We start from the raw sequence: 69,124 nt of genomic DNA on the forward strand, positions 1-69,124 counted from the left end.
CCTCGTTTTGTCATTTCCCGTCGCCGTTTTGCACGACTAATGTATCGTAGCATACACGTTGTGCCCAATTTGTAAAATCGCTACCGCTGGATTTACCGGCGATGGCAGTCCGTGGCCGTCGTTGGCGTCCTGGCTGGCCGGTTATGTGTTGGTGGCTAGGACAGTCAGAACCACTGTCGGCGATCTCGTCGAGCCTAAAATTGACTGGTTTTTGGTGCTGGAAAGAACCGGCTACCACCGGCAGAGGCTGGCGATAATTTCCAGTTTGACCGGCGACCGTGTCCGTCGCGGCGTGGGCAGTTTACGCGGTGTGATTGAAGAAGGCGGGGCGTGGCAGCGTGTGCGGCGTGTGCAATGTGTACGATGTGCACGACGAGCGGACGTGGGTGCGGCGGAGAAAACGGAGGCACGTTGTTCGTTTTTTTTAATAGGATAAGTTCTATTTAAAAAAAATGAAAACGAAATTTTTTAATTTCGAACAGAATAGAGAATTGGTTTCATGCATAGATTTTAAAGCTTCTGTGTTTAAAATTTTTTTTTTTATATGATGGTCAAATTAATTAAAATTAGAATTATTGGTTCATTTTTTAATTAATTATATGGGTTTAAATTGGTTGGTCCAATTAGACCCGGTTTAGATTAAATCATTGGGTTTAATTAAACTAATTTGATCCAATCCCAAATTAATTTGGGTTGATTAATTAGACTTGGACCAAATATGATCAAATGACCAGATTTGTTCTAATGGGCTAGATTTTATCAAAACAATTAGATTTGTTCTAATTGGTCGGACTTAAACCAATGGGCATTTGTTTGATCAAACGGACCTGAGTTTGATCAATAAGTCTGAAATTGATAGAAATGGACTTAGAGAAAAAGTAACAGAACATAGGTACAAAAATCTCTGTCCAATTAGATTAGTTCTAATTAAGGACAAAGAACTGAGGTTAGGATCTGGATCCCTAATCAACCGATCCGATGGATCTGACCAATAGATTAGTTCTAATTGTCGACTTAACTCCTAAAATCGAGAAGATTTGTTTTTCTTGATTTATTATGTTGGTACTATGCCTGTATAAATTGAAATAAGCCGGTTTTGTACTGGTTAGTCGGTTTTGTACTGACTTATTTTATTTTCAATTTTCAGATGGCTAGTCGTGATTTACGACAACATGAGCTTTGGGAGGAGATTAAGGAGCTTGATTTCGACCCTGTTCAAGGACTCGGATGGCTTATTGGTCGGCTCGATCGGTTGTTCTGGAAACTCGAGCGAGAAGAATTTCCAGTCGAAGACACACACAGAAGATTCACTCTAGTCTATTCACTGCCAGAAAACCTTAGGCAGATAGCATTCCAACTTTGGGATGATTATGATGGACACATCTCGTACTCAGAGATGTGCAGACAGTTGCTTCATCTCTATTGGGGTCCTGAAGACCCAGAGGAGGATCCAGATGAATCTGAAGAGGATTCAGAAGATCCTGAAGATCCTCCAGAGGAGGATCCAGAAGAATCTGAAGAGCATTCAGAAGAGCCTGAAGATCCAGATGAATCTGAAGAGGATCTGGGAGAGTGTGTGTGGGATCCAATTGAAAATCTTGAAGCTATCTTGCCTGGGATCTAAATGGACCAAAATTACTCTAGACCATTTATTATAAATGGGAATTAATTGAAACTAATATTCAATTAATTATTGCATGCACTAAAATTAAAAATACTGTTATGGTAGGCATACATTAACATGTACAGTACGCATGCAATTTTTTTTATTAAACACGTTTCTGTAAAAAAAATCTGAAACACAAAAGTTTCATTTTTTTTTTAAAAACATGCAGCAATTATTTTCGCTTTTGTTTTGAGAAAAATTCAAAACAGAAAACTTCATGTTTAGCTTTTTCCGTGTTATTCGCCACCACGATCCCATGCATGCACGCCACGCACACTGTGTGTGGGATTACCCCAAATGAGTCCAGGCTGAGAGGGATTATATTAGCCACTGCACTAGTGTCTGTCCTAGTGGGAGTGGTAGTTGCCTATCTAGTTTATTAGAGTTCTGTTATTTTTATTGTCATTTTGTATGAACAATAGTTAGTCTATTTCATTCATGTCAGTTGATTATATGTTAACAATTTACAGCATAATTTTATATTAATGATATGTTCATTTATTTATGCTGTTTGCTTGACATGATGCATGATTAGTATATTAAATGATTAGTTCATTTAATTAAAAAAAACATGATATATTAAATGATTAGTTCATTTAATTAATAAATTCATGATATTATAAATGATTAGTTCATTTGTTGGGATGTATGTAATAGAATTGATTAATATTAATTTGATTGGTCATACAGATGATGAGTGAAAACATAGTTGTCACTTGATTTTGTAAACCAACTCAAAGTAATATTAAGTCAATCATAAATTGCATACATATGATATACACTGAATACTAAATAATTTGTTTATTTATGATAGATTATGGCAACCAAAAACATAATAGCTGAACTCAACAAAGGTGAAAAACTTAATGGGGATAACTACAAGATCTGACACCTTAAGATACAATATGTACTTGAGGAACAAGAAGTTCTAGAGGCTGTAAATCAGGTTATGGAAGTACCTGTAGATGGTCCCACTGCACAACACAGACTAGATCTTGATGCCTATAAGGCATGGAAGAAAAAGGACTCCACTGCAAAAGGTATATTGATTAGTTCAATGGTAGACGACCTAGCTTTTGAATATGAGTCATATCTTACGGCTCATGAAGTCTGGGTTGCCCTTAAAGAAAAATACAGTGGAGTAAGTCTGAGCAAGCTTCGACAGTTAACAATTAAATTTGACAGCTACAAAAAGCGTCCGAATGTATCAATGGTTCAACACCTCAGGGAGATGTCGAACATGATTCGGGAGCTTAAAACTGCTGGTCATGAGTTAACTGATGAACAATAGGTTCAAGCAGTTATTCGTTCACTTCCAGATTCTTGGGAAACCATGAAGCAAACCTTAACTCACAGTGAGAGTATCAAGACTTTCACTGATGTCTCACACCATGTAGAATTGGAGGCGGAGAGAGTTGAATCCGCAAGGATTTCTGGACAAGCCTATGTGGCTGTAGGTTCTGCAGGATCATATGGATCCAAGAAGAAATGGTTCAAGAAAGGGAAGGGAAAGAAGAGGGAAGCTGCTGTTGTGGGACAAGGCCCAATCAAGAAGATAGTCAAGAAGACTGGAAAGAAACCTAAAAACAAGTTGACTTGTTTTAACTGTGGCAAAAAGGGCCACTTTGCTCGGGAGTGCACTAAGCAGAAAAAGGTAAATCCAAGTGTGTCTTCTTTTCAAGAGCATTTTGTTGCTAGTTCAGTGTTGTTAGCTGATTCTTATCCTTTGTGGATTATAGATTCGGGATCAACCAACCATGTAGCTCGGGAACGAGTTACATTTGTTGAGTACCGTCGGGTACCAGCTAGCAACAAGTGGATCTATGTGAGAAATAATGCAAGAGTTGAAGTCAAAGGAGTCGGCACTTGCAAACTCAACCTACGTGGTGGTAGAGTTTTATTTCTACATGATGTCCCTGTATGCTCCTGAAATTCGACGGAATCTTGTTTCCGTTACGTGTCTTCTTGATTTAGGGTATTGTATTAATTTTTACAATCGGTCTGTTGAACTTAAGATTGACTCAGTGTCAATCGGATATGGTTTTTTAACAAATGGTTTTATGGTTCTTGATGTAGAACCAGATGTCAATTATGCTATTGATGGTTGTTTTTCAAACATTGCTTTAACTAGTGATGCAGATATAACTGATGAGGTTTGGCATGCTAGATTAGGACACATAGGACAAGAACGAATGAATCGGTTAGCTAGAGAGGGTCTATTGGGCACTCGAGCTAAAATTCAATTGTTTATATGTGAGCATTGTCTTGCTGGAAAAGTAACTAGGAAACCATTTGGTAAGGCTATTAGATCTGAATCAACATTGCAGTTAATTCATTCGGACATTTGTGGTTCAATGAATGTGAAGGCTAGACATGGAGCTTCCTATTTCATTACATTTATTGATGATTTCTCTAGGTTCGGTCATGTGTATTTGATTTCTCACAAATCTGAAGCATTAGATTGCTTCATTCGTTATATGAACGAAGTTGAGAATCAAACGGAACGTAAAGTTAAGGATTTACACACTGACCGTGGAGGGGAGTATTTGTTTGATATGTTCAAGATAATATGTAATGATAGAGGGATTATTAGACAGCTGACAATCCCTGGAACTCCACAGCAAAATGGGGTAGCTGAAAGAAGAAATAGGACTCTTCTTGAAATGATTAGGCCTATGATGGCGCAAGCTAATTTGCCAATCTCCTATTAGGGAGATGCATTATTAACTGCAGCCTATATACTTAACAAAGTGCCTTCAAAGTCAGTTCCATCTACCCCATATGAACGTTGGACAGGCAGAAAACCAGATTTGAGTAATCTGAGACCCTGGGGGTCAGCTGCTTATGTTCATGATAGTTCTCACAAGTATGGAAAACTAGGGCCTAGAGGTAAGAAAATGTATCTTTATAAGATATCATGCGACCTTCAAAGGTTATGTTTTCATAAGTGAGCAACTAGATGGAACCATCTCCGAAATAGACTCGAGAGATGCGACTTTTCTCGAAACAGAGTTCCCAATCAGAGGTGATGTTGATAAAAATGTTCCTCTATTTGAGGAGGATGAAATATTATCAACAAGAGAGGTGTCAAAAGGGATACCTGAGTCTAGTCAACCGAGTGGGAGTGATATGCCGAGTCATGAGTTGACTTCTCAACAGCCCAACTTACGGAGAAGTGTTCGTAAGATCAAACCTAAGAAGAGGTTTGATATTGAGAATGAGGCATTGGTTACACTTCCAATTGACGACGACGAGCCTCAATCCATTGAGGATGCATTGGGATGTAGAGTTAGAGAAAAATGGAAAGCTGCAATGGTTGAAGAGATGGAGTCCATGGTTCAAAATCATGTTTGGGACTTAGTTGATCTTCCTCCGGGCCGAAGGGCTATTGGGAATAAATGGATTCTCAAAATAAAGAGGAAAGCAGATGGATCGATTAACAGATACAAAGCTCGTTTAGTTGCAAAAGGATATACCCAAATGGAGGGTATTGACTTTGAAGAGACATTTTCTCCCGTAGTGAAATTTGTATCAATAAGAGTTATTTTGGCCTTTGTGGCATATTATGACTTAGAATTACATCAAATGGATGTAAAAACCATTTTCCTTAACGGTGATCTTGACGAAGAAATCTATATGGTTCAACCAGAAGGTTTCATTGCTAAAGGCCAAGAGCAAAAAGTATGTAGACTTAGAAAGTCTATATATGGGCTAAAGCAAGCGTCAAGACAATGGAACATAAGATTTAACGAAGTCATTTTATCTTATGATTTTGAGATGATCAATAAGGATCATTGTGTTTTCCTAAAAAGGGAAAAAGGAAAGTATGTCATTTTATCATTATATGTTGATGATATGCTGATAGCTGGAAATGACATAAGATATGTGAATGAAGTCAAGAAGTGGCTGTCATCATAATTTGATACAACAGATATGGGAGAAGCTGAATACATCTTAGGGGTGAAGATCATAAGAGATCGTCCTAAAAGACTTTTGGGTCTGTCACAAGAGTCTTATATAAATAAGATGTTACATCATTTCAGCATGTCTAATTGCAACATAGAACATACACCTATTGTGAAAGGTACTGTGTTGAGCAAGAGTATGTGTCCTAAAACTCCAGAGGAAATAGCTTAGATGAATAAAAAACCATATGCCAGTGCTATTGGTAGTTTGATGTACACTATGTTGTGTACACGTCCCGATATCAGCTATGTTGTGGGCTTGGTCAGTCGCTTCCAGTCAAACTCAGGACCGAGACACTGGAAGGCAGTAAAAAGGATATTCAGATATCTGAAGGCGACAACAGATTATTGTCTCTATTTTCAAGGATCAGATATGAGTCTGAATGGTTATTCAGATGCAGATTGGGCTGGAGACCTGGATGATAGAAAATCCACATCAGGCTATGCATTCTTGCTGAATTGTGGCGACATCTCCTGGAACAGCAAGAAACAAGCTTGTGTAGCTTTGTCGACTATGGAAGCTGTGCAAGAAGCAGTCTGGTTGAGAAGGTTTCTGAAGCATCTGAAAATTGCTGAGGATAGTGGGAGTCCAGTAACTGTCTACTGTGACAGTCAAGCTGCAATAGCTTTTTCCAAGGATCCCAAATATCATAGCAAAGACAAACATATAGAAATTAAATATAATTATGTAAGGGATATTGTGGCTAAAAGAAAAATCATTCTTGAGTATGTCCCTACACGTGTTATGCTTGCAGATCCTTTTACTAAGTCAATGACTAAAGAGTCATTTAAAGAACATGTAAAGTCTTTGGGACTTCGTAGAATGTAACAATATTGAAATAACAATCAAACTTTGTGTTATGATTGTGTAATTTGCCATAATTTATTCAGTGTATATGTTGTATTTGTTACATTCATATAAGATCTCGGTGAGCATGTTGGCAGGTGAAGATTGGTCCACTCACATGGACAATCATCTCTGTTTGTTAAGTACAAATAGGGGTAAGACCGTTACTTATGAAACAACTTACGTAGCTGAAATTATGAAATTAGAGACAGATTCATAAGTTGAGGTCGCCTTGATAATTGTGTCAAGATGAGATCATTTATGTGTAAATAATGATCGAAGTAAATGAACCCACCATTTACTAAAGCTGTTGAAAGCCAGATTAGAATTCATATGTTGAATTCAGGATTAGACGTTAGGTATGTCTATATTGAAATCTGTACGATGTTAAATTTGAAGACAACATGCACTCTTTTTAGTAAAGAGAATAACATCGTAGCATGTGATTCATACCACATGTGCTATTGCGACAATAAAGGTAGTAGGAGAATAAATCCCTGTTTCTCTACTATGTGAGACCTTTGAGATTATATGTTAATATTAATTTTTTGCCTTAGTGACTATTTAGCTGTCTACTTGAAGTTTTAATCAGTGTCTGCTACTTTAGCGTGTATCCTATGGCTATGGATGATTCGGTCTATGGAGCATAACTAGGAAAGCGACTGATTAAAATGAATTGATTCTAGCTAAAAAGGAAGATTAAATATATTTACATCTTTTGTTGTTATTCACTGGTCGACCCATTTCTGTTATGTACGGAAATGAATGTGAATATAGGATATGGAACATGCTCATGACATAGTGGTCATTATAAGGGATTAGAGATGTTCATATCGATGTAAATGAAAATTATTTAATCTGGGTAAATAGAAAGACATGGATATCTTCAAGATAATGGCTGTGTGTCATTTGAAGATTGGATGGATCCTAGATAAAGGCTATGTGCCACCAGGAAAGTAGCTAAGTGTCATAAAGAGTGTGTCTCTAATTTATTTGAGTAGCTAAATAAAGTGTAACAACTTTATTAGCATTGATTGCTCAAAGAGCGGCTAAGTCAAGGTGTAACAATCTTCTTAGCAACTATCGCTCAGTGTGCTTGCTGTCGCACGAACCATTTTCTCTAAGTATGAATTGGATGTTCTCATATGGTCTATGTGACCAAACTCTCTAATAGTCTATGTGACTTATTAAGTCTTTGTGACTTACCTGAATGAACTAGTCTTAGTGACTTACCTTGGACGAGTGGGAGATGTTGGAAATGGGGATAGTGGGGAACGTGGCCCATGTTCCCCACTACACATAATGGAAAAGTCCATTATGCCCCTAGTATATTTCCCTATATAAAGGGGGTCCGTCCAAGGCTCAGGAGGTGCGAAATTGGGCGTTGGAGACGAGAGTAAGAGGAGAACATCCAAGGCGGCGGGATTTGATTTATGGAATTGCGGAGGGCTTTCCGATCTTGTGATCGCTCTTCCGATAGCGAGTTTCGCCATTGCTGATTGCGGATCTGCGGGAGATCGCTGTAAGTTTTTATCGCATTTAATTAATTCGTCTATCATGCATTTAGAACATATTTTCTACAGGATTAGTAATCCTCTAATTGCAAACCAAGTAAACGATTGTCTCTTCTTTCTTGTTTGGTAATTAGTTTTTTTTATAGAAGTGTTTCTTAATAAAAACTTATAAAGATTGAGAAAGAGTGTTCATTTTTTGTACAGGATAATTCACCCCTCTTATCAGCCTCCAAGGGATCAACAGTTCACGTTATCCAGAGTTAAGCTCACCTGAACCCAACTCTGACATTTTCCTCGAGTAAGTTTCCGCTCTGATTTCTTGTCCCTTAGAAGAGTCGCGCGCGTCCTTCTCACTCCACCGCACGTACTCTTTTACAACTTCTCATCCCTCGAATATATTGAACCTATCAACTCGATTTTCATACTTTTCTTCTCATCTAAATATCTTTAGCTCAACTTTTTATATTTAAACTCCTACCTACATAGATATAAAGATCAAACACATATAATCTAATTTGACATGATTGATTATATTAAAATTAACACGGACAATTACATGCATGGGCCAATAAGCAATCAAGACCTCGGGAAAATAAGCAATAAAGACCTCGGGAAAAACAGTATGCCCCTACCCCCACCGTTACTTTTTTTTCGTCTCTGGATTTGGTCGGCTCATAAAGTAAAAATGTCAAGTGTCGGTGATCAATAAAGAAAAAAAATATGAAAAATAAAAAAAATGGTTTAATTTTAATAAAAAATGGTATAATTTACCAATCAGTTTGAGGTAGAAGGTCCGGTCCGACCTCTGCTTTGGACGGCCGGTGGACCCGGCCCACCAGCCTTTTCAGCCGACCAAAACCTAAATGGGCCCACCGGAATCTTAATCTTTAATCTACCGGGATGGCCCACAAGCACGGCACGAGAAGACGTGTTCCGTGTCGCCTCTGTTTTGCTTCCATTTTCCCGTTGCTTTTTGCGTGCGGAGTGGAAATTTTTTAATAAAAAATTAAATAACATTATACTAATTGTTATTTTTTTTTATGGATTTCAAAATAATTAAACCCAACATTTATATCGAGTTCATAAAACAACAAATAAGGGGAAAAAAAAGAAAAAGAATAAAGAAATCGATAACGATAATAATGCAAGAACTCGATCCCCACTAGCTAAAGTGGAAATCAACATCATCATCCAATCAATTTCGACCACATTCAAACGTGTCCATCCAATTTCTTCTTCAACATAAATCTCTTCCCATAAACAAAATCATCGAACAAACGTCCAAAAAACGGATTATCTTCTTCTTCTTCTTCTTCTTGTTCTTCCAAGAAATCCATTTTGCAATTCTTGTTCAATCTCATACTCAATCTTTCCTTCTTCATGGTGCAAAGAAAAGCACCTGATGCAAATACCGTTGCTTCATGCATGGCCATGGCTTCCTTTCATCAGATGAAGCACGCAGCCATGGCGGAGACTCTGCCCAACTACATGAAGCCCACCACCAGCTCCGACGCCAAGAAGCAGCACGCTTGTGTTTCCTCGTCGGAGGATTTGAAGAAGAAGAAGAAGAAGAAGAACTGCAAGGCTTTGAGGATCCAGCCCAAGAAGGTGAGCGTGAGAGCGACCTGCTCGTCGACTCTCAAGAGCTGCAAGTTCCCCGAGTTCCTCGAGCTCGGCCATGGCGGCACAGAAGCCGAAGGGGCGTCTGCCGTCAAGGTCTGCCCTTACAAGTACTGCTCCCTCAACGGCCATCTCCACGGCCAGGCCGACATCCCTCCGCTCAAGACCTTCTTGGCTTCGAGGAGAGAGAGCATGAAGCAGAGAGGAGCTTCGCCTTTCAGGAAGAGGGACACAGGGCAGGCGGCGGCGGCGAGGACTCGGTCCGGCTTGGAGATTTCTTCCCTGATCGAAGAAATTGGCCTCGATTTGTTCCTCGAACAGCCGGCGGCGGTCGAGGAGGAAGATGATCGGAATGATGCATGCTCAGATAGAAGCAGTGATGGGGTTTATAGCTTGGAGGCCATGGCGGGTTTTGTCGAGTATGTGAGCTGCGATCGAGATGTAGAGGAAGATCGCAGCAAAAAGGAGATCGAAGATGGAAATCAATTCATGGCCGAATCCATTGATTTCAATTTGGAAAAAGAAGAAGAAGATGATGATGATTATGAAGAAGAAGCTGAATTGGAGTCGAAGAAGATGGATAAATCTGAGAACAACACACCCAAAGAGCATGCTGTTCTTGATCAAGAACAACCTGCCACTGAAGAAGAGGCCAGAAATGAAGATGTTCAGATTACTGATACAAATGATCAAGACCACAACAATGGCAGTGTGCTCATAGTGGCTGATTCAAATTCGAACATCATCGAAGAACAAACGGCTCCAACAGATGATCATGGCCCCAATGTGAGGCTGATGCACATAACAAGGAAGAGTAGCAGAGATGAGGAGTCGGAGCAACTGAAAGGATTCGATCCCCGGGCACCGAACTTCCTGCCCGAAGAGCCAGACCCGGAATCGGAGAAGGTCGACCTGAGGCACCAGATGATGGATGAGAGAAAGAACGCAGAGGAATGGATGATAGATTATGCTCTGCAGCAGACAGTCACAAAGCTGGGCTCTGCAAGGAGGAAGAAGGTGGCGCTGCTCGTCGAGGCCTTCGAAACAGTGAATCCTCTTCCTCCATTGCAAGCTTGTAGATAAAACCAACAAGAGGTCTGTTGAGTGGGAACTAAACTAAACTGGTGTTAATTGACATAAATAAACTGCAGGAATGTCTGCAGAGATCAAGTGTGGCTTAATTAACTTAGATAAGTATGATCATGGTTAGTTAATTATTGTGATTAAGTAAAGCTGTATGAGTTTATGGAGTCTGTAGAAGATTAAAAGCATGACCTACTCTGGCTTTTTACAAGAGTGGTTGTGGAGGGTTTGTTATACTTTGTGTTAAGGTTACAATCAAGAGGCTTGTGATCAGGCCTCAACAATACATTGATTGAGCTATCTGTTAAGGGTTTTATGTACGTGAACAAGCAGCAAAGAAGAACAGAAAGAAAGAGAGAAGAGAAGTGTGGTAATTGATTCAGTGGAATGGCTGCTTGTTGCATTTCCATGAGGAAACAGAGAAGAGTGGTCGGTCCTGCCAACACATCATCAGGCAACCCTTCTCCTCCCTCACATTGTACCCTTCGCAGTGTCCCAAGTCCGGCAGCAGGCGGCGGCCCTGCAGCAGAGAGTAGTGGCTGAGCGGCGCCGCCCGGAAGCCCGCCGCGTGGAGCCTCCGCGCCCACCGCTCCACCTTCTCGTGCCGCTCCTTTCTCTCCCACCCGTCGCAGGCGATGATGTTCTTGATCTCCTCGCCCAGCAGGACCTTCTCCACCCTCAGCCGCTCCACCGACGCCCGCGCGGCTGTCGAGTCCAGGCAGTCGAACAGCGCCGCGTAGTAGAATAGCGCCTCCACGAACCGCTCCCCCAGTGAGCTACCGTTGTGATCCGCCTCCTGTTCGGTCACCACCATCAGCATCGGCGACAGCCCCTGCAGCGCCGCCAGCACGCTCTCCACTCTTGTCGCCGGAGATGGCATTGCCGAATCCCTGCTCGGGATGTGATCCTTGTCGAGGAACTCGCCCAGCGTCAGTTGCTGGCCGCCCGCCACTTTGGGGCCGTCGGCGGCGAGCAAGGTGTGGAGCTGGAGAACAGAGTTGATGGCCAGCGCTTCCCCTGTTTTGATGCGCAAGATTTCGACGTCGAGGTTTTCCAGTTTGGTGACCACAGAGTTGAATTGGAAGGGGATGTCCAGCCGCTCGGCCTCCTTGGAGAGACAGGCGGCAGTGTGGTTGAGCAGGTCGCGGTGCTCGTGGACGCCGGTGATCTTGAGGTGCGGCGGGCCCTCCGGTCGCCTCCGCAGCCCCTGGAGGAGGGAGAGCCACTGCGTGGGGTCGGCGACGCTGAGGTCGACGATGTGCACCACCTTCTCTCCCTCCATCGCCTCCATGATCGCTTGGTTGGAGACAACGTAGGCGACGCGAAGGAAGGGGCAGAGGTCGAGGAAGTTGCGCCGTGCGAAGACAGACTCGGCGACAGGGAAAGCGGAGTCGAGGGAGTGGTAGATGCCCGGCCACAGGCGGAGGGCGCGCCGCGCGAGCGCCTCGGAGAAGTGGGACGCGATGCGCTGCATGGCGTCGCCATTGCGATCGGCCAGCAACGCGATCTGCTCCAGATAGGCGTTGGCGCGGTCAAGACTCCCAGCGGCGACGTGGTTGGCGCAGTTGAGAAGGTGGTGGATGAGGCAGAGGCCGCGCTCGTCGGACTTGAGCTCGCGTAGCCACGGCGAGAAGGACAGCGACGGCGACAGAGACGGCGGCGGAAGAGACATCATCGACAAAGTCTTGAAAGGCGATGAAGTCACCAACGAAGAGCCGTCGTCCTGGGCGGCGACGTTTCTCAATAAAGACGCCATTTTTTGTCGCCCGCCGACGGCAAACTGATCGAAATTTATAGAAATCAATCGAAAAAAAACTCAAAATCTCAAGAAACAAAACACAAATCAACTCAAAAAATACACAAAGGAACCGCCTTTTGTTGATCGATCCTCTGTTCTTTCACAAAGCTCGAGCAACGCAAGAAAAGGGAAAACAGTTACAGACTCAAAAGCTTACAAAGGAAGGTCCTTTCTCCATCACCGCTCCCAAATAAAGCAGGCCGTCACCTCGAACCGCGTCCTTCTCCGCGGAAGATTTGTTAAGATTCACCACGACTCTCCCCCGCCTCCGCGGCCACACAAATCGCACGCACAGGCAGGAGAATCAGGGGTCGGATTGGGAAGGAAGAGAGAGTTGGGAAGAACAGAGGAGTAGCGCATCGAGTGCGGTGGCGACAAAAGCGAAGCCCTTTTGTCCGCGATCGCCTCGGTGTCTCCATGCGGAAGGAGAATTCCTTGCCTCGCTTTCCTGGCGTCGCCGTCGTCGGCCGCTTTATTCGGTGGCCGCAGAAGCCGCCAGAGGGGTCAAGCAGGAAACAAAGGGGGACTCCTCGTGGGAATTTGTCTCACGCGGGAGGGCCGCAAGCGTCCGCCATTGGTAGCGCGAGCAGTCGCTGGTGTCTTCCCCGCGAGGCGAGAGGAAGAAGACAGTGAGAGGAGGACGGTCGGGGTGGCGACAACGACGGGAATGGAGCTTCTTCGCCGTGGCCTTTTGGGAGCAACACGCAGGCAGACAGCGCTTTCTTCTTCTTTGACCATTCCACTTCCATTCTACCTCATTAAATTATAAAAGAAAAAAAATTATATTCTATGATCAAGGCCCTTAAAGAACTTGGCCCATTAGGCCCATACTACAAGCCCAAAATCTCAAACTTATTCTATGAACTTCTAATCCCTCAAACTTATTTATAGACTTGTTTAAAATATCTCAAATGTATTAAATTAGGTTAGAAGTTGGTTTAAAATCCGCCTTTTTGAAATTCCACAGTAGCTACCTACCTACCTGTGGGAGCATATGGGACCTTCATTGGAGCAGATGGAATGGAGCTCCTCCACAAGAAACTTCATGTAAATAATTCAAAACACAGCTACATCACATTGTTCTTTTGTGTTACTTTGTTTGCGTGTTCCTTCTCCACTTGAACTCCTTCGATAGTGAAATAGCCAGACAGAGTGGGGATCCTTGTAATCGACTTCAAATAACCGAGAACCACGTCGTTTCCTTAACTGTTGTTGTCGTCGACTTTAGCTCATGGCAAGTGGTGAACATTATATCAAGAATTGAGCTGGCAAAGTTTCTTTAAGATCTAAAGCAACATCATCATATTCTCCATTGCAGTGGAAGAATGGTGAATGTTCTCCACCGAGTCAAGAACTCAAGGTCAAGCATAATAGAGCATTGTACTGCTTGTGTATTTCATAAACAATGACTAGCTTTATTTTGTGCAAAGCAACAAGATCTAGAGCAACCAGATCTAGATCATGAATTGAAGTCAACTATCGAAAGTTGATTTGGATGAAGGGCACTGAGGTTGGTAGGGCAGAAGGCTCGTTTCGGGAAGAAGAGAGCATCGTGATTTGCACGAACGAGGATCAAGAGATCTAAATGACTACATTTTATCAAAAACATAGTTATAAGAGTAGGCGTATCTTAGGTTCATGGACTCTCCATGTATCTTATAAACATTAATTGTCGACATTCATGGACTGAAGCGGCATCTGCTTGGAATACCAAGAGGCTATGACACTAAGCACCAAGATGTTTCTGCAAAGTATCTCATTCTCCCCTGTGGTTCCTTTTTGCTTGTACATAACAATATCGTATAACCGACAAGAACTCAAAGAGTCTTTTCGCCTAACTCGTGTATCCTCCTGACTCTAGCGCCATACAAAGTAAGTTTGGCATAAAGATGATGTGCTAGTAGAGATCCTTTTTGCCAAAACCATTATTTAGGGCCAAACCATTAACAGATAGCGAAAGAAGAAGAATATGAAGAAAAAAAAAATACGAGAATAATAATAGAACTTATTATTTTCTATTGATGATTGTCCTAAACATAGTACAATATATAATGGTTAAAAAGGTGCTTGATCAATTAACTAATTAATAAATTATAGAATAATTCTAAAAATTATTCTGAGAATTATTAGAATAATCCTAATATTATTTTGATTTAATTTGAGGTCAATCTCGGTGAATCTCTTTTACCCCTCGAAAAATTCAACGGGAGATATCTGACGTTGAGTTTGCTTGCCAGCTTGTTGAAACGGTGTTTGGATAATGGCTTAGTAAAGATATCAACAATTTGATCCTCCGTAGAAACATAAGAAACTGATAATTGTTGAGTCGCCACACGCTCTCGAACAAAATGAAAATCAATTTCCACATGTTTTGTACGAGCATGAAAGATCGGATTTGCTATGAGATATGTTGCTCCAATATTATCACACCAAATTTTGGGTGCAATATTTGATGCAAGATGAAGTTTAGATAGAAGTGATTGAAGCCAAATAATTTCAGACGTTATATTTGTTATAACTTTATATTTTGCCTCAGTACTTGAACGAGAGACAGTAGGTTGCTTTTTCGAATTCCATGAGATAAGGTTTCGTCCAAGAAATATTGCATATCCACTCGTAGAGCGTCTATCTTCAGGAGAACTTACCCAATCCGCATCACTATAGACATGTAAATCTCGAGATGATTGGCGATATAAAAGAAGACCATGTAGAATAATACCTTTGAGATAGCGAAGTATTCTTTTTACATTATCCCAATTTTGTTCAGTTGGAGCATGCATGAATTGACAAGCACGATTTACTGCAAAGGTAATATCAGGGCGTGTGATAGTGACATATTATAAAGTTCCAACAATGCTTCGATAAATTTGTGGATAAGACAGAGCAGGAGAGGATATAGTTGTAGAGTTGCTTATAGCAATTGGTGTAAGACCGGACGTGCTCCATCTATTTTAGCTCTTTGAAGAAACTCAGTAATATATTTGCTTTGAGAGAGAAAATAGCCTTCCTCATGTGGAATAAGTTCAATACCGAGAAAAAAACGAGCAATACCCAAATCTCGAGTAGGAAACTATTGATTGAGAAGACTTAATAAAGTTGTGATACCCTTGTAATTATTGCCGGTTATTAGGATATCTGTTGGAACCCCAAGGTGTTTTGATGTGATCAAACAAGCTAAGTTAGGTCCTGCGTTTGTTTAACCCTCGTGTCTAAGTGTGCAGGAGCTTAGGAACACAGGAAGTCGAGCGGAAGACGCGGCTAGCGAGAAGGACGGCACGGGAGAGAGCCGACGGGCTCGGTGCGTCTGAGGGACGAGGTGTCCGCGGAAGAGTACACCGGTGGACGAGAAGAGCGTGCGCGACGCTCGAGGGACGAGAAACCGGGAAGGAAGGCCCGGAACATGGGTTCGGGTGAGCCCTATTCCGGAAGGCCGAGATCACCCAAGCTAACGGAGCCGGAGCGAACAGACCCGGACCGAAACGAGCTAAACCAGAGTAGTAGAAGCGGACCACAAAAAGTCAACAAAGTTGACTTAAGGGGTCCGGGCGCCCGGAATCATTCCGGGCGCCCCGGGCACTATTGAGGGTCCGGGCGCCCGGAGCTGACTTTTGACCAGGATCGCGTCAAACACGATCTGATCGTTGGGGATAGAATTTTATCCCCTCCAGGGCGCCCGGAACTCCTTCCAGGCGCTCGGACTAGTACTATAAATATAGTACTGGTCTGCACATTCAGTTCAACTCACTTGTAATCAATTCTTTCTGTGCTTTCAGTTGTGTTCTTTTCATTTGTGCTGTCAACGTTGTAAAGAGGCGTCTCCGCCTAGAGGAGATCATAGTGCGCTTACTTTCCTTGGATTAGCAATCCTCTGATTGCAAACCAAGTAAATCTCTAGTGTATGATTTCTTTACTTAGTCTCTACTTTTTATTACAAGTGTTTATGTTATATAGTTGAAATCCGAGAAAGGTTCGAGTTTAATTTTGTAGGTTAATTCAACCCTCCCCTCTTGCCGGCCTCCAAAGGGACCAACAATATCATCCACATAAATAAGAAAAAATATCATATATCCATCATTATATTTGTGGAATAGAGATGAGTCAGTCTTTGATCCAGAAAATCCTTGAACTTGTAACCAACTAGATAATCGATCAAACCATGCACGAGGAGCTTGTCGAAGACCATATAAGGATTTCTTGAGTTGACAAACATGAGATGAAAATTATGGATGAATGAACTCAAGTGGTTGCTCCATAAATACAGTTTCCTCAAGATGACCATGAAGAAATGCATTTGAAATGTCTAATTGTCGTACAAGCCAATTAGAACTAGCAGCTACCGATAATAATAGTCTGACGGACGTAATTTTGATGACTGGGTTAAAGGTGTCATTGAAATCAATACCTGGTTGTTGACTAAATCTTTTAGCTACAAGTCGAGCTTTGTATCGTTCAAGAGAACCATCAGCTCGATGCTTAAGATGGAATACCCACTTAGAGCCTACAACATTCATGGAGGGAGTGCGCGAAACTAGGCTCCATGTTCCATTATAGAGAAGTACATCAAATTCTATAGTTATTCCACTACGCCAATTTGGATCTTTGTTCGCCTGTGTAAAACAAGTTGGTTCAATAGATTTTGAATAAAACTACTAGAGCTCGTGGAAGGGGATGTCGAGTTGTCATTGGTGGGCAACGTGCATAGATGTCACTTAAGGGAAGCATGCGACGAGGAGCATTATCATCTGAATCACTTGTTGATGGTGACGAGGAAGTAGGCTGACATGGTGTTTTAGATGATGGATTTGTATTATCTGAGGATCCAGAACTAGAGAGCATATTATCTTCGATCGGCGATGCTTCCAAGGTTGGACACAGAATAGGTTTCATGACATCGTTCCTTTTATCATTATGCACTACTCTCACTAGAGTAGCCATTTGGGTTGATTCTGATTACCTAGGAGAATTTGTGGAAAGTTCTGGAGTAGGGGTGACAATTTTTGACCCGACACGAAAACACAACCCGAACTGAACATGAAAAAATCAGGTTAGGGTCAGGTAGTTTTGGGTTCGGGTCGAAATCGTGTCGACTCAATTGCCCTAATTAATAAAAAGGTAGGGTTTGGGTCAACCTGAAATGACCCAATTACAACCCGCAAACCCGTTTATAATTTATAAATAATTATAAATTTAAAGTTCAAACTAACATTACAAATAAAAAAAATAAAAAAAATTAAGAAGTAAAAACCCTAGTACCCTACCCGTCCCGAGACTCCCAACGCATCTTCCATTTTTCTTCAGCGACCGACACTGCGACGCAACAGCCGAACTCCAACGGCGCGAGAATCTTTTCAGTTTTCATCTTTCAATTTTGATTCTTCTTCAGTTCTTCACCCTTCTTCAGAGCTCTCCACTCGCCGATGGCCAATGCTCCAACGCTGCGACGACCTAGCCCCGAGTCCCCAACACGACAACCCTAGAGTTCTAAACGTTGACCCCCCAGATGCCTCGACGCCCTTGATGTTGATGATCCGACGCGACGACCATCGATGTCGAAGCCACGACGCGATGACGTCCAAGATAAGCTCTAGATATCATCGCGGCCATCGAACGAGAAAGGTATCATCACTATTCACCCCCATTTCTGATTTCTCTTTTGACTTGAATGTCTTGAATTAAGCTTGAGTTGTCTTTTGTGTCTTCTCTGTTAGAAGCTTGAGTTGTCTTCTGTGTCTTCTCTGTTTTTATTACTAATATATTTTTTTATTGAAAATTATTTTGTAGGTAAAATATGGAAAGGAACGAAGAAGATGAAATTTTAATGGATATTGAAGATGACAGTGAGGATTCAATTCAAGAAATACCACAAGGCTCGCAATCTTCTTGCCATAAAGATAAAGCGAAAAAAGTTCAACCGTCAACAAAAAAGAGAAGACTTTCATCTGGAGTTTGGTCACACTTTAGTATGCTTCCTCGAAATTCAGACGGGAAGCTCGAATGCAAATGCAACAAGTGTGGGGCTAAGTATGCAGCTGATAGCAAAAGTGGTACAGGTAATTTACACCATCATATTAAAAAATGTGTGAGAATGACTACAAAAGAAATTGGACAGTACATAATTGCTACGGATGAAGGTCTGTGCTTAACCACAAGAACAACCTTTAGTCAAGATAAATTTAGGGAGTTAGTGGTGCATACAATTTTGAGACATGATTTGTCGTTTTCTTTTGTTGAATATGAAGGAATGTGGAATATCTTTAAGTACTTGGAACCGAGAGTTTGCCATTTCTCCAGAAACACTGTAAAGTCTAACATTAAGAAGATTTATGGTGTTGAATTTGGTAGACTACGTACTGAGTTACTTGCATGCCCTGGTAGAATATGTTTAACCTCTGATGCATGGACTTCTATTGCAACTGATGGGTACTTGAGTTTGACTGCACATTATGTAAACAAGAATTGGTTGTTGCAAAAATTTTTTTTGAATTTTTCCTATATTCCACCTCCACATATAGGGGTTGCTTTGGCTGAAAAGATTTATAGTTTGGCTTGTGATTGGGGTATTGAAAAGAAGTTGTTTTCTATCATTTTGGATAATGCTAGTGCGAATGATGTTTGTGTTGAAATACTTAAAACTCAGCTTAGGTTAAAGAATGCTTTGATCTTTGATGGCACTTTGTTTCATGTTCGATGTTGTGCACATATTCTCAATTTGATTGTACAAGATGGTTTGAAAGAGATTGACATTGCCATGGATAAAATTAGAGAATCTGTGAAATATGTTAAGGGTTCTCAAGGAAGAAAGGAAAAGTTCAATAATTGTGTTTCCCAAACTTCTCTAGATTCTAAAAGAGCATTAATGCAAGATGTTCTGACTAGATAGAATTCTACATATAGGATGCTTTCTAATGCTCTTTACTATCGTCTTGCTTTTTGCCATCTTCAATTGAGTGATTCTAATTTTCAAAGTTGTTCAACTGCAGAAGAGTGGGAAAGAGTTAAAAAAAATATGTGGATTTCTTGAAGTTTTTCATAATGCAACTGTGGACTTTTCTGGATCTCGTTATCCAACATCAAACTTGTACTTTTCTCATGTCTTTGTAATTCAGTTGAAGTTAGATGAAGAGTCATCTAGCCAGGATTTGTATATGAAGAAGATAGCTGATCAAATGTTTGTCAAATTCAACAAATATTGGTGTGAATTCAATGTTTTATTTGCAATTGCTGTGATATTTGATCCTCGGTACAAGTTTCAGTTTGTTGAATTTAGTTATGGAAAGCTTTATGGTTCTGGGTCTCGGGAATTAATGAAAGTTAGAGAAACACTTTTTGGTATTTTTGGTGAGTATATGAAAGATTCAAATAATAGTCCAGTATCATCTTCACATTCTCAAAGAAGCAAAGAGGTCAATGCTCTTACATTTCAGGATGATATTAGTAAAGAACTTTCAAATGTTTTCAAGGTATGATATTAAGTTTTTAATGTTAATAGTAATTTTAGAATGATGAACATTTTGATCGTTTTGAATTATTTTTATCAAATATAATATTTTATTGTCTTGATATGCTAGGAATTTGATGAATTTGAGGATTTTGAATTTGTGTCAGTGCTCAAAAAAGTCAATTGGAGATGTATTTAGATGAGCCAAGAAGTAAAAGAACATCTTCAATTAATGTACTTGAGTTTTGGAGATCTCAACAATTCAAATATCCAGAGTTAGCTAAATTAGCTAGGGATGTTCTTGCTATTCCAGTTTCAACAATTGCATATGAATCGGCGTTTAGTCTTCGTGGTAGAATTCTTGACCAATATCGTAGTTCAATATCTCCACAAGTTGTTGAAGCCTTAATATGCAGTAGAGGTTGGCTCTTTGGAGAAAACTGTAAATTTTTCAGAGTTATAATTTTTTTAATCTAAAGTTGTATTTGTATTGTAATTTTTTTCCTTTCTTTTTCCGTTTTTCGTGTAGATATATCTCTGGTTAAATTGGAAGATGTAACTCAAGATATTATGGCTTTGGATCTCAACAAAGGTGAAGCGGAATCTAGTTTGATGGAAGGTGCAAATTCAAATATTGGGTGATTAGATAATTGGTGAGTTAATGTCTTTTCATTAATCTTTGCATTATAAGTTTATTTCATAAAACTTTTCTTGGTCTAGAATTTGATGTTGTAATGTTGTTCTATTTGGATAATTAACTTTGCTACTTTGAATTGCCACAATGGATGGAGGAGTACATTTTGTTCAAAGGTTTAATGTTGAATTGTTGATCCTCTTCTACTCAAAAATCAAAATATCTAAAATATTTTTTAAGTTTTCCTTTCTTTTAGACTGATCATTCTTGGAGGTTCTTCCAGGTCCAACTTGAAACATATAACGATTCTTTCCTTCTCTCTGTTTGAAGGCCGAAGCTAAGTTTATAAGAAAAGAGGTGGTGACTGTGAGCTTGTTCTGAGGTGGTGACTGGTGAGCTTGTTCTCCGAGAATGAAGTTCAAAATAGATTTTGTTTTGGCCAATCCATCCACTCATGTTTCTAAAGAACTAAAGTTTTCTTGGTACTTTGCTTGTCTATGGAGTTGTGAATGTAAATTCTATCTAATTTGTTGCAAATTTGCTTGTCTTTTTTAACTTCCACTGATCTACAGGAGCCCGTGTGAGTTGATTTTGACAATTTAGGTAACTCCCTCTTGGTTTTAGATGTTTTCATTATTATTGTCTAGTTGCTTATATCATCGTCACCTTTTGTCTATGTTCATGTAATCATAGATGTATATGCTTTAAGCAAAATGAAATTGGATTTGGATCTATTGGAGATACATGTGTTTGTTTCTACCATGTCAATGGGGTTTCTAATGATCATGACTTTGTTTGTGCTGATAATATGATTGCATTAGGACTTTCTTCTAAGTCATCTGCTCTTTACATTAATAGGATTCATTAGACAGTCTGTTGTGTGTTTTCAAGTTTAATCAACATGAATTATGTGTTAGAATTTAGATGACTTTAATTAACTTATCATCAACAACAACAACAAAATAAGATAACAGTTATGATCATGCATGCTTACACGAAAACAGACGAAAACTCTTAGAGCTATCAAAATTAGGTACCAATCCATGGTTTGCGAAATTATATTTTTTTTATCATCAAGTTATCTGCTATATTATTAGTTAATGGCTTAATTTGAAGAAATGCAAAGATTTGGTTAAATATTGTCAGACATTACATTTAGAAATCTAGTTAGATTATGAAGAAGATATCAGCAGTTTTATGATATGGATTTTTATTTTTCAATTTGTGTAGATAAATGTAATTTTTAATTTAATATATAAAATTTCTTTATCAAATTCGGGTCGAACGGGTCAGGTTCGGGTCGGGTTCGGGTCAAGTGTAAATAAACAGATCAGGTTCAGGTTGAATAGTTTGACCCGAATTAATAATCAGGTCGGGTTCAAGTTGTTGTTTGCCAACCCGCAAACCTGCCAACCCGAACCCGTCAACCTGAACCTGAACCGAATTGCCACCCCTATTCTGGAGTAGTACCTTGGATGTCATCTCCTCTTGCACCTCCCATGGGTTTAATTGGATAAGCAACCTGTGGTAATTCAGATGGCATATTAGGTGGTGTCAAGAAGGTACCACCGTTTGAAGATGGAGTTGTCGTGGAGGCTGCAAAAGGAAATAGAGATTCATCAAAAATAACATGCCGAGAAATATATATGCATCCTATCGATATATGTAGACAACGGTACTCATGGTGCAAATTACTATAACCAAGGAAAACACATTGTTGGGAATGAGGATTTAGTTTATGCTTAGAGTAGGGTCGTAGCCATGGATAACATGCACAACCGAAGATACGTAAGAAAGTATAGTTAGGAGACTGATTATGGAGTTTTTCCATGGGACTTTTATGGTGAAGTAATGGAGTAGGTAAATGATTAATAAGATAAACTGCAGTTTGAACTGCGTCATCCCAAAATTTAAGTGGAACTGATGCATAATTGAGAAGAGCTAAGACAGTTTCGATTATATGACGATGTTTCCTTTCTACAGAGCCATTTTGTTCGGGAGTATGCGGACATGAGACTCGATGGAGAATGCCCAAAGAGCCTAGATGACGATGAAGTGCTTGATATTCTCCACCCCAATCAGAGTGGAGAGAGAGTATTTTACGGTCAAAGAAACGTTCTACGTGTCTTTGAAATTGACAAAAGATATCGAAAAGATCATACTTTCGTTTCATGAGAAATACCCAAGTAAACTTGCTAAAGCATCAATAAAAACCACATAATAAAGGAAACCTTTATTTGATAAAACAAGAGCAGGACTCCAAACATCAGAGTGAATTATTTCTAAAGGAAAACAAGGCATATGAGAAGAAGAAACAAAGGGCAATTTATGACTTTTTGCTTTCAAACATGCTTCACAAGAATGAGATGAGGATGACAGAGATGTCGGTAAGTCAAACCGATTAATGATTTCTTGAACAAGACATAGAGATGGATGTCCAAGCCATGCATGCCAAGAGGTTTTATCTGTGCGTTCTCCACTACAATAAATATGACTTTCCGCAGCACGTCATTAACGGCACACTTTTAGGGCACGCTGTTAATAATACTTTTTACAGCACACCCAATTAAGTACGCTGTAAATAATATTATACTTATACAAATAACAGCATGCAAAAAATTGTATGCTATTAAAATTAATATTAACAGCACACTTTTAACGCGCTGTTAAAAATATTATAAATTTAAAAAATTAAAATTTTAACAGCATATAAAATACACTGTTAAAAATATTATATAATTTTAAAAATTAAAATTTTAACAGCGCACCGAAATACACTATTAAAAATCTTAGACATATTTTTTTATCTCGCCCGCCCCGAATCATTCCCTATAGCATCTCACCCGATTGAAAACCCTTCTCCATCGCCGAAACCCTCGCCGCCCCTCGTGAGCCCTCTCTCTTCCCTCTTTTTAGCTCATGGTTTCCACCTTCGTCATTGTCCTCCTCATTCTCTTCTCATCCTCCGCCCTTGTTGTCATCTCCTCTGTTACCTGTCAGGACGCCCTCACCCTCTCCAAGCAAGATAGGGTCGTCCCTGTCTGTATCGACGAGGAAGTGAGAATGCTCTACCTGGAGTGGAGGGCCAAGCATCGCCCTGCCGAAAATGACCAATATCTAGACGAATATCAACTCAAGGTCTTCAAGGAGAACCTCCGGATTGTCGAAGAGCACAATTCGATGGCCGACCACGGGGAGCACACCTACTGCCTCACGATGAACTAGTTCGCTGACCTCACCAACGAGGAGTACTTGTCAGGTTCCTCATGGACTTCAGATCCACCTCTCAGAACATCAGCAATTAGTACCGGCTGAGAGAAGGGGACGATCTGCCTGATTCCATCGACTAGAGGCAGAAGGCGCTGTCATCGCCATAAAGGATCATCTCAACTACGATGACCTATTCCTTCCTTTATTGATTTCAGATTTGTGTGTGTGTGTGTGGTCAGTGATAGTAAAGTTAGATATCTTGCTTTTGTTTGATGAACATTTTTCCAGTAAGTGTAGCCTTCACCTCTCGTTTGACTTTGGACAAAAGAGGTGCTTTGGAGTAATTAGTATGGGGATTTGCTTCCACCATACCTCTTATTTAGGCCCTAAGAATTTTGTTAGATCTATAAATTTATCTACCGCTAGCATCTAAATCTTGAAATCCTGATAGATCTATGTACTCACCAAATAGAGATTTTCACTTACTAGTGTTGTAATAGTAAGTCCTTAATTGCAGATGTATTTTACAGGCTATAGGTTAGAATCTTGATGAAGTTGTATAACTCTTCTATGTCAGCAATGAAAGTGGTGGGGTGGAGTCATCTTTCTTAACTTGAGGGATTAATGGAATTACTAGGTGGTCTTCGACTAAACCTATGAAAATTAGAGTGTGTTTTTATTGGATATAGTTTGCGATGACTTTTTTTTCTTTGAAATTTCTATTTCTTCAATGAGGAAAATATTCTTAATTGCCTTAACATTTTCATAATTTCTGTACTTCTATTAACTTAATTTGCATAATTCTATCTATTGTTGCGTACTAATACATTTCAAAGTTCAATTATTTGATGGTTCCTTTATTGCCATTGAATTTTATTTAATACAAAACACCACAGATCTCGACTCTTGACCAAGTTCAGATGTTCCCTTCGGCATATCAAGACATTCTGCTATTTGGGAATCAAGCGAGAGCGCTGTGTCAACATCAAATTGTACCAATCTTGCTTCATTATATACTCCACCTTTTGCCTTGATATTCCAAGGGCATTTTGACCAGGTGCAATGATTGTTCCAAGATATTCTGAATGGATTCATGAAAATGGTGTTACATTAATTTGAATGTCATTCACATTTTTTTAATATTTTTTACATTGTCTAATTATTGATGGCACATTAAATCTAATGAAGGTTTATTTTTTGTCTGTAAGAATATTTTCTTAATATTTTGTGTTAGAATTTATTGGTAGTCGTTATATAATATTCAAGTTTGTACTTGACATAAAATATGTGGAGCATTTGATAGTTTCATCTTTCATTATCTTTTGTTGTGATATATTTATCTGATGATGACTTTTCACATGAAGAGTTGAACCTATTTGATGCATCACAGGCAGATGCATCTTATGATGTGGTTCTTATTATAATGATTTGCTTCATGAAGTATTCTATCATATGCATATATTCTATTTCTACTAATACTGATTGTAAAACATTTCATTTCTTTTGATGCATGGAACATAAAAACATAGATGCATGCTGGCATTAGAGATATTTGGAGTAATGGTGCACAGAGTCTGTCTCCTAATAGGAGAATGAAGTTTGTATTTGCAAAATCTTGATGCTTTATATAATCATAATTAAGGATTTATGTTTTCTATGTGGTCATCTTCAATTTGTATCCACTATTCGTTACCGACTAGTGTAAATCATGTTTCCTGCTACAAGATTTTGATGACATTTTGTTTGCTTTATTATGTGCAGGTTGTCCTAGAAGTAAGTATAGAGATGCTTGTAATGGTTAATGAAGACAACATTACTAGATGGATTGATTATGTTGTTTATGATAAAATATTCTTTGAAAGAATTGGGTATCCTTGGCTTTTGACTAAACCATGAATGGTATTAGCTATCTTGTTAAAGGCTTAATTTGCATTAAGAAATGCTCAAATTCTTAATGGATCAAATTTCTATTGTTGTATTAGCTTTGACATGATTTGGTTATAAAATTAGATTGTTAGTGGTGACATTTGTAGCAATATTGGGAATGAATTTGGTAACAATAGCGATATCAACATTGGTGCAAAAAAAAGTGGTGATTTTGGTCATGTTTTTCAGGTGATTATTATAAAATTATGTATTTTTGAATCACAAAATTATTACAAAAATATATATGATTGAATTAATAACTTTGTATTGTTTACTTACAGTCAAATTTGAGAAATGTGAGTCATGGAGATATCTGTGCTAATACTAAATGTAAGTTGCTTCATTGGTCTACTGATGAATTAGTTGTTGCAGAAGGTCGAATTGCATCCACATATCCAAACACAAAAGTGCATCACGTTATTCTTGGTGGATCATGTTGGAAAGTTTGGGTTGATAAAGTTTTGGTGGAAAAGGTGGACCTAATTCGACCAAATGATGAAATGCAGTTTCTTGATGATGCAATAGGAAGCACGGTTGCATGGTTATCGAAATTTATAGTATTGTGTGATTGATACATAATATACTAATTTGTGTGGATTGTAAGTTTAATTATTGTTAACTAATAACTAGTTTGATAGAGATTTTGTATCTTGTTTAAGATCTTTAAATTTTGTTTGTATAATGAAAAACTATGACTTTTGTTAATTTTGTGGATTTATTTGCACTAAATTTGTTGTAAAATTTTGGTTTATTATTTTCATCAAATTAATATTTTTTTAATATAGTTAAGACTATCAACAACGTACATTTATAAGCTGTAGATTATTATCCTTAGCGCATAAAAATGCTTTCCGCGGCGTGCTTTGCGCGCTACGGATAATATTATCCGCAGCGCGCAAAGCACGTCGCGGAAACTATTATTTGTAGTGTGCTTTGTGCGCTGCGGATAATGTTATCCGCAGCGCGCAAAGCACGTCGCAGAAAGTATTATCCGCGGTGCACAAAGCACGCTGTCAATAATTTAGGACTTTTAACAGCTTTTAATTGTGCAGCACGCAATGCGCGCTGCGGAAAGCGAATTTGCGCGCTGCGAAAAGCTATTTTTGTTGTAGTTCTCCAATTAGAGCTTTGGCGGATGTAGGTTGAAGGTAGTAAAGACCATCTCTAATTTCTCCTCTGAGCAGGGTGGTTCTGGTTGTGGGATCCTTCACAAGACAATAATGAGGGTGAAATTCAAAAAATACATTATTATCAAGTGCAAATTGACGGACTGAGAGTAAATTTTTAGTGATGGAAGGAACATGAAATGTATTACGCATAGAAAAGAGTCGACCCGATGAATGAAAAATGTGTTTTCAGGGTGAGCAATTTGCAAACCTGAACCATTGCCTACTTGTACAGTGTCAGGACTGTTGAATAAGTGAATGGAGAAGAAATGGAATAGGAAAGAGGCTCCATTGTGAATGAGACTTTAGTCCCATATTGGAAGTTTCAAGGCACTTTTGTTGGTTTATATTGATTCACATACATTGAAGTTGTGAACAAATGCATGGTGAGAGGCTCTCTCTCACGCGTGGGTGTGCAGGGGAGGTGCAAATCCAGGGCCCGGATTTGCACTGAACCAAGTTGACTCGTGTGCGAGCGTGACCTGCGCACACGAATACCGGACCGATCGGGGCAAAATTCGCCCAAGTGGAACATCCAACATTTGGCCACGTAAATCTTTTTGCTACTTGTGTAGCGGATGCATTAAAGGAAGATTAATGCTGGATGTTTCGTAGCTTGGTGAGTAATGATCATTAATTTTGTCATTCATTTGAGGTCCTATAAAAGAAGGTTGTGACTACAGGCAAAAGGGTTACACACACAGCATAGCAAATGCTCTCCATTTTCTTCCTCCTCCTCTGTTGTGCAGCTCCTGCTCGGTGGCGTGCCCGTGATAGCAATCGGGTGTCACTCAGTTCACCGTGACCACTAGTGCTTGGTCGGATTCACGGTCTACCGTTGTATCCTGGGAAACAGATGACCCCTGTAAGCCTCGAAGCATAGCCGGAGGTGGGCGAATCTGTTTCAAGGAAACTGCGACCTGATCTTCCGCTCTGCAGACCAGCCCTGTCGTTCCATTCTTCAGATCTGGTCTTCCGCTCTGCAGATCTAGTCTGGCGCTTTGCAGACCTGCTCTACCTCTCCGGTCTTCCGCTCTGCAGACTTGTATTGATGCTCTGGTCTGCCACTCTGTAGACCTGCCCTGCAGCTCTGGTCTTCCACTCTGCAAACCTGCGCTGCCTCTCTCATCTGCCGCTCTGGTCTTCTGCTCTGTAAACCTGCGCTGTCGCTCTGATCTGCAGCTCTGCAGACCTGCCCTGCCGCTCTGGTTTGCCGCTCTGCAGACCTGCCCTGGTCTTCCGCTCTACTGACCTGGTCTTCCACTCTGCTGATCTGGTCTTCCGCTCTGCTGTTCTTTCGCTCTGCTGGTCTTCCGCTCTGCTGACCTGGTCTTCCGCTCTGCACTTTACATAAATCAGCCCCTGCTGGCAGCCTAAGATTATTCGCTCAGGTCATTTCGACTGTATGTTGAATTTAATTCAGTGTAGCTTAAATTCAACTAATACCCATAAATCTCCGGCATTAAATTGTTTGCGTCCAACAATCTTGAAACAGACTCGACTCTATTGAGATGGCTACGGAATGGAATGTTGAGGTGCAACAGACTCAACACGTGCAAGCCCCTCCGCCCCGATTGGAACTGTGTCAATCAACTGTTGGGACCAAAATGTAGCTAGAGGGGGGGGTGAATAGCTCGTCGTGATCGTCGTGCTCGTCGTTGCTCGCTTCTTGGGATGATGTGCAGCGGAAATACAAGAAACACAAATAACAACGCTAACTCTAAGGATTTACTTGGTATCCACCTCAAGAAGAGGTGACTAGTCCAAGGATCCACACACTCATGCACCCTCCACTATAAAAACACTCCTTCTCGGTAACTACCGAAGGCGGAGAAGCCTTACAACCTCACAATACAACAATGAAAAAAAAGAAGCAAAATACAAATGAATCTTACAAGATTACAATGAAAACCCTAGCTTCTTCTTCTTCTTGTTGCAACTCGCCTCTTGACTTGGATGAGCCTCAAAGAACCTTCAAGAACAGGCGGTGAGGAAGAAAATATCGCTGTGAAGGTTTGCTGTGATCGCCTGTGGAGAAGAGAGGAAGTTGCACGCAGAAAAACGCTCGCCAACGGCTTTATCCTGCGCCAACGGTCAAATCCTAATCGATTGGATTGCTCCCAATCGATTGGGGAGGCTTTGGATCGATCGAATGATCGATCCAGAGCGCCTCTGTGCTCCTGGGAATTGCCTGGATCGATCGTCTGATCGATCCAGGGCTTATCGCGAAAAGTCGCAGCTCCCAATCGATCGGTTGATCGATTAGAGGCTCTCAATCGATCGGTCGATAGATTGAGAGGCTTTCTATTCGCGCAACACTTCTCCCCAATCGATCACCTGATCGATTGGGAGGAGCTTTGTCGTGAGGACTCACCCAATCGATCAGCCGATCAATTGGGCATGAGCCAATCGATCGACTGATCGATTCAGGTCCTGTTTTTGCCCAAAAACAAGTCCAAGGTCCCCTACACCAACTGTTGGATCGAGAAGCGCTAGAGGGGGGGTGAATAGCACTCGCGGCTATTTCGTTCGATTATCGGAATCGTAAAACGTTCGTCGAGTAATTAAAGCAGCGGAATACAAAAAAAAGAAACACACAAGAACACGGTCGTTTACTTCGTTCGGAGCCTAGATCGACTCCTACTCGAAGGCCCGCGATCCTTGATCACTTTCCGTGGGCAACAACTAAAATATCGTGAATAAGTACAAGTAGAAATAAGTACAACTTAAATTGAAATAATACCGACAACAGAATAATAATAAATGAAGCTTCGGGTCATCGGCGACTGCAACAGCACTTTATAATCGACTCTTGAGCAGCACACAGCAGAAGGAAAGCTTGTGAATTGTTGTTCTGAGCTGCTGGTCGAGATCCCTTATAAAGGGTGTTCAAGGCGCCTTCTACTGTTCACCAAGGCGCCTTGAATGAGCCGAGTCAGCCGCAGAGATAAGGGTTGAACTGGTCGAACCTTATCAGGTTCAAGGCGCCTTCAGCCTCTCCAAGGCGCCTTCATCAAGCTGTCCAAGGCGCCTCCAAGCTTACTTCGCAGCCAGTTCAGGTTTTGCACACGAGGCGCCTCCAAGCTCAATGGAGGCGCCTCGGTATTGTTCATCCGAGGTCAATTTTGCACTTTGGTCCCTGCAAGATATGTTAATTCCAAAAATACCCTGCAGTACAAAGTTAGCTCATAACACATAAGTGATAGTATAAATATGAAAGTTTGACAGCCTTCGAACTTTCCGAGTCTGACTTCGGGTTTCCAACCGGAAACCCTAGGTCGACCCGACGCCTACTGTTCCCTCTACGGGGAACGCGTCCTCACCTACTCCACTCAGGAGATTTACCTGATGCCAGTCCGGTCCTCCGGACCGATTGGACTTTCCGCCTAGGGTTACCGCCCCCTAGGACCTAGGGTTATCGCCCCTAGGGTTTTTCTCCACCTAGGGTTACCACCCCCTAGGACCTAAGGTTACCCTCCCTTAGGATTTTCCTCCACCTAGGGTTACCACCCCCTATGACCTAAGGTTGCCTCCCCTTAGGGTTTTCCTCCACCTAGGGTTACCACCCCGTAGGACCTAAGGTTACCACCCCTTAGGATTTTCTCCTGCCTAACCGCAGTTAGGACTTTCCTGAAACCTTATTTAAGCATGTTAGATAACAAAGAATCATAACTTTGAATCCCTTTGCCAATATCAAAACTTAGGTTCGATCGTCGGATGCTTCCCGCACCAACAATCTCCCCCTTTTTTATTATGGCAACAAAAATTCAAAGTTAAGAAAATAATGCCACAAAAAATATAAGCATGAAAATACAAGCATAATGATAATTAAGTGCAAAGCTTAAATTAAGTGCAGAGCTCTCCCTTAGTGAGAAACTTAAGTATAAAGACTCCCCCTTGATAAAAGCTCACCTTAAAATTTGAATTTCTTAAATTCTTTGAATTTTCCTTAATTCTTTTAATTTTCTTATACTCTCCCCCTTTGCCATATATCAAAATAAACAAGATATTAGTTTATATAGGCCTTAGTTTTGTTTTTGTAAAAACTGAACTTTTCATAATAGAGGGTTAAGTAAACACTTAGATACCAAGTAGATAAAAATAATATAGGGCTCTAAAGATACTTCGATAAACACTTAGATTTTAGAAGTTGCTTGTAATATTGAAGTCATCTATTTTGAAAGTATGCCTTTTTCTTTTAAAATTAGCTAAGATAAAATTATTTTGACCTTGAAAAATAACTTAGCTAATTTTGTGATATCAAAACACTTAGAAAAATATTTAGCTTAATTAAAAAAAACTTCTTGAAAGTTAGTTAACTTTTTAAATTAGAACAAGAAATTTTTCTAAAAAGGAATACTTAGTTAAATCCTTAGTTTGAAAAGTAGGGAGTTTGAGAGGGGATAAAAATAATATAGTCAAATTTGAGATAATTTTGAAAGACCATTTAGAAAACTACTAAGCTAAATTTGAAATGTTTTTAGAAAGATATTTAATTAAATTTGAAAAGCTTTAGTTCGAAAAACTTAGCTAAATTTGAAAAGCTTTTCAAGAATTACTCGATAATTAGCTTGACTCCGCTTACTCCCCCTTAATTAATACCAAATTAAATCCTTAGGGTCTTAGAGTACAAGCATAAGAAGAACTTTATATTATCCTAATTCCATCTCACCTATTCTAGATTATCAAGCATGTTCAACTTATGAGTGAATGTGAGAGGAAATTAATTTTAATATTAGAAAATATTGAAAATTTAAGTTCCAAATGAGTAAATATTAAACTTTTGAGAATATGTTGAAAATTAATTGGAGTTAACATTAGCAATTAGAATTTGATGATATGATTTGAGAATTAAAGATTTTTAAACCCCTTTAAATTAATTAATATTTTGAAATTAATTTTCAAATAATTTTTAAATGATTTTGAAATTAAGTTTAAAAAGATTTTTAAATAATTTTTAGATAATTCTTCAAAGATTTTGAAATGAAGTTAAAAAGATTTTTAAAATAATTTTTCAAAGATTTTGAAATGATTTTTAAAAGATTTTTCAAATAATTTCTGAAATGAAGTTTTAAAAGATTTTGAAATGAAGTTTTAAAAGATTTTTTAAACGATTTTAAAAGATTTTTCAAGTAATTTTGAAATGAAGTTTTAAAAGATTTTGAAATGATTTTAAAAGATTTTTCAAGTAATTTTGAAATGAAGTTGAAAAGTTTTTTCAAATAATTTTAAAATGAAGTTTTAAAAGATTTTGAAATGATTTTAAAAGATTTTTGAAATGATTTTAAAAGATTTTTCAAGTAATTTTGAAATGAAGTTTTAAAAGATTTTGAAATGATTTAGAAAAGTTTTTTCAAATAATTTTGAAATGAAGTTTTCAAAGATTTTGAAATGATTTTAAAATATTTTTCAAGTAATTTTGAAATGAAGTTTTAAAATATTTTTAAAACGATTTTAAAAGATTTTTCAAGTAATTTTGAAATGAAGTTTTAAAAGATTTTGAAATGATTTTAAAAGATTTTTTAAACGATTTTAAAAGATTTTTCAAGTAATTTTGAAATGAAGTTTTAAAAGATTTTTGAATAAGATTTTTCAAATAATCTTGAAATTAAATTTTAACAGTTTTTTAAAAGATTTTTAAATAAGATTTTTCAAATAATCTTGAAATTAAATTTTAAAAGTTTTTTAAAATATTTTTAAATAAGATTTTTCAAATAATCTTGAAATTAAGTTTTAAAAGATTTTTCAAATAAGATTTTTCAAATAATATTGAAATTAAGTTTTAAAAGATTTTTCAAATAATTTTGAAATTAAGTTTTAAAAGTTTTTTAAATAAGATTTTTCAAATAATCTTGAAATTAAGTTTTAAAAGATTTTTAAATGATTTTTCAAATAATTTTGAAATTAAATTTTAAAAGTTTTTAAAAATATTTTTAAATAATTTTGAAATTGATTTTTAAAAGATTTTTAAATAATTTTGAAAATAAGTTTTAAAAGATTTTTAAATAATTTTGAAATTGATTTTTAAAAGATTTTTAAATAATTTTGAAAATAAGTTTTAAAAGATTTTTAAAAGATTTTTAAATAATTTTGAAATTGATTTTTAAAAGATTTTTAAATAATTTTGAAAATAAGTTTTAAAAGATTTTTAAATAATTTTGAAATTGATTTTTAAAAGATTTTTAAATAATTTTGAAAATAAGTTTTAAAAGATTTTTAAGATAATTTTTTAAATGATTTTTCAAATAATTTTAATTAAAAAAACATAATATTAATTACGAATTTAATTTTGAATTTGAATTTTAAATTCCTTAGTCATCTCACCCTATCTAAATTTTCAATCAGGGAATCCTATAATTTTTGTGAGATGAATTGAGGTTCAATTATAGGGTTATGTTTAACTTTGTGTTAGATTCAGGTTTAACTTTGGGTTCAACAATTAAGCATTTTTTGGATAAACTTTTGGGCTATGGTGAGTCACTAGGAACTCATTAAAGTAACCATGTCTTCGAGGTTTTCCAAATAGTCCTACCCATTGAACTTAATACTAAACCTTGGTCTAACTAGTTAGGATCTATTTAAGGGTAGCTTCGGTCAGTTCCACTTGGCCAAATGCACCAGGTCGAAGCCATATCTTCCTAGACATGCAATGCCCAAACTTTCCTAACGTACTATCATCCAAAAACTTCACTAGTACTGTGAGTCAAGTTAAACCTAACTCATTTTATCTAACCTTAATTACTCTGCCGGGTAGTATACTCTTGTTTACCCATTTCGGGTAGATTAAGTTTGGGTTACCCTGCCGGGTAAGTTTATTTTGGAGGTGCCAGCTATTCTGGAGCCTCCCCCTACATTATTGATAATTTTATTTAAATTAGGTTAGAGTTATATTTAAATTAAGTTTAGTAAATAAAAGGTACTTGATTATAGCTTGGTTTGTAGTGTTTAAGTTTTACTTTAGACTTGTAATCTAAGTCTAGATTTTTGTGATTTGACTAAATTATTAACAATCTTCTCTAATTTATCAATTTTATCTTTTAAAATATTATTTTGTATTCCTAATTTTCTTAAAGTTAATTTCTTATTTTTACTTAATAATTTTGAGTTATTCTTGTTTAGATATGAATCAAATTTAATCATGGTATTATTAGCATGCGTATCTAATATTGAAGAAAAATCTATACTTGAGCAAGCAAGATTAGTTGAACTACTGCAATCATGTGTTGTAAAAACTGGATTTTCATATAATGTAAATTTATTTACCTTGATTTCTCCCTCTGGATTATTGGGTCTTCTTTCTGGGCGTTGTCTTTTGCAGTGACCCATTTGTTTTCATTTGGAGCATTTAATTTGTTCCTTCCCTCTTTTGATCATTTTCTCCTTCTCCTTCGATTGTATCGGCCGAGTCTTATGAGTAGGACACTCGTTTTTATAGTGCCCTCTCTCCCTAAACTTAAAACAAGTTATGTGACATTTGCATTTTGAATTTACAATCTTACCTCTCAAATTCATGACAGGATCCTCCCCCTTGACTGTTGCCACCTCGAGTTCAGACTCAGATTCAGTAATTTCCTCTCTGGCCATTAGTGCTATGAAATCGGTCTGATCTGATTCTTCTGAGTCTGGTTCGGAGGTTCACTCTGGAGATTCGTATTTGGGTTCGCAGTCTTGTTCAATTTCTGACTCTGAAGGAATCTCATGAAGTTTGAGTAGATTCTCCCAAAGCTCTTTCTTTAGCAGTGTTGAACCTTCCGACTCGATCAAGCTCTGAATTTGGTAGTTCGCCTAGGAGAATACATGTTGCCTTTGCATTTGTCTCGAAGTTTCTTATCGTTTGTGCATCCCACTTGTCACAGGTGATGGGTACACCTTCTTCAGTTGGGAGAATGAGTCCGATCTGGACTATGGTCCATGTCTCCACTTGGGTTTTCAGTTGGTGCTCCATCTGGTCTTTCCAGTAACCAAAATTTTCGCTGGACAAGAGTGGTAGACTTGCGGTGTTGTATCCATCTTCATAGGCCATTTAAAAACCTAGCACGCAATATAAACAAAAAACTTGTTCCAAGACTTGGTCTTGGATTAGTAGTGCAGAATAAAGATAGAAATACCAATTTACAAATTTTGAAAAAAATAATAATAAAAAATATTATTAAAATTATATAAAAAATATTATTTCAAAATTTGCTAAATGCGATATTTCGTTAATCCCAATCAATTGTGAAAAGATGAAAATGAATTTTTTGAAAACAGTTTTTGAGGGGGAAAACGAAAGGCATAAAAGAAATGCTCGAATGGTGGTTTCACCTATTCGAAGTGACCCCGCTCTGATACCAATTGTTGGATCGAGAAGCGCTAGAGGGGGGTGAATAGCGCTCGCGGCTATTTCGTTCGATTATCGGAATCGTAAAATGTTCGTCGAGTAATTAAAGCAGAGGAATAAAAAAAACAAACACACAAGAACACGGTCGTTTACTTCGTTCGGAGCCTAGATCGACTCCTACTCGAAGGCCCGCGATCCTTGATCGCTTTTCGTGGGCAACAACTAAAATATCGTGAATAAGTACAAGTAGAAATAAGTACAACTTAAATTGAAATAATACCGACAACAGAATAATAATAAATGAAGCTTCAGGTCATCGGCGACTGCAACAACACTTTATAATCGACTCTTGAGCAGCACACAGCAGAAGGAAAGCTTGTGAATTATTGTTCTGAGCTGCTGGTCGAGATCCCTTATAAAGGGTGTTCAAGGCGCCTTCTACTGTTCACCAAGGCGCCTTGAATGAGCCGAGTCAGCCGCGGAGATAAGGGCTGAACTGGTCGAACCTTATCAGGTTCAAGGCACCTTCAGCCTCTCCAAGGCGCCTTCATCAAGCTGTCCAAGGCGCCTTGGCTTCCTTCAAGGCGCCTCTAAGCTTACTTCGCAGTCAGTTCAGGTTTTGCACCCGAGGCGCCTCCGAGCTCCATGGAGGCGCCTCGGTACTGTTCATCCGAGGCTAATTTTGCACTTTGGTCCCTGCAAGATATGTTAATCCCAAAAATACCCTGCAGCACAAAGTTAGCTCATAACACATAAGTGATAGTATAAATATGAAAGTTTGACAGCCTTCAAACTGTCCGAGTCTGACTTCGGGTTTTCAACCGGAAACCCTAGGTCGACCCGACGCCTACTGTTCCCTCTATGGGGAACGCGTCCTCACCTACTCCACTCAGGAGATTTACCTAATGCTAGTCCGGTCCTCCAGACCGACTAGACTTTCCGCCTAGGGTTACCGCCCCCTAGGGTTTTTCTCCACCTAGGGTTATCACCCCCTAGGACCTAAGGTTACCCCCCCTTAGGATTTTCCTCCACCTAGGGTTACCACCTCCTAGGACTTAAGGTTGCCGCCCCTTAAGGTTTTCCTCCACCTAGGGTTACCACCCCCTATGACCTAAGGTTGTCGCCCCTTAGGGTTTTCCTCCACTAGGGTTATCACCCCCTAGGACCTAAGGTTGCCGCCCCTTAGGGTTTTCCTCCACCTAGGGTTACCACCCCCCTAGGACCTAAGGTTACCACCCCTTAGGATTTTCACCTGCCTAACTGTAGTTAGGAATTTCCTGAAACCTTATTTAAGCATGTTAGATAACAAAGAATCTTAACTTTGAATCTCTTTGCCAATATCAAAACTTAGGTTCGATCGTCGGATGCTTCCCGCACCAACACCAACATCCGACCAAATTGATCCTGTTCGAAATCTGAGTCAGATGGACCGTCGAGTGAGGTGGATGAAATGTTGATGGAGTCGCGACGTCCCGAAGGAGGATGTGCCGAGATGACTTCTATGTTTACCAAGTCTTTAGAAGTCCTCTGGTCAACGCTACCTACAGCCAATAACCGGGTCCCCCCGGTCCCTGGTACCCCGAGGCTCGAGGCAGATCCAACGAATGCATAAGTAACAGACTAATAATATAATCTCGAAATAAATAAGAGACGAGTACAGAGATGTACCCTGGCCCAGGGGGCGCCCTCGAATGAGACACTACTCGAGTGGTCGGGGCCTGGAAGGGTAGCCGAACGGGAGTCGAATGTAGAGCCGGGTTTGGAGGCACGGAGCCGAACGCAGTCTGGATCCGGAAGACAAGATGCAGGTCGAGAAATTATAGCAACACGCAGGCCGGGACACGAGATCAGCACGTAAGCCGGGAAGCAAGATCGGCACGCAGGCCGGGAAACGAGATCGCAGGCCGGGATACGAAGGCCAGAACATAAAACATCACGCAGGTAAAATTGTAGTAACGACACACGATCTGGACACGACACATCAGAACAACACACACTAACAATGAGGGCTCGAAGACCCGATCCGCAGTAAGGACTCGAAGCACTAAGGTAGCGCACAACCATGGAAGTTAAAAGGCCCGACCGGCGCTGAAAGCGTATGACTTTGATGGGTCCGTACTGGTAGCAAAGGTTCCGCACCCGATCATTGATAGAGGTCGATAGCAAGGTCGGCTCAACAGGGAAAAGGCCTGCCGGCGTCTGCTGGAAGCGGCTGCGAATACTGGCGCGACAAGGGAGCAAGAGACGACGTGCGTGGCAATGACCTGATCGACAGTGAGGACTGCAAGCAGCTCGTGGCAATGGCCGGAATGCTGCCTGTGGCTGGCCGGCGAAAGCAATGGCGCTGGAGATAGCAACACCTCACGGGGAAGAGAGGAGGAGAGGTGGACGGCTCTGAGGCGGCTCCGGCGAGGGGAAGGAGGGCATCTTTGCGGTAGCTCCGACGAGAAGAAGGGGAGAGAGAGAGAGGGACGACTCTGAGCCAGCTCCGGCGAGAAGCGCTAGGAGGCAACGAGGTCGGTCTAGTGGTGGCAGCTCTTTCCATCGTGTGATGGTGGCGTGGAGAGGAAAAGGGGGCGGCTGCCGGTGCCAGCAGGTGGGCTCAAGTGGCTAGGAGGGCGGCGCCGAGTTCGTCCGACGGCGGCATCGTGAGGAAGCACTAAGCTTCCCTTCCTCCTGGTCGTGGCAGACGCAGCGAGAGGAGGAGAAGGAGAGGAACCGAGGTGGTGGCCGACGTTAGAGTGGGCGCCGGCGAAGAGCGTGCGAGGGAGAGGAAGGAAGACGCCTAGTTCCTGTTGGCGGCGCGGTGTCCAGCGGGAGAAGAAAGGAAGGCTATGGCTGGCGTCAAGGAGAAGAGGGAGAGGAAGAGAGGTGATGGCCGGCAGCCGGCGTTGGCGCCGGCGAGGAGATGGGAGGGAGAAAAGGTTCCTGTTGGCGGCGGAGAGAAAACGTACCAAGAAGCAGGAAGCAACCAAAATCGCCGCACCCCTCTCTGCATGCTTCAGTATTCCCCCTTAAAGCCCTAACCCGCCAAAAGATCAAAATGTCCACTCATCTCCACTTAATTACACCTCTGCCCTATATCCACATCAAAATATATATATATATGGATATAAACTCAATCATGAATAGCAAACATAACTATATAACTATCAACAATAGGTTAACATATAAGGACAACTAATAATATATCAATTTAGGAGTAATATAGGACATATTTAAAATATGCAAGTAACTATAACCTCATCAAATATGACAGTAAACAATCATGCACTTTAATCCAAACTATCAAGAAGATAAGCATGATCTACCCACCTTTCTATATAGAATGTCCTTTGATATCCTTAAATCAAAGAGCATGTCTCTAGCTCCAATCTATATATAAGGTGTATCAAGAATTAACTCATTAACCAACCTATTTATTAATTAATCCTCTCTTAATTAATTAATCAATCCATTAATTAATTTCATCAATCTATTTAATAATTCAATTCATCAATTAATCAATCAGTTTTGATTAACTAACTAAGATTAATCTAATCAAACCAGGTAACAGAATTCAAGTTTAATCAATTTTACCCCATAACAACTTCAACTTCGTCAGAGGCTAGCTTACGGCAACCAAGCGGTCGGCGATGACCCTAGGTCAAGGTAGCGCTGGTGGTGGCCTCAACAGTGGCAGCAACATTGGGTCTTGGCAACGACGAAAGGGATTCGCGCGGTGGCAATGAAGATGGGTCAACGGTGACAACGTTCGGTGACGATGACTCCTCGAGCAGAGGAAAGGAGTCGACTAGTGTCGGCTGCTCACAAAGATGACCGGTCCTCAGCGACAGCAGAGCGCATAAGGGTAGCGCCTGTTGGACGTATAGTGCCGCGTCGGACAACGCAAACAAGATCGGGAGGATAACGGTGCCGGGGGGGAGGAGAAGAGATGGGGATCGACCTTGGTTGCTTGCGAGGACAGCGAAGCAGCAACGACGGCTGATCACTGGTCGCGACACCCGCTGATCACACACGGTGAACAGCGCCCTGTGCGCGTGAGAGTAATGGCGGAGAAAACTAATGTGGCGACGGACAACCGCCGGTGCTCACTGGTAGGGCTGCTCCGATGGTCGGAGGAGGGGTTCTCTGGTGGACGGGCAGCGCGACGGTGGTCGAGCGCACAGTGCCACGCGCTTGCGAGAGGGAGGCGACGATCAACTTAGGGTTTAGTAATAAAAATCTCCTTATTTAAATAGGTATTATAAAGAGGCTTTATCTTTTAATCTCTTTCTCTCCATAAAATATAAAAAGATTCCTATAAAATTCATAAAAATTCTATTAAATTATAAAAATTTATATAAACTTATTTCCTTATAAATTATTTACTAAAAATAATTATTTTCCTTTGAACAATTTAATTATGTCAAATTTAATCATTTTTACCCATATTTATATTTTTTGTATATTACACTTTCTCTATTAAATCTCAAAAATTTTGAGATCTAAATAGTCTTCATTTTAATATTCCAAAATTCATAGTACTCTTCTTTGAAAATAAGGATGAAAGATTGAAAAACTTCGTAATTGTCATTGCAAGCAAACTAAGACTCATTAAACCAAGCACTCTATTCATAAAACGGGGCGCTGTTCAAGATGATAAGAATGGACAAATGGAATACAATAATTTATTAATTTCAATTCATCATTTATAAAAATGTGTAGCTTATTTATAAAATACTTACATAATTCATGATAAACCACTAATTCCACAATTCTACTCCACTAATTTAACTAATGTAAATATATTTAATATAGATATTTTTTCCTTTAACCATTAAATACTAATACTGCCCCTAATTGTCACCACATCAATGCACTAATCCAATTATTAATTTTGAATTATTTTATAAATAAAGGATGGCCTGCGAGGTGAGGGGCACACGAGATGAGCGTGCTGTATGTTTAAGCAATTAGCAGTCGCTGGTGTCTTCCCCGCGAGGCGAGTGTAAGAAGACAAGGAGAGGAGGACGGTGGGGGTGGAGACAACGACGGGAATGGAGCTTCTTCGCCGTGGCCTTTGGGAGCAACACGCAGGCACAGAAAGCTTTTCTTCTCCCTCTTTGACCATTACACTTCCATTTTACCTCATTAAATTATAAAAGATAAAAACAAAGAAAAAACTTACGATCAAAAGGGCCTTAGAGAACTTAGCCCACACTGCAAGCACAGATTCTCAAACTTATTCTATGAACTAAAATCCCTCAAACTTATTCATAGACTTGTTTAATTACAAAAAGTTATGTACAATTAAGGTTTTAAAAATCTCAAATTAAATAGATTAGGTTAGAAGTTGGTTGCTAAAGGCTCAGCGGAGTAGTACAAGGCAAGGTCCATCTGTTCTATGAACTACCACAGCTTTTGCATCTTCTTTCTTTTGTTGAGATCCTGCCCTACAAGAAAAGAAACATCAAAGGCACAGTATTCAGAATAGTATGTCTTTTGAAATGAACAACCTTTTTTTAAAAAATATATATATAATTTAGCTATTAAAATGACTTCTTGGTCAAGCACTGTGAAAGCTAGCCTTTTTCAAGTTCCACAAGAAACTTCAAGTAAATAATTCAAAACCACAGCTACATCACATTGTTCTTTTGTGTTACTTTGTTTGTGTGTTCCTTCTTCTCGACTTGAACTCCTTCGATAGTGAAATAGCCAGACAGAGTGGGATCCTTGTAATCGACTTCAAATAGCCGAGAACCACGTTTCCTTACTGCTGTCGTCGTCGACTTTAGCTCATGGCGAGTGGTGCAAGGAGGCTGTCATCTAAAACATTATATCAATAATTGAGCTGGCAAAATTTCTTTAAGATCTAAAGCAACATCATCATATTCTCCATTGCAGTAGAAGAATGGTGAATGTTCTCCACCAAGTCAAGAACTCAAGGTCAAGGATAATAGAACATTGTATTGCTTGTGCATTTCATAAAAGAATAAATATTTAGATAAGGATTTTAAGAATGGCTAGTTTTATCTTGGGCAAAGCAACAAGATCTAAAGCAACAAGATCTAGATCACCAATTGAAGTCAACTCTTGAAAGTCAATTTGGATGAAGGGCACTAAGGTTGGTAGGGCAGAAGGCTCATTCAGGAAGAAGAGAGCATCATGATTTGCACAAACGGCACGAAGGAGGATCAAGAGACAAGTAGGAAGGGCATACCACAACACAAACATCTTAATTAATCTAAAACATTGGTAAAAGATGATTCGCTCGCCAGCAACGTCTCTATCAGTCCGTCTCCAGATTAACACGGAAGAAGTAAATCACTAACCAACTCTCCATTCCAAGGGGACTTATCTAAAACATAGTTATGAGAGTAGGTGTATCAAAACCTTCGGAAGAGGTAAATCACTAACCAACTCTCCATTCAAGGGGACTTATCTAAAACATAGTTATAAGAGTAGGTGTATCGAAACCTATCAGTGACATTTTGCTCCTCAAAGACTCTCCGCGAGTCAATTCTACATAAACATTGTCGACCTTCGTGGACTGAAGTGGCATCTGCTCGGAATACCAGAGGCTATGGCACTAAGCACCAAGATGTTTCTGCAAAGTATATCATTCTCCCTTGTGGTTCCTTTTTCCCTGTCCATTACAATATTGTATAACCGACATAAGTCTTTTCGCCTAACTTGTGTATCCTCCTCAGGTGGCCCGACTCTAATGCCATACAAAGTAAGTTTGGCATAAAGATGATGTGCATCCTTTTTGCCAAAACCATTAGCAGATCGAACATACGATCGAGCTCAGTGAGCCAAACCATTTGGATCATAAACAAGTTTTGCTAAGGTTGTTAAGATGAGCAAGTAAAAGAATATTTCTAAAGAAGAGGGAGAACTCAAAAGGGGCCCTTAAACAGGGGAAGAAGGAAAGCTTTCTAAGAAAAAAGTAGCCGTTGGAGCTACCCTCGGTCACTCTCTACCATTTAAAATTGCACCCACCGTCTCCTATGATTAATGCTTAAGCCTCTTTTTCTATGCCTATGCCTACTTTGATCAAATAATTAAGGCATAAAGCACCAATAAATTACTTTAAGGAATAAATTTATCCACCAAATGTGTGTGTTTTTTTAATAATCTTCAATCAAATCCAATTCTGCTCCTTATATTTGATCCTCCTCTCTACTTTAAGGAATAAGCTCAGTCCATGGCGGAGTTGGAGTACGTAGCTTCGACGCCGTTACTGGGAAAATGGAGCAGCAGCGGCAGCAGTAGCAGCAGTAGCGACGACGCCGGAAGTGGCACGGACTCGAACCGAGCCCCGGAAGCATTGGAGACGAAGAAATCCGGCGGCGGAGGCGGAGGTAGACACAAGTCGCTGGCCGTGCTCACCGGCCACTCCGGATCCGTACACTGCCTGGCCGTCTGCGGAGAGTACGTTCTCAGCGCCTCCGACGGGCGTGACATCGTGGCGTGGCGGCAGCCCGACCTCCGCCGCTTCGCCCGGTTCGGCCATGGAGGCGGAGGCAGCGTCAAGGCACTGGCGGCAGTCGGAGGCCGCGTTTTCTCCGCCCACCAGGACGGCCGCATCCGTGTGTGGCAGGTCTGCGGCTCCGAGAACGCCTTCCGGCTCGCCGCCACACTTCCCACGGCCAGGGACAGAATCGGGAAGATCCTGATGCAGGGGAGCTACGTGCAGACCCGGCGACACCACCGCAAGCTCTGGATCGAGCACGCCGACAGCATCTCCTGCCTCGCCGTCGACGGCGGCGCCGTCTACTCCGGCTCCTGGGACAAGACTCTAAAGGTCTGGCGACTCTCTGACCTCAAGTGCATCGAGTCCATCAAGGCGCACGACGACGCCGTGAACGCGCTGGCGGCAGCCGGGGGCGCCGTCTTCTCGGCCTCCGCCGACGGCAAGATCAAGATCTGGGCGCGCTCGCCTCGCGCTCTCAATCACTCCTTGAAGGCCGTCCTGGAGGCGGCGGGGGCGCGTAAGGGTGCCGCCGTTTCGTGGAACGCAGTTGTGGCGGCGGCGGGCGGTCGGGTAGCCTACGGCGGGTGCTCCGACGGGAGGGTGGTGGGATGGGAGGAGGATGAGGAAGGCACGTGGAGGGTGGCCTGCGAGGTGAGGGCGCACGAGATGAGCGTCCTGTGTTTGAGCATTTGCTGCAAAGGCGAGGTGCTGTGTAGTGGGTCGGCCGACAAGAGCATTGGGTTGTGGAGGACGAGGGCGGCAGCGGTCGGCACCGGCGCCGGCGGAATTTATAGAATTGGGGTGGTAAGAGGGCATGAAGGTCCGGTGAAGTGCGTGCTGGCTTCGGGGTTCAGAGTTGGGGAAGGCTTCATGCTCTACAGTGGCGGGTTCGATAAGAACTTGAGGGTGTGGTGGGTGGATGGAGCAAAAGAAGCCCAAGGAGAAGGAGATCTGTAGAATGGAAAGACTGTTTTTGTTTGTGAGATTCAATTGATTAATTGAGTGAATTTGATTGTTTGTTTTTTATATCAACTACAGCGTAAGGTCAGGCTGAGACCGATGACGATGGCAAAGGCATGTATGAACACTACACCATTTGTACAAGCTCTTCTTTATATGACTATGAAACAATTTCTTACATTTGCACAGCAAAAAAAAAGAATTGAATTGAAAGTTCCAATATTCATCTTCGGGATGAATTCACAGCAGCCAGCAAAGCAGTGCCGATTCCTGATCCATCTTCAGAAATCCGAAGGACTATATTCTGGGCAACCTCTTCGCCCAAGATTTCCGATATGGCTTCGTTAAGGTACTTCCGGAAGATCGGATAATGAATATAAAGGCTACTCTCGAATGCAATGACCTTTCTTCTTGATCTACCTTGGGTGATGCTTCCGCTTGATGTTCTACCATATCCATCTCGGCCTATTTTCTTCAGTATAGCAACTATCCCTGCTGCAACTAATCTGGCAGCTCTTCGGATCACAATATCACATACTCTCGTGACCAGCATTCTTTCTTTCAAACAAGTACCGGATATCTGATGAGAGTCGGAGGGCTATTAAGAATTTGTAGTAGAATCACAAAGATGATTGTGAGGGACAAGTTCAAAGAGTTTTGTGTACCTGGAAACTTTCTTGGAGGATCTTTCCGACGTCTCGTAGGTCCACAGAGTTATCCTTGTGCATGGCAACCATCAAAGATGTCCTAAATCAGGGAATTTCTGTATTTGTCATTTCAGATCAAATGAAAGAAACAAAGGAAATTAGATCTTTATAAGGGAACTAATCATATTGCGCAATGTTTGTGATGATTGATTTACAGGATAGGAGAGTGAACCATGAGCTGACTTTGAATTGGTATTCTGATTTCCTATGGTTTCAAATTCTTTGGTTTGGAAGTGACATGCTGGCTATGCTAAGAGTCGAGTGTCAAACTTAAACATAGTTTCTCAAACAAGTTTAAGAATTTCTTCAATTAAAGTAAAAAAAATGATGGAGGATGCACGATAGACAGACATACAAAATGGGATCTTGACTACAGATTGCATACCTCAAGGTAAATGGTACTGATAGTTGATGAGTAGAATCTCTGAAAATACTCAGTTCGTTTGCAGTTCTATGAAGAACTCTTCGAACAATTTCACCCAAGTACATTTCCGAAATCAGTTTTGAGAAACTCTGAAAGACAGCAACCCAGTCAAATATGATTCAACAGAAGTGAATGATGCTCAAGAAACCTACTTTGTCGTTTCGCCTTGTATTTTCATCCTTCAAAGCAATATCGTAAGTGGTTCTAGGTAGATGTGCTGACCAGAAATTTCCCCATTCCATGTTGACAACCTAATCAATCAAGAAAAATGGAAATATAAGCAGCAGAAAAGATATACACTGAATTGTGCAAAAATCAAACAAGCCAAACAAAGCATGTGCCTCAATATAAACAAAAGAAGTTACCATGTCTCCAGAGTTTGTGCGAAGACCTTGACACTTAATAATTGCATCCATTCGCTCAATATAGCATGCATTGGTGTCAGTTCCAATTATCACTGCGGCTACAGTGTCTTTATCGTGATAATGACCAAGAGCTAATGCTCCCACAGGATCATTCGCCTGGATTGAAAGAGAAGGAATGGCAAGCCCATATAAATTACAGATAATACACTTCTCTAGACATGCATTGCTGAATGTGCACATAATCCAGTGGACACTAGCAGCAAATAAAGACTTCTGAAAACGTACCAATGCAGCTACACTCATGTTCAATCCATTCCTTGCCATGGCTTCCTCTAAACATTGTGAAACATCTTCTCCGACCTAAATTACATTAGGTCTGTCAGTTATCTTATGAACAAAGGCTCTCAAAGAAAACACGGTATAAAATGATTCTGAGCTCCTAATGATTCTACTCCATGCAAACCAGAAGAATTATAATCCACTAAGCCTTATTTATTATTGAAACTTGACTTTTTGAACAACTTATTTGAGTTCCATAAATGATTGATGAAACAATTATTTTTGACAAGCATGAGATCTTACAGTAAACATTTATGCAATAGATCATGATTTAATATATAAGCATTTGAAATGATAGCTAAAGAGCTAACAATATCATGTATAACTTCAAAAAGTTTAAGCTGATGATTTACATGGTCAGCGTGCATAGCACTTAAATAGCACTAGTTGACAGCGATGTACTGAAATCATAGTTGAAACTAAACTTAACAAATACCATATAATCACATATAATTTGTTAGTCGCCACATCAAATATCTTTAAACAATTAAGTCAAGGCCCCGATTTGCATTTATAAAACCAACTACTAGTCAGTTCTAAGGCACTATATATAACCTACCAGTGCATATCCTAATTATTTGCAAGTTGCCACATGTTGTCTTTAAACATTTATCAATGACTTGCCTTGGAAAACAATCTGTACACTTCATAATTGCTTGTTATAGTTTGTTCTCGGTCATGTTTTTGTTCTTGCAGTTATGTTCTAGGAGAAAAATATCACTCCCAAGATATGAATATCAAATATGGAATAATAAAATTACCAACTTAGAAATTGGGATCATATAAATGAACGCTCATTAATGAAAAAATCATTCAAGAATAGAAAAGGCCGCTATATTAAATCAGTTACAAGGACTAAAGAATGTTTGTAGATTGAAAGTTCTTAAATAATGAATTATTAAGAATCAAAACACATTCTTGATAAAAATTTAACTTACAACTTCTCCAACTGCAAAGCCTTTTGCCCAATTAATAAGAGCGCCGGAAGAATAAGACAATTGTTTAATTGGACAAGGAAATGCAAACCCGAGTCCCATCCTTAAATTAGGCATTTGCTCAAAATCATTGTCGTCTCTTTCAACAGATTCTTTTAATGCCAAAACAATGAAATCAAAAAAGTCCTGCACAGATACAAGATAAAGTCAAATTTATAGTATTCAGAATAAGGAAAGAAATGTCCGAAAGAGAAGTAAGAATTACCTCTCTTGTACTGGTCAACAATTCCACTGGAATCTTTTTCTCTTCAACTTTATAGTTGAAGGTCTTAGAACCTCTGATGCCCAGTTCAACTCTTACAACTCTGCAACTCGTTGCATCTAAATGAAGAGTATAGTATATTCCATCTTCAGTTCTGTTTAAAACGGGTCATTATTAGTTGCAAATTATTTGCAAATGAGTACCAAAAATTTTGATTTTAAAAGGAGAAAAAGTACAAGTCATAACAAATACAACAAGAAATACTGGAAGATTATGTGGCTAATCAGTCTTAAATTGCTAACACATATAATGGGTACGGTGCCAAAGAGATATGCATTACCCATATCCATATTCATCTAAGAAACCCGATGCCCTTGTCAATTGGAGTGTCATAGCCATGGGTATCTTTGTTCTACCCATACCCATCCCATAATTTGATGATGAGTGCACATCCAATCAAATGGGTCAGGTAGCCACTCTAATAGCAACAAAGAAAATTAAAAGTGAATATAATTAATCAACACTGGTGTAGGTTGTATAAAGTTCAATGAAGGAAAAGGAGGTGGAAAATGAGAAAAGGCCTAATCATTCCTTCTACTTGTTATCTTGTGTTTTCTTCCATAACCAATGAATTTGGCATACCAACATCAAGAAGGTAACCAAATTACCAGTAATCATATTCTCCTACTCATCCATTTCTAATGGGTATTACTAGTAATCATATCTCTAGTATTTTAATGGGTATAACTATTTGAAAATGTCATTTCATCCATTTCTAATATAGAAAAATATCAGAGTTAATGTTTTTGAGTCCTTTTAAAGTGGAAAAAAATTGTCTTATTCACATATTATATCAAGAACAATTATCATTATCACCTGTTTATATTCTTATTTATTTTTGTCCTATCATCCTTTTAGATCAGCCACTTGAGCACGTACCCATGCTCGTGTCAATCAATACTAAGTAAAACTAGAACTGAGGAATAAGATTAACTAAGGCAATTGACCAACATTCTAAAAGTAGGAAACCATAAGTATGTCAAAATAACTCCTACAATGAAATTGGTAAAGATACTCAAAACTCCAGAAACATTTAGAAGGAAATAGTAATGTACTAGTCTCTGCCTCATTCTTTTCAGAAGATTAAGCATACACAACACCAAAAGCAATTACTGAAAGATTTATGTTTCTCATGGTAACAAGAACCATGCTCAATCTTTATAGAGCCCAAATCTAATTCAGAACATCAATGCATTGCAAAGGAAATAGAAATTATAGTAAAATAGTAAATAGTGATGTCTGAAAAGGCATTAGAAGCATATATAGCAAATTATTTCAAAAGAGCAAATATCATAATCAATGGTATTGCATACTTCTCTGCACGTACAGAACACCAACTTTCTCCACCGCTGTATGGCATACTATAACATCAAAGACAAATATAATTCAAGCACATCTACCAACGCACAGATTAAACTAGCATCTATCCAAAAAAAAATGATTAATCAGTTTAGGTAACGTCGAGCCTGGTAACCTGTCCGGCCCTACGGAAGTTTTCCACCGGCCACCAGGGTAAATCGGGAAGTGCTACAGGCAGCCAGGAGCCCAACATCCTTTAGTTGCGTGTCCCATTTGGAGAAAAATGACTACAAATTCATCATAGCTGGGACTTGAATCACGGATACCTAGATGACAACCTGGATGCCCTTCCGCTGTATCATAACCCCGGGGGCAAACTAGCATCTATCAAAGAATATATTCAAAGAATACCGTCCCACATTCTTCAAGGTCTTACTGAACCTCATATTGCTATTTCCCGCAAAAGAAAAGCAAAGCAAAGAAAAACTGCAGAAGCGAAGACGGGCCGCGGAAAGATAGGGGGAAGCAGATGCGGTTAAGATTACCCATCGGGGAGGACATCGACGAAGGTGGGTAGCATCTTGAGCTTGCTTCCCCCGTTAGTGGCCAGCCCCGCGTACATCTCCACGACCATGCCGTCCACCAACTGTCGCAGCCTACCGACCGGGGTGGCGCAACCCTCCTCGAATCCCTCCACCATCGCCACCGCCTTCCCCCAACGCCACCAACTCCTCGCCCTCCGTCCCACCAGCGCCGCCGCGATCGCGCAAGTCACAACGGCGCACCCAACGGCCAACCCCAACTCGACCCTCCCCATCCGGATGGAATCTTCTGCAACTCTGTGCTATGCCTGGCCAACGGCCGACAGAATCAGCGTCTATCGGAGCCTCGCCGGCGGGGAAGAGGAGGACGAGATTGGAAAAGGAATGGAACAGAGAAAGCGACCCGCTGCAATGAAACGGGAGAGTGGTGAAGGGGTTTATTTAAGGGGCAATTTAGGCAGTTCAAGACCTGCCTATTTATTATTTATTTGTTTGTGTAATTTAAGAATAAAAGAATTTTACTTTGCCCCCCAAAGTATCTAATATTTCACTCTACTAATGCTTCAGTATCGATAATTTAAACCCTATAATTTTTCAAATGTGTTGCAAAATTTCCCCTTCATCTAATTAAGATTACGAATGATTCAAACATTTATAAGAAAATTTATTATTTGACATAGTAAAAGTTTGTTTATATTCAGTAAACATGCATAAAGTGAGTAATAATCTTAAATAATTCATTAAATTAAATGAATAAAATTAAAATTATATATTTCTAACTTATTAATATTCATGAACCAACATTGTGAATAGTTCATAAATAATGTTAACGAGTATGATCCATAACAAATGATCCGGTGGTAAGGACGGGGACCCGTCCAGAAGGAGGTCAGTAATACGTAGGAGTCAAAGGTCAAGAGGGTCGATCCTAAAGTCCTGTCGAGCGGAATCTCCTAAGCCGGACGAAAGACAACTCGACCACAGGTCGGGTTTCCGACGTAAGGTGAAGGAATTTCTGTGCCTTGTCTACCACAAGTCGGGTTTCTGACGCAAGGTGAAGGAACTTCTGTGCCGATCAGCCAAGCCGCTCGGCTGAGTCGCATATCAAGGTGGCGCAATCTCATCCGAGCACATGACCGGGGGCCTTCCCGCTCGGTCCGATACACTCACATCCCCGCGCGCATGGAGCACCGGGCGGCCGGCTCGCCCGACCCAGGGATAGACGAAAGACAGAAAAAGACAAAAGGGACAGCTGGGGAGATCAGCCTAGAGACAGCTGTCGTCGACAATCGGCGTGGTCGACGGCCAGGCCGTACACAGAATCGTACGATGGAAGTTTCTACTGTCCCGTCAGGAATATGCTCGGACAGTTGCGGAATGACGTCAGACATGCTTTTTCTAACATCCATGTTGGAGATATGTTTGGGGAAGCGTGCATGCCTCGGGAAGCGTGCACACACCTCCCCGGGGTCCTATATAAGGACCCCTAAGCTTCAGCGGAGGTATGAAATCATCCACACTGTAGCTACAGTTCTCATTGTCTTGCTCTAATTTTCTTCTCGCCTGACTTGAGCGTCGGAGGGTCGTCGCCGGGAACCCCTTCCCGGCCCGACTTTGTTGCAGGTTCGCCGGAGGTCCATCTCATCCCGCCGTCTATGCGAAGCTAGCAAAGAGCGTCACGCCCCCAGCCTTCATCAACTCATAGTTCGGACAGGATCAAATTGGCGTCGTCTGTGGGAACGCACCTGAATCCGAGCAGAGGAGATGGAAGAAGCTGGACGTCAACTCATGGTGACGCTCTCTCCCGAAGAACTCGACACGCTCATCCAAGCGCGAGCGTCTAAGATGGTGGAGCAACAGCAGAAGGCTCAAGCCGAGCGGATAGCACAACAGGCGACGTCGGCTTCGGGTGGCCGAGCGGCCCCTGAAGACCGACCGGAGCAGCTTTCGATATGGGGGCAGAACAAAGGTCCGACCGGCACTCAAGTGGAAGCACCACCCGCCCCGATACCGTTCCACCGGGCTTTGTTCCAGACACCATCAGAAGTCGCGCAGGCCAACCTCGACCGAGGGTCTTCATCCGACGAGGTGCCTATCCATGACATCCGGAAGGGCAAGGCACCCTGAACGGAGTCGTCCCCCGAGCGGATCAACCGTCAATTTTCTGAAGTCATCCTAAGAGACCCATTATCGAGGCACTACACGCCCCCGACGATCGGAGAATACAATGGAACCAACGACCCGGATGACCATCTGAGTAAGTTCGACAACACTGCCACACTACATCAATATACAGATGGTGTAAAGTGTCGAGTGTTCCTCACCACCCTTTCGGGATCGGCGCAACGGTGGTTCCGAAGGTTGCCAGATGGATCGATCACCAGTTTTAAAGAGTGTCGAACAGCTTTCCTCCATCATTTCGCGAGCATCAGGCGATACAAGAAGACCAGCGTTAGTCTGTTCGCCATCAAACAAGGCTCGAGGGAGTCGCTCCGAACTTACATCCAGCGCTTCAACCAGGTGGCAATGGACATCCCGACGGTCACCTCGGAGACCATGATGAACGCATTCACGCAAGGGCTTGTGGACGGCGACTTCTTCCGATCGCTCATCCAAAAGCCACCCCGCAGCTACGACCACATGCTGAACAAGGCCAATGAATACATCAACATGGAGGAAGCCCAGGCGGCGAGGAGAAAAGAAGTGTAGTCCAAGCCGCTGACAACAGTCGAGCGGAAGCCCCCAGCTAGCCACCAACCACTGAGGGGACCTCGGGCCAAAGGAGCCAGGTCACACCACGAACCCGGGTCGCACGCGGTCCAGCATGTGGCAGCCGATCGACCCAAGCCGAAGGGAAAGGTATGGACTCCCATGTTCTGTTCGCTTCACCAGTCAGCTACCCACAATACCCGAGATTGTCGAAGCCTTCCGCCGATCGCTCACCCCACGCCCCAAAGTTATCGTCGTCGATCACCTTCACATGATCGGAGACACCGACACCAGGATACCAGACGGCATGGGGCTAGGGAATCGCCCGAGCGGCATCAGCAACCGAGGGTCAATCACCGAGCTTCGCAAGAGCGAGCAAGACCTTCCGCTTGGGAGGAAGAGAATAGAAGCAACGCAGCTCGAGGCGAAATCAACATCATCGCCGGTGGCCCCACTAGAGGAGATTCGAACCGGGCCAGAAAGTCACACGCTCGGCAGCTCAGGATCCACGCGGTCGGCTGCAGCCAGGAGAAAGCGAGCGGGCCCGAGATCAGCTTCGGGCCCCGGGACCTCGAGGGAGTTGAAGTCCCCCATGATGACGCCCTCATCATCCGAGCGGTAATACCTAATTATACTATTCACCGCATATTTATTGATACAGGCAGCTCGGTCAACATCATTTTCAAGAAGGCGTTCAATCAACTTCAAATTGACCGAGTCGAGTTATTGCCAATGAGGACCCCGTTATACGGATTCACGGGCAATGAGGTCCTCCCGATCGGCCGACCAGACTGGCTATCTCGCTAGGGGAGGAGCCGCTCAGGAGAACGCGTACCACTAACTTCATCGTGGTCGACGCCCCTTCCGCATACAATGTGATCCTGGGACGATTGGCTCTCAACGAGTTCCGAGCGGTCGTCTCAACATTTTGTCAAAAGATAAAATTCTCCGTCGAAGATCAAGTGGGGAAAGTCTGAGGAGACCAACTGGCGGTCCGGCGATGTTATGTGGAAATGGTCAGAGTCGAGGCAAAGGTCGCCCGGAAAGCTCCACGGATCAAGGTAAATGCTATAACTGAAAAGTCACCTTCCTTGATTTATGAAGAAAAGGAAGAGGTACAGATCCACCTGGCCCGACCAGACTTCACTACGTTCATAGCATCCGACCTGGAGGCGAGTCAGAAGGAGAGGCTGGTCAAATGCCTCCAACAGAACTGCGACGTCTTCGCTTGGTCAACTCACGAGTTGTCGGGAGTCTCGCCGAGCATAGCGTAGCACGAGCTTCATGTTCGGCTGGACGCTCGGCCGGTGAAGCAGAGGAAGAGGGACTTCAGCGCCGAATAGAATGTAATCATCCGAGCGGAAGTCGAGAAGCTCCTGCAGGCTGGCCATATACGGGAAGTGCAATTCCCAAGCTGGCTCGCAAATGTGGTGCTAGTCTCCAAGCTAGGCAACAAGTGGAGGGTCTGTTGGTTAGTCCTAGGGAAATCGTACCGGTTCCACTGTACAAAATTTTTTTTACAAGTGTCGAACCTTTCCTTAAATAACCTATTGTGTTCTTTAGAAGTTAAATTAGGAATCGCAGACGGAACTTAACATCATTGATGCCAAATTTAACTTATCTGTTCTTAATGGTTTAGATTTGAATCGCAAGCGAAACTTAACACTATTGATTCAAATCCACCTATGTTATTAATTTCATTAAATATTAATTTCCAAAATTGACTTCCAGAACTGCATGGCGAGGCACATGGCCTTCTTGGATATGGGAGCAACTACCACCGCCTAGACAAAGCCTTTTAAGGAAAGCTAATATTTAATTTTCTTAAATAACTCTAGATTAACCAAAAAGAACAATCGAATAACAAATTCGAAAAAGAAAACAAAAGAAACACATCTTCGAAACAAATCCGAAAATCTAGAATCTAATGCCTCGTGTGTTTGGAATTCATACAAAAGAAATACAACTAGTATGATGCGGAAATTAATTACTAATTATACCTTCCTTTGTATGCAGCGACCTCTTGATCTTCTACCGTATTCCTCTTCTTATCTCGGACGTTGTGTGGGCAACGATCCACCGAGATGAGAATCCACCTAAGCCACCTTCTTCTCCAAGCATGATTCGGCCACCACAAATATTCCATGAATAGATGTGGTTCGGCCACTACCACTGATCCTGTCCGAATGCTGAATCAACGGACGCTGGGCACGTGGCGCTCCCGGCTGCTGACGTGGATCTTCGACTGGTTGCACGGACCTCCGGCGAACCTGCACAGAAGTCGGGCCGGGAAGGGGTTCCCGGCGGTGACCCTCCGACGCTCAAGTCAGGCAAGCAAACAGTGAAGAAAGTGGCTCCAGAGGTCTTGAACGCCTACCTCCGGCGAAGTATGCGGCTCTTTATATAGAGCGGTGAAAGAGCTCCTACACGTCCACTGAGGCGCGTACGTATCCGCAGCCCATACCTCGGTATGTGTCTGTCAGAAAGCTTACCTGACGCCATACTGCTACAGTCCAATCACGTCTTCGATGGGACAACAGAACACCTCGTTGTCAGACTTGGAGTATGGCCTAGCCATAGGACTTGGCGGCTGTCAGAAGATGTTCATGTCCTTCTTTACCCACCACCGGCCGGGACGTCCGGCCTGCCGGCTGGATGAAGAGCGTCGTCCGGACGGCCCTCATCCCCTGCGCCGGCGGGGCGGCACGCTCATCACGTCCCGCCTGTCGTTTGCATTGATATGCTGGGGAGACTTCCTGGCGGGTGCTACGTAAGGACTGTTAGCACTATGCTACCTTATATCTTCGACCAAGCCTGACTTCCGCTCGGCCATTCTTTACTGTTCCATTGAGCGCCGGATCCCAACTCCTATCCGACCGGCCGGGAGGTCAGCCCCTCCTTCTCCGGTCAGCCGACCTGTCCACCTGGCCTTTTGACTTCCACATGGCGTCGACCCCTCCAAACGAGGGCCACCTGTTCTATCCGTCGAATCACTTGCCTCCCCTTCAAGTCTAGTCGAAGGAGGCGAAGTCCGACTGACTGGACTGCCGATCTGACCGAGTAACGATCGCCATATTAATCCGCTCGGCCAGGCTTATGGACGCTAATCCGTTCGGCGGTACCTTGCCCATGCCTTGTATTTCCTTGGAATTTATGACGAATCTTCTTCTCTACTGCCAACCACGTGCGTTGCGTGTGGTATAGGGAGCTCATTAAATGTAACCCGTATCTTGCTGACACGTGGCAACCTTTCTATTGTCAGGGTATGGCGGTGGCATCACCTCCGATGGGACATCCGCTGTTTGAAACGAACGGCTAGATAATGGCCTCGTTCTTCACGACCTGGATCGGACGGTGGGGGTAGCTCTCAGGCGGCGATATAAAGCCCCCGACCTCTGCTCATCGCCGCACTTTGGCTTCATCGATCCAGACACCTCATTGCTCTCTTCTTCTCCGACGACCTTGCACCTCCGACGACCTCAAAGCCCCCTGCGACTATCTTTTTACTAGTAAGCCTTTCTTCTCCTCGATTCCTTGCTCCTTTTCTTCCTGCTAGTCACCTTTGTCATTCTGCCTTCTTTCCTGGCTTTATTTCTTCTTCCCCTTCCATTCCGCATTCATTCCTGGTCCTAGACCATGACTAGTACCTCACAGTCGACCGGCGGCGCTCCTGGTCTATGGTATACGACCATGGAGAGCCGTTTCGACGAGGAGGACGCGTTGCGTCTTGCTCGGACCTACGATATTCCTCCTGACCATCACATAGTATTAGTCACACCGGCCGATCGGCCTCATGAACCGCCGCCCGGCACTGTTCTTTTCTTCCGAGACCAATTTTTGGCCGGGCTACGCTTCCCACCCCATAAGTTTATCTTGCAAGTCTGCAATTACTTCCGCATCCCGCTCGGCCAGATAGTTCCTAACTCCATTAGGCTACTGAGCGGGGTGATAATTCTCTTTAAACTGAACGGCATCCCCCTCGACCCTAAGATTTTTCATTACTTTTATTACCCCAAGCAAGCCGAGTGGGGTACTTTCATTTTCCAGTCTAAGATAGGTTTCGTCCTCTTTGATAACATGCCGAGCTCCAACAAACATTGGAAGGAGCATTTTTTCTACGTACGTTTTCCCGAGCCACCGACCTTCCATATCAAGTGGCAGACGGCGATGCCAGCGCAACCGGAGCTCGGAAAATTTAGAGGCGATGCAGCCTATCTTCATGCAGCCGATCGGCTGGTCGGCCAACGATATCACATCGACAAGCTGCTCCTTCCGGGAGTAATGTACATATTCGGCTTGTCTTCTACCCCAGCTGATCTGCCCTGCAGCATGAGTAAGTTTCCTTATCTTCCCGTTTATTTTGTTCTAACTGATTTATTTTCTTCTTCTGCAGTTGAAGTTATGTGGCGCGCTAAGGCTACCGAGCGGCTGAAACTGCGAGCCGCCGAGATCGAGGCAGCCAAGAACAAGGAGATCGCCGAGCGGGGCCTTGCTCCAGCGGATCCGGCCAGCGAAGAAGGTGAGGGGACTCAGGATGTCCCCGAAGCCCTAGCCGCTCCTGCCTCTCACGACGAGGCTGCGGGCGACCTAGAACCCTCCACTCAAGTCGAGGTGGAGGGTCGTTCGGCCGACGACGTTCCTCTGGCAACTCGGAAGCGCAAACAGCCGGAGGCAACCTCTCAACCGATTCCATCCGATGAACCGCAATCCGAGCGGGGCGACGAAGCTCCAGTGTTGTCCGGGGCGGTTTCTATTGAGAGTACCCCGACGTCGCTCGGCTCTCCAAGGGCAACCTCTGAGGTGCCGCCCTCCAGTCCTCCAAGAACGCTGCGACGTATTAAGCGATTGGGCGACCGTCCTTCCTCCTCCGCCGGTGAGCCGTCCGGCAAGGCTACTGCTTCTAAAGGTGATCCGAGTGGTCCGACATTGATAAAGACCATCTTGCGCCTCCCGTCTGAAGAATACATGGCAGCCGCTGATCGGCCTATCGTCCCCGAGCAGCAAATCACACTCATGGGTACCCTCGCCAAAGTTTGGGAGGATGCTCGTCTTCGGATCGCCATGATGACTCCTGGTCAGCTCGGCGACAGCAATCTACAACAGGCGACCGAGGTATGTTGTCTTGCTTTGTTAGTTATTTCGGATCGAGCTTCTAACCTTCTCATATTCGTTCGCAGAACTGGGTGGAGAAGATTGCCATCAGCAATCGCCTGGCCGAACTGGAGGACGAACTGAAGAAGCTCAAGGCTGTGGGGGACAGTAGACAATCGACGGCCGCTCTGGAGAAGGCCAAAAGGTTGCTGGAAGCTGAGCGGAGTAAGACTTTCGGCTTGACAAGCGAGGTTGCCCGCCTCGAAGCCTTAGTCAAGCAGCGGGATAAAGAAGTAAAGACCGCGACCGCTCGAAAGCTCAAGGCCATTGATGATATGGACTTGATGAAGGTGGAGAACCGGGGGCTGGAACAACAGGTGAAGGAGCTAGACGCCTCCATAACTGCCGAGCGGGAGGGTCGCTCCGCCGATCGGACCAAAGCAGAAGGAGCCTTGCAAGATCTTCAGGCTGCCCTGGATGCTTCCCAGACCGCTCTCAAGGATTACCACGATGGAGAGCCCGGTCGATCGGCGGAGGTACGCAAAGCCTTCGTCCGCTCGGACGAGTTTGGCGAGAAATTTACCGACAAGCTCTCCTTGACTTTTGAGGAGGCAATCAAAGTGGTGGTGGACTACATGAAGAACAAAGGCCATGCTCCTGCCGATCTGTCCGTCCCTGCCGAAGACCTGGCGACCATGATGGGCTCCATCCCTGACCATCTTTTTAATTTTGATGACTAAGAATCTGTCTGTGAGGCTATTTTGTAATTTTTCTGTATTCGTGCCGGTCAGGGCAAACTTTAGAAGTTTTGTCTATCCGCCGGTCGGCGTGAATGAACTGTGTCTTATTATTTGCCCATTCTTCCTGCGTCCGATTTTTGTTTTTCGCCTTGGTCTTGAGCTTTTTGTGCCCCAAGTACATTTTATAAAGGAGTCGCTCGGCCTTACGCTATTATGTCGGATCCGACCGAGGTCTACGCAGAAAACCTTCCATCCGGCGGCCCTATAGGCTTCGGTCGCCCGTCGAATTTTACCTTCGGAACTTGACTACTGTCTGATCGATGGGTTTATAAATGCCGAGTCGTCTCTCGACGGTCTTCCACTCGGACGTTTAAAGACGCCGGCTCGGACGTTTATAGACGCCGGTTCGTCTCTCGATATTCGAAGCTCGACGGTCTTCCGCTCGGACGTTTATAGGCGCCGGCTCGTCTCTCGATATTTAACGTCGGAGCTCGACGGTCTTCCGCTAGGACGTTTATAGACACCGGCTCGTCTCTCGATATTTAACGTCGGAGCTCGACGGCCTTCCCAAGGCTAACTTTAGTACAGCCGCTCGGAAAACCCATTGGCCATCCTTTGAATTAATTTTGCTTCCTGCATTACAAGGACATGGGCGACTAGAATATACACAAAAATGAATCAGTGCACCTTTCACCCAGCTCGATAAGGTTGGAGATGATTTACGCTCCAAGGTCGGTCCAACTGTCGTCCGTCTTCATCCTCCAAATAGTAAGCGCCCGAGCGGAGCTTTTCGATGATTTTGAAGGGACCCGCCCACGGAGCTTCAAGCTTGCCGACGTCGCCGACCGGCTTGACTTTCTTCCAGACAAGATAGCCGACCTGGAATGATCTGGGGATTACGCGGCGGTTGTAGTTTTGCTTCATCCGCTGCCGGTACGCCATCAGCCGAACGGACGCCTTGGCTCTTTCTTCTTCGACCAAATCCAGCTCCAGGTTCCTCCGCTCGGCGTTGTCCTCATCGTAATTTTGGATCTGGACGGATTCGACACCGACTTCGACGGGAATCACCGCTTCGCCGCCATATACCAGATGAAAAGGCATGACGCCCGTTCCTTCCTTTGGAGTCGTTCGGATGGCCCATAGGACGCCCGGCACCTCATCCACCCAACTTCCTCCCAAATGGTCGAGCCGAGCGCGCAGAATACGAAGAATTTCCCGATTGGTTACTTCGGCTTGACCGTTGCTCTGGGGATAGGCTACAGAGGTGAAGTGTTGCTCGATGACATAGCTTTGGCACCAATCTTCGAGCAACTTTCCCGTGAATTGTCGTCCGTTGTCGGAAACAAGTCGGCGAGGGAAGCCAAACCGACAGATGATGTTCTGCCAGATGAACTTTTTGACCATCTGTTCGGTGATCTTGGCTAGCGGCTCGGCCTCCACCCACTTGGAAAAATAATCCACCGCTACTAACAGAAATTTCCGTTGCCCGGTCGCCATAGGAAATGGACCAACGATATTCATTCCCCACTGATCGAACGGACATGAGACTGTGGATGCCTTCATTTCCTCTGCCAGTCGGTGGTAGAAGTTATGGTACTTCTGGCACGAAAGGCACGTCGACACGGTCCGAGCGGCGTCCACTTGTAAAGTTGGCCAAAAGTATCCAGCTAGCAGGATCTTCTTAGCTAGTGATCATCCGCCCGGGTGCCCTCGTACGATCCTTGATGTACTTCTTGGAGGATGTAAGCCGAGTCCTCCGAGCTCACGCATTTCAATAGCGGGCGCGAGAAAACCTTTTTGTAAAGCTGATCGCTGATGAGTGTGAACCGACCGGCTCTCCTCCTTAGCATCTGGGCTTCATTCTCATTGGATGGTGTGGCGCCCGAGCGGAGGAACTCTATGATGGGTGTCCGCCAGTCGCTTGGAAACGTGAGGCCTTCCATCCGGTAGACGTGCGCCACCAACAATACTTGTTCAATTGGCTGCTGAATAGCGACCGGCGTTATTGAGCTCGCGAGTTTGGCTAACTCATCGGCCGCTTGATTTTCTGCTCTGGGTATCTTCTGGACAATAACTTCTCTAAAATTGGCTTTAAGTTTCTCAAACGCTTCAGCGTAGAGCTTGAGCCAAGCGTTGTTAATTTCAAAAGTGCCAGAGAGCTGCTGCGCGGCCAACTACGAATCTGAATGAAGCGTTACCCGACCGGCGCCAACATGCCGAGCTGCCTGCAAGACGGCTATGAGGGCCTCATACTCTGCTTCATTGTTTGTAGCTTTATAATCCAGCCGGACGGATAAATGCATCTTTTCTTCTTGAGGGGAGAGCAACAATATTCCGATCCCGCTTCCGAGCCGAGTGGACGACCCATCCACATATATTCTCCACATAGCTTCCGGCTCCGGCTTTTGCACCTCAGTCACAAAATCGGCCAAGGACTGCGCTTTGATCGCCGAGCGAGGTTGGTATTGGATGTCAAATTCACTTAACTCCGTCGTCCACTTGATGAGCCGCCCGGATGCTTCCGGATTCAGTAATACACGCCCGAGCGGGCTATTGGTTTTGACAATGATGGTATGCGCCAGGAAGTACGGGCGAAGGCGCCGAGCGGCAAAAGCCAGCTTTTCGAGCCCAGTGTAGCGAGATTCAGCATCTTTTAAAATATGACTAAGGAAATACACAGGCTCCTCTCCACTCGCCCTCACTAGTGCCGAGCCGATTGCTTGCTCGGTGGAAGACAAGTAGATGCAAAGTGGTTCACCTACAGCCGGCTTGGCTAATACAGGGAGGGAATTCAGATATGCCTTCAAATCTTCGAACGCCCGATCACATTCTTCATCCCAGTGAAATTTAGTGGTCTTGCGCAAGATCTTGAAGAAAGGCAGGCTCCGGTCGGCAGTTTTGGATATGAATCTGGACAAAGCGGTTATCCGACCGGTCAAACACTGCACTTCCCTCAGATTTCTCGGGGGTGGCATGTCTTGTAGGGCTTTTACTTTGCTGGGATTTGCTTCAATACCCCGCTCGGTCACTATGTACCCCAAGAGACACCCTCCTTTTGCTCCGAACAGGCACTTCTGAGGATTTAGCTTGACTCCATATTTACGTAGCGTTCGGAAAGTTTCTTCCATGTCCTTGAAGAGATCGGCCGCTCGGACGGACTTGATGAGAATGTCATCCACGTACACTTACAGATTTCGCCCGATCTGCTCTCTGAATACTTTGTTCATCAATCGCTGATATGTGGCCCCCGCATTCTTCAATCCGAACGGCATCACATTATAGCAATAGGTGTCGTCGGCCGTCACGAAGCTGACTTTTTCTTGATCTTCGCGGGCGAGCGGCACTTGATGATATCCTTGGTAAGCGTCAAGCATACATATTAATTCGCAGCCGGCCGTAGAGTCCACCAGCTGATCTATCCGGGGCAGAGGATAAAAGTCCTTCGGGCAAGCTTTGTTGAGATCCCGAAAATCTATGCATACTCTCCACTTGTTGCCCGGCTTGTAGACTAATACTACGTTAGCCAGCCAGCTCGGGAACTGCACCTCGCGTATATGGCCGGCCTCCAGAAGCTTATCAACTTCCGCCCGGATGATGGCATTCTGCTCGGTGCTGAAATCTCTTTTTCTCTGCTTCACTGGCCGAGCGTCCGGCCAGACGTGGAGCTCATGCTGCGCTACACTTGGTGAAATTCCGGGCAGCTCATGGGTCGACCAAACAAAGACATCATGGTTTCTTTGGAGGCATTTGATCACTTCCTCCTTCTGGTTGGCCTCCAGATCGGACGCAATAAAGGTAGTGGCCTCCGATCGGGTTGGATGAATCTGCACTTCCTCCTTTTCTTCATAAATTAAAGAGGGTGGCTTTTCAGTTATGGTGTTTACCTCGATCCGGGGTGCCTTCCGAGCGGAGTTGGCTTCTGCTCGGATCATCTCGACGTAGCATCGCCGAGCCGCGAGTTGATCTCCTCGTACTTCACCCACTTTATCCTCCACGGGGAACTTGATCTTCTGATAGAAGGTGGAAACGGCTGCTCTGAACTCACTGAGCGCTGGTCGTCCCAAAATGACGTTGTAGGACGAAGGAGAATCGACCACCACGAAGTTTGCTGTCCTCGTCCTCCTGAGCGGCTCTTCTCCCAGCGAGATAGCCAGCCGGATCTGTCCGACCGGCTGAACTTCGTTACCCGTAAACCCGTATAGGGGGGTTGTCATGGGTAGCAGCTCGGCTTGATCAATTTGTAGCTGATCGAACACCTTCTTGAATATGATGTTGACTGAGCTTCCTGTGTCAACAAATACGCGGTGAATAGTGTAATTGGCTATTACCGCTTTGATGAGGAGAGCATCGTCGTGTGGTACTTCAACTCCTTCCAAGTCCGAAGGTCCGAAACTGATTTCGGGTCCGCTCGCTCGCTCTTGGCTGCAGCCGACTGCATGGATTTGGAGCTGCCGGACGCTCGCCTTCCTTGCTCGGTTAGAGTCACCTCCGGTCGGCCCGCCTGCTATGATGTTGATCTCGCCCCGGGAAGCATTGCTTCTATTTTCTTCTTCCCGAGCGGACGATCGGGGGCGTTCCCTTGACATCCAGAGATTCTCCTGTCTCGGAGAGCGTTGCCGCTCGGGAGTCTGTCGTTGTCTCCTGTCAGCTACCTTCCGCTCGGCTTCACGAGGCTTCTGTCGTCTGTCGGCTGATGGCGACCGACGACCGCCACCTCTAGGAGCGGGGTGGGCGATTAGTGGAAGGCTCCGACAATCCCTGGTGTTATGTGTGTCCGTCCGATGAAAGGAGCAGAACATTGGAGTCCACCTCTTCCTTGTCCTTGGCCGCTCGGCTGCTACTTCTTGAACATGAGGTCTTGGATGAGCACGAATTGTTTCGGCCCGTGGTCCTCTGGGTGGCTGATGAACAGCGTGCGGCTTCCGTTCGACAGGGGGAGCCCGCTCGTCTGGAGTTTCTTTATTCCGAGCCGCTTGCGCTTCCTCCACGTTGATGTATTCGTTGGCCCGGTGTAGCATGTGATCGTAGTCTCGGGGCGGCTTCCGAATGAGCGATCGGAAGAAATCCCCGTCCACGAGGCCTTGTGTGAAGGCATTCATCATGGTCTCCGAGGTGGACGTTGGAATATCCATGGCCACTTTGTTGAACCGCTGGATGTAAGCTCGGAGCGATTCGCGGGCTTCCTGTTTGATGGCAAACAGACTAACGCTAGTTTTCTGGTAGCACCGACTGCTGGCGAAGTGGTGAAGGAAGGTCGTTCGGAAGTCTTTGAAGCTGGTGATGGATCCGTCCGGCAATATCCGAAACCACCGTTGAGCCGATCCTGAGAGGGTGGTAAGAAAAACCCGACACTTCACTCCATCTGTGTATTGATGCAGGGTTGCCGTGTTATCAAACTTGCCCAGATGATCATCCGGGTCGGTTGTCCCATTGTACTCGCCGATCGTCGGAGGTACGTAGTGCTTGGGCAGAGGGTCTCGTAGAATAGCCTCTGAAAATTGACGATTAATCCGCTCGGGTGATGAGTCCGTGCAGGGGGCTTTTTTCCTTTCCTGTCATCTCGTCTAGGCATTTCATCCGAAGAAGATCCCCGATCTCTATGAGTTGCTACGGCTTCGGGGGTGCAGAATAGGGCTCGATGAAATGCAATGGTAGCCGATTGTGCTTCCGCTCGACCACCATACGCTGACGTTGCTTGCTGTTCCGGCCGCTCGGCTGCTGCTTTCTGTTTTTGCTCCACAAGCTTGGCGGCCCTCAATTCGACCAGAGCGTCGAGTTCCTCCGTCGAAAGCGTCACCGTGTGTTGTCGTCCAGCCTCGTCCATTGTTTCCGTTCGGATGCAGGAGCGTTCCCACAGACGGTGCCAAATTGATCCTGTCCGAATGCTGAATCAACGGACGCTGGGCACGTGGCGCTCCCGGCTGCTGATGTGGATCTTCGACTGGTTGCACGGACCTCCGGCGAACCTGCACAGAAGTCGGGCCGGGAAGGGGTTCCCGGCGGCGACCCTCCGACGCTCAAGTCAGGCAAGCAAACAGTGAAGAAAGTGGCTCCAGAGGTCTTGAACGCCTACCTCCGGCGAAGTATGCGGCTCTTTATATAGAGCGGTGAAAGAGCTCCTACACGTCCATCGAGGCGCGTACGTATCCGCAACCCATACCTCGGTATGTGTCTGTCAGAAAGCTTACCTGACGTCATACTGCTACAGTCCAATCACGTCTTCGATGGGACAACAGAACATCTCGTTGTCAGACTTGGAGTATGGCCTAGCCATAGGACTTGACGGTTGTCAGAAGATGTTCCTGTCCTTCTTTACCCACCACCGGCCGGGACGTCCGTCCGGCCGGCTGGATGAAGAGCGTCGTCCGGACGGCCCTCATCCCCTGCGCCGGCCGGGCGACACGCCCATCACGTCCCGCCTGTCGTTTGCATTGATATGCTAGGGAGACTTCCGGGCGGGTGCTACGTAAGGACTGTTAGCACTATGCTACCTTATATCTTCGACCAAGACTGACTTCCGCTCGTCCATTCTTTACTGCTCCATTGAGCGCCGGATCCCAACTCCTATCCGACCGGCCGGGAGGTCAGCCCCTCCTTCTCCGGTCAGCCGACCTGTCCACCTGGCCTTTTGACTTCCACATGGCGTCGACCCCTCCAAACGAGGGCCACCTGTTCTATCCGCCGGATCAACCACTAAGCTCCAAGGGATGCTTCCTTTCTCTCCTTCTTCTTCATGCTAAAATCCGGCCATCTTCAAGCTCCATGAGATTACAAGGTCCGGCCAATGAAGAAGAAAGAAAAGGAAGAAGGAAAAATAATAGGGTCGGCCACCATCAAGGAAGAAAAGAGAGGAAGAAAAATAATAGAGTCGTTCACCCATAAAGGCACCTCTATCCCCTCTTTTTATAATCCTTGGTCTTGGCAAATAAGGAAATTTTAATAAAAACTTCTTTAATTCTTTTGCCATGAAAAAGAAAAAATTAATTAATTAAAAATTAATTTTCTTTTTCCAATTTTCTTGGCCGACCACTTTCTCCCCAAAACAAGGAAAGTTTTAATTAAAACAAGAATTAAAATTTCCTAATTTGTTTCCAGAAATTTATAAAAAATTTCAATAATTTTAATCCCTTTATGATTGGTTAGTAAAAAGGAGATTTTATAAATTAAAATCTTTCTTTTAAACATGTGGATAATTTCCAAAAAGGAAAATTATCTCTAAAAATTAAAATCTTTTTTCAATCTACAAATAAGGAAAGATAGCAAATCTTTTCTTAATCTTTTGTAGAAACTAATAAAAGAGAATATTTAATTTTTAAACTTTCTTTTAAATCATGAACATGGTTTTAAAAGGAAAGTTTTCTCAAAATTAAAATCTCCTTTCAATCTACAAATAAGGAAAGATTTCAAATCTTTTCTTAATCTTTTGTAGAAAGCTATAAAAGGAAAGATTTAAATTTTAAACTCTTTTTTAAAATCACGATATCCACATAAGAAATAATTTTAATAAAAATTCCTTTTAATTTTCTAGTAGCCGGCCACCTAAGCTTGGGACCCAAGTTTTGGCCGGCCACCAACTTGGCTCATCCACTTGGTCTTGGCCGGCCCTAGCTTGAGTTCCAAGCTAGCTTGGTCGGCCCCATTAGGATGGGTAAGAAGGTGGGTATGTGGTGGGTATAAATCTCTATATACAAGAGGCTACGATAGGGACCGAGAGGAGGAATTGGTTTTGGTCTTCCGATGAAATTAAGCTTCCCGTGTTCGCCCCGAACACATAACTTAACTTCATCAATAATAATTCATACCACTAAAGAATTATTATTGAACTACCGCACCAATCCCAAATTACATTTTTGGGCTCCTTCTTATTATGAGTGTGTTAGTCTCCCTGTATTTAAGATGTTGAATGTCCACTAATTAAGTGAGTTACTAACAACTCATTTAATTAATATCTTAGTCCAAGAGTAGTACCACTCAACTTTATCGTCATGTCGGACTAAGTCCACCTGCAGGGTTTAACATGACAATCCTTATGAGCTCCTCTTGGGGTCATTATCAACCTAGATTACTAGGACACAGTTTCCTTTTATAATCAACAACACACACTATAAGTAATATCATTTCCCAACTTATCGGGCATATTGATTTATCGAGCTAAACCTCACCCTTTGATAAGTCAAAGAAATAAATATTAAATATATGTGTTTGTTATTATATTAGGATTAAGAGCACACACTTCCATAATAACTAAGGTCTAGCTCTTTTATAAAGTCAGTACAAAAAGAACTTACCTAAAATGGTCCTACTCAATACTTGGAGTGTATTAGTGTAATTTATTAGTTAAGATAAACTAATACTTAATTACACTACGACTACTTCAATGGTTTGTTCCTTTCCATTTTAGTCGCGAGCAACTGTTTATAATTTATAAAGAACCGACAACATGATCTTCTGTGTGTGACACCACACACCATGTTGTCTACTATATAAATTAATTGAACAAATTACATTTAACAAATAAATGTAGATATTTGACCAATGTGATTCTTATTTCTAGATAAATGTTTATACCAAAAGCTAGGCTTTTAGTATACATCCTAACAGGGTCTGCATCGACTTCCGTGACCTAAATAAAGCGTGCCCAAAGGATTTCTACCCTCTACCCCAAATCGACCAACTGGTAGACTCCACTGCTGGGTGCGAGCTGATATGCATGCTGGATGCATATCAGGGCTACCACCAAGTGCCGCTCGCCCGAGGAGATCAGGGAAAGGTGAGCTTCATTACTGCGGATGGGACTTACTGCTACAACGTAATGTCGTTCGGGCTGAAGAACGTCGGAGCTACATACCAAAGGCTAATGAACAAAGTATTCCGGGAGCAAATCGGGCACAACCTGGAGGTATACGTGGATGATATACTTATTAAATCTTTCCGGGCAGCGGATCTTTGTGCAGATATAGAGGAAACCTGCCGAACACTGAGGAAGTATGGAGTTAAGCTGAACCCACAAAAGTGTTTGTTCAGGGCAAAAGGCAGACGCTTCCTCGGTTATATCGTGACCGAGCGGGGTATAGAGGCGAACCCTAGCAAGGTGAAAGCGCTACAGGATATGTCGCCTCCCAAGAACCTAAGGGAAGTGCAGCGTCTTACCGGTCGGATAACGGCGTTATCGCGATTCATCTCCAGAACGGTCGACCGGAGCCTATCTTTCTTCAAGATCCTGCATAAAGCTACCAAGTTTTAGTGGGACGAGGAGTGTGATCGGTCGTTTGAAGACTTGAAAGCCTATCTGAATTCGTTACCTGTACTGGCTAAGTCGAACATAGGCGAGCCGCTCCGTATATACTTGTCATCAACCGAGCATGCTGTTGGCTCGGTGCTGGTGAAAGAGGACGGCGAAGAGCAGCCAGTGTATTTCCTTAGCCACGTTTTAAAAGACGCTGAGTCCCGCTATACCGGTCTCGAGAAGCTCACTTTCGCGCTGGTTTTGGCCGCACGGAGGCTCCGCCCTTATTTCTTAGCACATACGATCATCGTCATGACGAACAACCCGCTCGGAAGAGTGCTCCTGAACCCAGAAGCATCCGAGCGGCTCATCAAGTGGACAACGAAGCTCAGTGAATTTGACATCCAATATCAACCCCGCTCGGCGATTAAGTCACAGTCCTTGGCGGATTTCGTAACGGAGGTACAGAATCCTGAACCTAAAACTTTATGGAAAGTATTTGTAGACGGATCATCCACTCGGCTCAGAAGCGGGATTGGTATCTTGCTACTTTCTCCTCAGGAAGAGCAGATGTATCTGTCTATCCGGTTGGACTATCGAGCAACAAATAATGAAGCAGAGTATGGAGCCCTCATAGCTGGCTTGCAGGCCGCCCGGCATGTGGGGGTCGGCCAAGTAATCCTTTACTCGGATTCTCAGCTGGCCGCCCAGCAGCTCTCAGGCACTTTTGAGATAAATAATGCGAGGCTCAAGCTCTACGCGGAAGCCTTCGAAAAGCTTAAACCCAACTTCAGGGAGGTAGTCATACAGAAGATACCCCGAACGGAGAACTAGGCGACGGACGAATTAGCTAAACTTGTCAGCTTGATAACACTGGTGGTGATCCATCAGCCGATCGAGCAAGTATCCTTGTTGCTCATATCGACAAGATGGAAGGCCTCACCTTCCCAGGGGACTGGAGAACGTCCATAGTCGAATTCTTGCGATCAGGATCCACGCCATCCGATCGGGGCGAGGCCCAATTATTAAGAAGAAAAGCCGGTCGGTTTACCCTTATCGGGGATCAACTCTACAAAAAGGTTTTTTCTCGACCGTTGTTGAAGTGCGTCAGCTCGGAAGATGCAAAGTACATACTTGAGGAAGTGCACCAGGGGACTTATGGGGGACACCCAAGTGGTCAATCATTGGCAAGGAAGATTCTGCTAGCCGGGTACTTTTGGCCCACCCTACACGAGGATGTTGGGCGGACTGTCGCTGCTTGTTTATCCTGCCAGAAGTATCACAGCTTCTCCCATCGGCCAACGGAGAAGATGAAGACATCTACAGTGTCCTGCTCGTTCGATCAGTGGGGCATGGACATCGTGGGACCTTTCCCCATGGCGACCGGGCAGCGGAAGTTCCTACTAGTGGCGGTCGACTATTTCTCCAAGTGGGTCAAGGCCGAACCGCTGGCAAAGATAACTGAGTAGATGGTCAAGAAGTTCATCTGGCAATATATAATATGTCGTTTCAGCGTTCCTCATAGGCTCGTGTCTGATAAAGGGCGACAGTTCGTCGGTCAGTAGCTTGGAGATGTTGGTTGCTACTCGGAAAACCTAGAGGTTCCACTGTACAAAAATTTTGTACAAAGGTCTGAACCTTTTCCTAGCTACCATGTGTTCTTTTAAATTAAATTTTGGATCGCCTGCGGAACTTAACACGTTTGATCCAAAACTTAATCTATTCGTTCTTTTAGGTTTTGACTTGGGTCTCCTGCGGAACTTAACACGTTTGACCCAAATCACCTTAAGTTATTAATTCCATTAAATATTAATTTCCATAATTGGTTCCCAGTACTGACGTGGCGAGGCACACGGCCTTCTTGGATATGGGAGCAACCACCACCGACTAGACAAAACCTTTTATAGGAAGCTAATATTTAATTTCCTAAAATAACTTTAGGTTAACCGAAAAGAACAATCAAATCACAAGGAAAAATAAAACAAAAGAACACAACATCGAAAAACATATTCAAAATACTAGAATCGTAAGTCTCTTGTATTTGGTATTATTTCCAAAAATAACTAGTATGATGCGGAAAGAAAAATTACTAGTTATACCTTGTAGAAAAACCTCTTGATCTTCTACCGTATTCCTCTTCTAACCTCGGATGTTGTGTGGGCAACGATCTTCCGAGATGAGAAACCACCAAGCACCTTCTTCTCCTCCTAACTAGGTTCTGCCAAAACAAGAAAGCTTCACCAAGGAAGAAGAAAAACACCAACCAAGCTCCAAGAGATGCAAGCTTTCTCTCCTTCTTCTTCTTCTTCTCCAAGTAGTATCCGGCCTCCACAAGAGCTCCAAGCAATAGAGAGTTTCGGCCACCACAAAGAGGAAGAGGAGAAGAGATGATGGCCAGCCACAACACTAAGGAAAAGAGGGAGAGAAATAATAGAGGTTCATCTCATGAAGGCACCCTCACCCCTTCTTTTATATTCCTTGGCCTTGGCAAATTAGGAAATTTAATTACAATAAAATTTCCTTAATTTCTTTGACATGATTTAATTGAGAAAAATAAAATAAAATTTCCCAATTAAATCAATATTGGCCGGCCACATCAAGAGAAATAAATTAGACAAGTTTTAATCAACAAATTAAAACTTCCTAATTTGTTTCCGGAAATTTTAAAAAATAAAATTTCTCTTCAAAATCTCTTCATGGTTGATAAAAAGAAATTTCCATAATTTTAATTTTACAACATGTGAATAATTTTTAAAGAGAAAATAAAATATCTCACCAATCTACAAATAAGGAAAAAGATCTAATCTCTTTCTTTAATC

The 69,124-nt window shown here is 42.9% G+C and overlaps 6 protein-coding genes and 1 long non-coding RNA gene across 9 annotated transcripts; 5 read left to right on the forward strand and 2 right to left on the reverse strand.

The window, feature by feature from the left end:
• The first annotated feature begins 9,201 nt into the window (after window positions 1-9,201).
• On the forward strand, window positions 9,202-10,906 carry LOC121984932 (calmodulin binding protein PICBP-like). The gene has a single exon (XM_042538114.1). The coding sequence runs from the start codon at window positions 9,373-9,375 to the stop codon at window positions 10,693-10,695; it is 1,323 nt and encodes a 440-aa protein (XP_042394048.1). The 5' UTR covers window positions 9,202-9,372; the 3' UTR covers window positions 10,696-10,906.
• A 140-nt stretch (window positions 10,907-11,046) lies between these two features.
• Window positions 11,047-13,312, reverse strand: LOC121984931 (scarecrow-like protein 3). The gene is made up of 2 exons (XM_042538113.1): window positions 12,651-13,312; window positions 11,047-12,475 (listed from the first exon to the last, which is right to left on the reverse strand). The coding sequence occupies exons 1-2, from the start codon at window positions 12,669-12,671 to the stop codon at window positions 11,075-11,077; spliced, it is 1,422 nt and encodes a 473-aa protein (XP_042394047.1). The 5' UTR covers window positions 12,672-13,312; the 3' UTR covers window positions 11,047-11,074.
• Window positions 13,313-18,281: 4,969 nt separating this feature from the next.
• On the forward strand, window positions 18,282-20,573 carry LOC121986824 (zinc finger BED domain-containing protein RICESLEEPER 2-like). Its single transcript, XM_042540760.1, has 6 exons — window positions 18,282-18,543; window positions 18,733-19,358; window positions 19,474-19,953; window positions 20,062-20,122; window positions 20,245-20,373; window positions 20,461-20,573. The coding sequence occupies exons 1-6, from the start codon at window positions 18,282-18,284 to the stop codon at window positions 20,571-20,573; spliced, it is 1,671 nt and encodes a 556-aa protein (XP_042396694.1).
• Window positions 20,574-23,381: 2,808 nt separating this feature from the next.
• Window positions 23,382-26,390, forward strand: LOC121984933. 2 transcript variants are annotated; one of them, XR_006113024.1, is made up of 2 exons: window positions 23,382-24,832; window positions 25,537-26,390. It is a non-coding gene; the product is annotated as an uncharacterized LOC121984933 (long non-coding RNA). The 2 variants fall into 2 exon arrangements; XR_006113025.1 differs by having other exon boundaries at window positions 26,074-26,390.
• A 15,804-nt stretch (window positions 26,391-42,194) lies between these two features.
• Window positions 42,195-43,786, forward strand: LOC121984935 (protein JINGUBANG-like). Its single transcript, XM_042538119.1, has one exon. It carries the CDS (start codon window positions 42,377-42,379, stop codon window positions 43,601-43,603), a length of 1,227 nt encoding a protein of 408 aa, XP_042394053.1. The 5' UTR covers window positions 42,195-42,376; the 3' UTR covers window positions 43,604-43,786.
• LOC121984934 (hexokinase-3-like) lies at window positions 43,754-48,934 on the reverse strand. Of its 2 annotated transcripts, none has more exons than XM_042538117.1 (9): window positions 48,543-48,934; window positions 46,642-46,792; window positions 46,380-46,562; window positions 45,388-45,462; window positions 45,103-45,258; window positions 44,890-44,988; window positions 44,699-44,826; window positions 44,272-44,353; window positions 43,754-44,186 (listed from the first exon to the last, which is right to left on the reverse strand). In XM_042538117.1, exons 1-9 carry the CDS (start codon window positions 48,812-48,814, stop codon window positions 43,830-43,832), a joined length of 1,503 nt encoding a protein of 500 aa, XP_042394051.1. In that variant the 5' UTR covers window positions 48,815-48,934; the 3' UTR covers window positions 43,754-43,829. The 2 variants fall into 2 exon arrangements, with proteins under 2 accessions (XP_042394051.1, XP_042394052.1); XM_042538118.1 differs by lacking the exon at window positions 48,543-48,934 and adding an exon at window positions 48,012-48,505 and having other exon boundaries at window positions 43,762-44,186.
• Window positions 48,935-50,384: 1,450 nt separating this feature from the next.
• Window positions 50,385-57,079, forward strand: LOC121986825 (neurofilament heavy polypeptide-like). The gene is made up of 3 exons (XM_042540761.1): window positions 50,385-50,627; window positions 55,665-56,360; window positions 56,474-57,079. The coding sequence occupies exons 1-3, from the start codon at window positions 50,385-50,387 to the stop codon at window positions 57,077-57,079; spliced, it is 1,545 nt and encodes a 514-aa protein (XP_042396695.1).
• The last annotated feature ends 12,045 nt before the right edge of the window (window positions 57,080-69,124 follow it).

This window comes from Zingiber officinale, chromosome 5B (genome assembly GCF_018446385.1).
Source record: "Zingiber officinale cultivar Zhangliang chromosome 5B, Zo_v1.1, whole genome shotgun sequence".
Taxonomy (NCBI): domain Eukaryota; kingdom Viridiplantae; phylum Streptophyta; class Magnoliopsida; order Zingiberales; family Zingiberaceae; genus Zingiber; species Zingiber officinale.

Excerpts from the sequence above, each read along its gene's own strand:
- LOC121984932 (XM_042538114.1), top strand. The coding sequence starts at position 9,373 with ATGGTGCAAAGAAAAGCACCTGATGCAAATACCGTTGCTTCATGCATG.
- LOC121984931 (XM_042538113.1), bottom strand. The coding sequence starts at position 12,671 with ATGGAGAAAGGACCTTCCTTT. Across the intron at positions 12,476-12,650 it reads TGGAGAAAGGACCTTCCTTT|TTTGCCGTCGGCGGGCGACA; the intron begins GTAAGCTTTTGA and ends AATTTCGATCAG.
- LOC121986824 (XM_042540760.1), top strand. The coding sequence starts at position 18,282 with ATGGAAAGGAACGAAGAAGATGAAATTTTAATGGATATTGAAGATGAC. Across the intron at positions 18,544-18,732 it reads TGATAGCAAAAGTGGTACAG|GAATGTGGAATATCTTTAAG; the intron begins GTAATTTACACC and ends TTGAATATGAAG. Across the intron at positions 19,359-19,473 it reads AAAGAGCATTAATGCAAGAT|AAGAGTGGGAAAGAGTTAAA; the intron begins GTTCTGACTAGA and ends GTTCAACTGCAG.
- LOC121984935 (XM_042538119.1), top strand. The coding sequence starts at position 42,377 with ATGGCGGAGTTGGAGTACGTAGCTTCGACGCCGTTACTGGGAAAATGG.
- LOC121984934 (XM_042538117.1), bottom strand. The coding sequence starts at position 48,814 with ATGGGGAGGGTCGAGTTGGGGTTGGCCGTTGGGTGCGCCGTTGTGACT. Across the intron at positions 46,563-46,641 it reads TGTTGACCAGTACAAGAGAG|GACTTTTTTGATTTCATTGT; the intron begins GTAATTCTTACT and ends GTATCTGTGCAG. Across the intron at positions 45,259-45,387 it reads ACATGAGTGTAGCTGCATTG|GCGAATGATCCTGTGGGAGC; the intron begins GTACGTTTTCAG and ends CTTTCAATCCAG.
- LOC121986825 (XM_042540761.1), top strand. The coding sequence starts at position 50,385 with ATGGTGGAGCAACAGCAGAAGGCTCAAGCCGAGCGGATAGCACAACAG. Across the intron at positions 50,628-55,664 it reads GAGGGTCTTCATCCGACGAG|GCTACCGAGCGGCTGAAACT; the intron begins GTGCCTATCCAT and ends TGGCGCGCTAAG. Across the intron at positions 56,361-56,473 it reads ATCTACAACAGGCGACCGAG|GACGAACTGAAGAAGCTCAA; the intron begins GTATGTTGTCTT and ends GCCGAACTGGAG.